The 72,089-nt window shown below is 39.2% G+C and overlaps 2 protein-coding genes across 4 annotated transcripts; both read left to right on the plus strand.

Moving 5' to 3' along the window:
- Positions 1 to 7,448: 7,448 nt before the first annotated feature.
- On the plus strand, positions 7,449 to 46,757 carry LOC109433136 (facilitated trehalose transporter Tret1). The gene is made up of 5 exons (XM_019709531.3): positions 7,449 to 8,376; positions 40,800 to 41,163; positions 41,342 to 41,688; positions 41,758 to 41,972; positions 46,273 to 46,757. The coding sequence occupies exons 1-5, from the start codon at positions 8,301 to 8,303 to the stop codon at positions 46,702 to 46,704; spliced, it is 1,434 nt and encodes a 477-aa protein (XP_019565076.1). The 5' UTR covers positions 7,449 to 8,300; the 3' UTR covers positions 46,705 to 46,757.
- A 3,906-nt stretch (positions 46,758 to 50,663) lies between these two features.
- On the plus strand, positions 50,664 to 56,242 carry LOC109404660 (zinc finger protein 502). Of its 3 annotated transcripts, none has more exons than XM_062848745.1 (4): positions 50,664 to 50,768; positions 51,348 to 51,438; positions 51,502 to 52,612; positions 55,172 to 56,242. In XM_062848745.1, the coding sequence occupies exons 2-4, from the start codon at positions 51,410 to 51,412 to the stop codon at positions 56,060 to 56,062; spliced, it is 2,031 nt and encodes a 676-aa protein (XP_062704729.1). In that variant the 5' UTR covers positions 50,664 to 50,768; positions 51,348 to 51,409; the 3' UTR covers positions 56,063 to 56,242. The 3 variants fall into 3 exon arrangements, with proteins under 3 accessions (XP_062704729.1, XP_019533133.3, XP_019533134.3); XM_019677588.3 differs by lacking the exon at positions 50,664 to 50,768 and adding an exon at positions 51,136 to 51,279; XM_019677589.3 differs by lacking the exon at positions 50,664 to 50,768 and adding an exon at positions 51,159 to 51,286.
- Positions 56,243 to 72,089: the final 15,847 nt, after the last annotated feature.

The raw sequence follows: 72,089 nt of genomic DNA on the forward strand, positions 1-72,089 counted from the left end.
GGGAGGTCGTGACCCACAGTTTGGAAAACCATGGTCTAGACTCCCTGGGCATAGTGTATCATTGTACTTGCCACACAATATACCATGAATTTGTATGGTGGGCAAAGAAAGCCCTTCGATAATAACTGTGGAAGTTCCCAAAGAACACTAATGCAAGCGAAAAACCAGGAAGAAGAAGAAGAACTTGGAATAGGTGAAGATAGTGTTCATGCCATGTTCAGAGCAGCTAGGGCACTTAAGGGGTTCAACGAAAGTTTAATGGCAATGCGCAGCTAGGGCACTTAAGGGGTTCAACGAAAGTTTAATGGCAATGCGCAGAAGGAAAAGTTTAAGGGCGTTTTAGGTTAGTTTGAGTTGGGATGGGAAGGAGTCTAATGGGTTCCAGGAACGGAGTATCTATTTGATCTACAACCAAACTAGTAGTGAACATTTGAAGTACTATGAACAAAACTCATACTCATACAACCTCATTAACTATGTTGGGTCAAACAGAGAATTAACTGTTTGGGTCTTCAAGAACTTCCTTGAGTATATGTAACCGAGTCTACAATCATAACTATTGGCCTCTCGCTGTATTACGAATAAGGTTTGTACTCAGACCACAAACCAATAAAAATGCATTAAAACACCTCAAATCCCCTGATATCCCATAGACTTTTCTGAATATCTGCAGAAGCCACATGGAAACCCATGAACCCCTAGAACCCCTTGAACTTCAATGTACTTATTTAATTATAATTTTCATATTTTCTGAAGTGACTTATACCAAGCCCGTGCACAGGGGAGGGGTGTTGGAGGTTAATGTGTATGTTTTTCAAACACGTATTGGTGGATCGCCAGATTTTATTGCAATTGAACTCTACGTAACTCGCACGGTTGGCCACCACCGTTAACACCAAGCTAATGCTGAGTACCAAAAAGCGAGATTTTTTTCAATATGTTGAACAAAATACAAATGCAACAGCCCGATCGCTCGAGCGTTAAACCCCCAGACATTGTAAACGTTGGTGGGCGTCCAAGTGGCTTCGTTGAATCTGTGCCGAATAAAGCATCCTTCTCCAATGGACTCGGTCGGTTGAGCCAATCGCTTCAAGTCCTGCAAGACGTTGAGTTCTCTTCAATCGCAAACAGCCATCTTGTGTGTGGCCTGCCACGTAGACTCCGGCCACTCTTTGGTCCTCTACTAAATATTATATTCGTTTGTCATTCTTCCAGCATGCTTCCCACGTGACCAGCGACCAGTCCAATATAGCCTGCCGTGATTTATTAGCTTGACAATATCCTTTGGCATCCTATGGCAAACCTCGTGATTCATTCGACGCCGCCAGATGCCGTTTTCTTCTTTACCGCCGAGTAATGTTACCTGCACCTTACGTTCAAAGACACCGAACACTCTCAGGTCGACTTCCTTCAACGTGTGCGGCATGGATGTTTACTAAAAATGTGCAGACCGAACACATTTTTGAGCGTAGCCGTTTTTGCGTGCAGTTGTATATGCTAAGCTATGCCAGTGCTGCCAGTTTCACCAAACTCAAATCCTTCGTAACACAAGGTACACGATTGTTTTTCTTCGTCTGTAAACTACGGGGATTCAGCTGGTTACGGATAGCAAAGAATAAGAATATCAAGAATGCCTTCTCCGCTGATGCTCGGGGGGAAACTACCGCAGCGCTATCTGCGGATGAAAGTTCAACCTTCGTGCGGTAGTGTGCGTTATTTATTGTATGCGGATGCCAAAACATACGTACACCACCTTCTCTTATTGAGTTGTCCAAAAATTGTGTCACGAAACCTAATGCAAGCCTATCCATATACGGGAGAACAAAAGATGTTTACAAAGTTCTTACAGATAGATTAACACGGGAAATCTGAACACAAACCACTACCACACAGGAATTTGGATTGGTCAATGACAAATCACGTACACTGTTATCATGACTGTTTATAGGCTAGAAGACTCTATAGAGCTTCCACCTTGACAAGTTTAGAGAGCGCCACTTGTCTTGTCGCTTGACGTTTACATAAAAAAAGCACGAGAGGGCACTCTTTCTATTTTTCTTCTTTGCGGATAGGCTAATCTTGTCTATTCTACTCTAGTCTAGTTTTCGCGCCGCATTACCATTACCATGGAACTCCTAAATGACTTCAAACACGCTGATGACGTTGCTCTCCTAGCTCAACGGCACTCTGATATGCAGAGTAAGTTCCATGATCTTGCGGATCGCTTCTCGACCAAGTCGTTGGATGAAAACACGATCAACCCTTCCAGCTTTACGATAACGAGGCAAGTAATAGAGAATTTTCTAAGCTTGATAACCAAAATATTGGGCGATATTTTTAGCACCAAAATCGACATAGATGCACGGATGAAGAAGACAGCGTTTACAAGAAAATAATGGCAGACGACAGAAATTTGACCTGGCCACAGATCAAGACGATTGCGGGCAATCGCCCAGGATGGAGATCTTTCAATTCAGCACTCTTCACCACCGCGGGTGCTCAGAACAGAAAACAAACATTATCATTTACTAAAGATTTCTTCTTTTTATTGATTGTCATTGAAAGTTTCTAAATAGGTTCGGCTTTGCAGTCTTGTTTTATTGGAACAAATTATTTAGTTTTGTCCGACGTTTCTGTCGGAGGGTTAGCAAGAACTTCAGTAGAATTATAATCACAGTAGGCTGAGAATTGAATTATATCAGTGTTTACCATAGGGCACCGCACTGTTTTGATTTTGTATGGGATTTTGACGTTTCTTGGCCTTGCTGTTTACAAAATTTCTGTAAGAGTGAAAGAGAAGGAGATAATTTCATGCAGTGTCCTATATATCCGTCAAAGCGAGTTGTAAAAATAAAGATTAGCTCACTCAACAAAACCTGCTATTTTACTGAATAGTTCAACAAGTTAAATAAAGTTTGTTCCAGAATTGCCAGCAAATGTAGTTTCTGTACCGGCAATCACTAAACGTGATTTTATAGTTGATTTTAAAGCAAATGAATTTAGTAGAATGAAGGACGGTAAAGTTGTAATGGTAGATAAGAAAGAAGGTTAGCTTTACCGATGGAATATGTAAAACAAACATTGAATAGTTAGAACGAACTTTCGTTCTTGAGGAGGAGTGCTTGAGGGTTACCAAAACTTCAATAGAATTACAATCACAGTAGGCTGAGAATTGAATTATATCAGTGTTTACCATGGCTCCACCTCATTACCCCGAACGCCATTTCCCCGAATGCCACTACCCCGAATGCCATTACCCCGAATGGGTCATTACCCCGAAAGCCACTACCCCGAAAGGGCCATTACCCCGAATAGTTCAGGAGATCACCAAAAAAATGGTGACCGATTAGAAGTTGATGAAGGTGGTTATAAGTTAGAAAAGGGTAATCAGTAACTAGTGTAGGTATGAATACTCTTCTCCATCCTATGCCCCTATGTTAATTCTATTCTTAAACAGACGATTTAGGTGCCGATTTTTTCCGTTTTCTTTTTGTAACGAGTAAAAAAATATAAAAACAAAACACAAATCAAATAGCTCTTATTTACTACGTTTTAGATAGCATGACAATGGGAGCACATTGTTTAAGATAGGTTCCGTTTCCCTTAGGTTTCCGTATGTTGTGCTTCATGCAAAAGTAAGGTTCGTGAAAACTAAAGCAGCAAACGCAATGAAATTAAGAAGACAAGTAAAGACAAATTTTCCATATTTTAGACTAGCTGCTCTTTTGAACTTATAGCTATGGCTATAAAAACTACAAGTATTTCAAACTGACATTTTCCCTTCTTTTAGGTTGGCCTCAAGCACTATTGTAAACTGATGGCAAACGATTGTGCTGCACACTTCGAAAATATCTTGTAATTTTGTGTCATATAAGTCCGACATATAAAAGCAACACATTTGACGCAAAATTGTGTGCGATCTTATTTTTACAGGAAACGGAAAATGTTAAACTCATGTAATTTTACCGCAACAGCTCAGCGCGTCGGCTGCCTGTATACATGATTGAGAACTGTGCTATTTATAGCACCGAATATTGAAACAAAAAAAAATACAAAAAGTTCCATTCGGGAATCGAACTTCGATCCTCAGAGTGTCAGTTTTCGATCTTACTCTCTCGGCTGACTCACCACGTTGAAGAGATGGCAGTCGAAGATGAACAACTTCTACCATAAACGAACTTGCCAGTTCGGCTGTCGCGTCGTCACTGCTGGCGTGTATGTATGTACTGAGACAGCCGTCATCGCAGCCAAGCAGACAAAGCCGCCTTCTGATTGACTGAGCGTGGCTGTTTTCGTTTACCAATGCATCGGCTGATGGCAACGGATTGTCATTTCCAAGTTTGTGGCTCAACCCGGTGTTAAATTATGAGCGGTTTTCATGCTGTTTCACCTTCGTAATAAACAATTTTCCAATGCAGTCTGCAGTCTTCATCTGATTTTGTAAAGTGCTGTTTGACAGTTCAACATCAGTAAACATTATGTTTCTGTAACATATTGCGTAAATTTACAGCATAGAGAACTAAATTATCAGTTCTGTGATTTAAAATTATGACTGGAAGAACTCAAACAATATAAACTCAATACGTACGTCACAAAAAGTGTAAAAATGTGGCACATTTATGTTTATGTCAAAGCTTTTTCAGGCAGTTTGATCAATTGTGTCACTATTAAAATTGAGATTTTTTAGTGTGTGGTTATCAAACTACACTTCTTCAAATATTTGCCTTCTTTTAAAAATAGGCTGTTCTTTTGAGTTTGCAGTTTCCAACCGTGTACTATTGCAGAGTTGTTTGGTAGTCAAACTGTTAATTTCTTTATAGAAATGTTTCCTTCTTTTCATCAGAAGCTGTTCTTTCGAGTTTGAGTGTTACGTAGTTTATTTGCGGACGAATAACTAACTCCATAGCGGATTTGTTCTTTTTTGAATAATAGGCTGTTCTTTCAAGTAAAATTTTTCAGAATTGACTTGCGGCCAAACTGGCAACTAGATTTCTTTTGATTTTGATGATCAGTTTCCAGAACATCAAGCCCTAAAATTGTTTTCTGAATATTTATTTCAAGATTGTAGTACTGGACTGGATTTCAGTCAGTTCAGTTCACTTAGCAAGGTAGATCCAGCATCGTTGGACCAAATTAACTATTTTTTTTTCTGGCGACTAAACTGTAGCTTTTCTTTTCATGAAAGACTGTTCTTCTAGCTAGTTTACTGGGTTTACTATAGTTTACTGGGAGTGAAAGCTGCTTACTGTATATGAGATTTGCCCTTCTTCAATTTATAGGCTGTTCTTTCTACAACTTCTGCCATAAACGAACTTGCGAGTTCGGCTGTCGCGTCGTCACTGCTGGCGTGTATGTATGTACTGAGACAGCCGTCATCGCAGCCAAGTAGACAAAGCCGCCTTCTGATTGACTGAGCGTGGCTGTTTTCGTTTACCACTACATCGGCTGATGGCAACGGATTGTCATTTCCAAGTTTGTGGCTCAACTCGGTGTTAAATTTATGAACGGTTTTCATGCTGTTTCACCTTCGTAATTAACAAATTTTCAATCGACTGCAGTCTTCATCTATGATTTTGTAAGGTGCTGTTTGACAGTTCAACATCAGTAATCATTATGTTTCTGTAACATATCGCGTAAATTTACAGCATAGAGAACTAAATTATCAGTTCTGTGATTTAAAATTATGGCTGGAAGAACTCAAACAATATAAATTTAATACGTACGTCACAAAAAGTGTAAAAATGTGGCACATTTATGTTTATGTCAAAGCTTTTTCAGGCAGTTCGATCAATTGTGTCACTATTAAAATTGAGATTTTTTTAGTGTGAGTTACGTCGTTACCGGGTTGATTGGCGACATATCTCTATTAATTCCATCTGCTGTTTTTCCTTCTTTTAAAGTTGGGCTGTTCTTTCGACTTATATTGTTACAGAGTTGTTTGGTAGCCATGTTCACCTTTGCAGATTTATGTGTAGGGGCTGTGCATAAACTATGTAAGTAGGAGAGGGTCTATCCAAATTCTAAGATCTATACAAATTTACAATTTTTTGTATGAACAAATCGTGGACTTCGTGGCCGAGCTGTTAGCGGCGTTAGTCGTTTAGGTATCTCGCATGCCTTGGAGTGTGGGTTCGATTCCTGCTCCGGTCTCCGGTCGAGGAAAACTTTTCGTCAAAACAGAAAATACTCCACTGGGCCACTGAGTGTTTATACGTGTTGTCCATTGTCTAATGTTAGTAATGTACAGTCTGTGCGGCCTCTGGCCGAAGACGGTGTAATTGTCTTTTAAAATTCTACGATGAGGAGGGGGAGAGGACCGAGGTGACCAAAATTCGCTCTACGTAGTTTATGAATGGTCCCATAGGAGATTTGCCCTTCTTTAATTTATATGCTGTTCTTTCTAGTTATATCCTTGCAGACCTTATTGGCGGCCAACCTATCAATCACATTTTTTCACATTTAAGGAATGTTTTTTTAAGTTACACTGTTATAGAGTTTTATTACCAAATCGTCTATTCCTTCTAAAAAGATTTTTTTCTTTTTCTAACTATAAAATGTTCTTTCCGGGCCTATTTTGCAATTTGTATTATTTGATCTCGCCTAATGATCATTAGACTTATTAGTGATACTTTGGCCAAATGTCTTTTCGGCCTAATGAGCCAATATCGATAACCAGTATTTGAAGGACCTTTGCTGACAGCTCTATCTCATACAAGATCATCTCTAATACGTATTATTCCATTATTTTGTTTTAAGGTTATTCTTTACAATGATATCTTCTGGTATTATAGCTGTCAGTAATGTTATTAAATTAATAAAAATATAAAATACCCAGCATCAGAAAAATATGCTTTCGGGGTAATGGCGTTCGGGGTAACGGCGTTCGGGGTAGTGGCATTCGGGGTAATGGGGTAGAACCTTTACCATGTATCCGTCTAAGCGAGTTATAAAAATAAAGATTAGCTCACTCAACAAAACCTGCTATTTCACTGGATAGTTCAACAGTTTCGACACCGGATTCGGTGTCTTCTTCAGTGGAAAAAAAAATAATGGATGTTATTTGTCTTATGGAACCGAATTCGGCGTCGAAACGTCGGACAAAATTAAATAGTTTGTTCCAATAAAACAAGACTGCAAAGCCGAACCTATTTCTGATCTGAAATCACAGTCGAACCAGCATAACATTCAAAGTTAGGATATTGTAAAAAAAAAACAACAAGCTTTTGGAAAATCATACACTATAATACTAAAACCAAGGAATAAACTAACATACATGGCCAAGGCTTTACCAATGTGTATTGGTGATATATGGTACCTCCTGTAAAAGCTGGAGATAAAGCGTTAAAAATAAGAAAATTCTTGCTTGCATTTACAACTCATCGTAATCAGTAGGTGTACCTGTTTACAACGCATGAAATGTATATAAGCTTCCCTGATTCTGCAGCCTACCTCAATCGAAGCTCAATATACTACTATCAGAACTTAAAGTCGTCCCGCGACGTTCGCAAGTCCGAGCCACCTCCGCGGTTCAGTTTGCTTCAGACGGTAGTCAAAATACGTTATCATTAGCACGATTAAGTGACGTTTCTGCGATTCACACTATTCAGTGCGCTCATCCACACTATAGTAGATCAAATTTTAAATTTTCGCATTTGCGATCTGATTCCTTCGACCGCCGCGCCACTGCCCTCCCCGACGCACTTACCGACATTAACGAGCGACTAAGCGACGCTGGAGAACTATCACAATCATTCGTTTGGTACCCGGTGTCCGAGAAGCATCATCTCTCGCCAGCAGCAGCGCTCGAACCTCGAATATCGCAAACCGCAATAACAACGCCAGAATATCGCCCCGGTACGCGCGTGGTGCTAATCGGCTGCATAAACATTATATTTCGGTACCAATTCGATCAAGTGATTCTTATCCGGTCCGAGTGATAATTTGCAGGAAATCGAGAACAATTAATCAATCCGATGACACACAGTTCTTCTGCAATCGAGTAGTGCTCAGTGTGACAACCGTACGATCGATCGAGCTATTGCTGATCACCATATAGTGGAATCTGATCACGTGCTAAAACCGAAAAAAAGATTTCACCGCAACTGAAGAAAGAAAAAGCAATCACCAGAGTTGCTAGTGCAGTCGGAAGTGTTGTGATTTAATTGCTACGTATTACGCGCCAAACCACTTTGCGGTTAAAGAACGCGGTGTGCACGGTTGCTCCAGTACATAGTGTAGTGGACGGATTGAACCTAACAAAGTGATCGACAACAACACTTGATCACCAACAGCAATCGACAATGACAGAAACAAAACTCCCCATCTCGATAAAGGCGGATCGAAGACTCGTTCATCAATATCTTGCGGCTATTTGCGGTAGGTCCAGGTTTGCAGTGAAGGTGTTTCCATTTCCTATTGTTAACAGTGCGGATTTAGAATGAGGTGAATTATGCTGGTTTGGTTCCAGCTCATTTCATTGACTGTGATCAGTTACGGATTGTTCGTTCACACTATGTATTATAATTGGTTACACTGGCTGGCATATTACAATAAGTGTAACGCTAAAAAGAAGGGCTGAGGACTATACAAGTGGGTTGCAAATTGTTTGTAGTTCCAATATTGGTAACGGTCTAAGCGATCCTAGATTCGATCAACGCACATTATTGCTATAGTGTGGTTTCACTACGACGATCCTTTTATTTTAGATAATTTATTTCAAATTAGTATGGCAACGAGTTCCAGTTGCTCAATCTCTAAACGCATTGCTATTTCGACAGTATTTTAAATTCTGTAGTTAACCTGGGGCAGAAGTTCAAGTGGAGCAAGAGTACTTTTAAGCTCAATTCAAACTGTTTCCTCCGGATATGAAGGTTATTTGAAATCTCTTTGAATAAGAATCTCTTACTCCATAAATTATTAAAATTGATTATCTCGAAAAAAATTTGATCCTTCCATATGTTCTTGTACCGACTTTTCTCCCATATGTATTTAAATAGTAATGAAATCGGATTCGGTCTAGTGTAACTAGGTCTATTTTGAAGATGCTTTGACATGAAAAATATCGTTCAACATAGATTTGGAAATAATATTTTACACATAGTGGGGCAAAAGTACGAGTCATGTCCGAGTTAGGTAAAGCCTAAAACTCGTCAAAATGTACATTATGAACTCTGAATATGAAAAAACTACAGGTACTCTTCGATATAACGTACAAAACAAATTTCTCTTTGTACGTTATATCGAAGCAGAGAAAATTTTATTATTATTATTATTATTATTATTATTATTAATATTTATTAAAGACACTTTACCACTTATGTGGCATTCGTGTCTGGGATTTTTTTTTTATTATTGTTTATGCTAGTGTTGATGTATTCGACGTGAAATTAACCCCAATTAATGATTTCGGTGAAATACACAAAACCAATAATGAAAAACATGGGTTTTCACGAAAAACTAATTTCGTTTTTTTTTGTGCTTCGATATAACGTACATTTTGCTTCGATATAACGTACACAAAATTTTTCACCAAACTGCGCTAATTTTGGGTAACAAGGCTAATGCTGCAGCACAGCATAGATTTGAGTGATTTCGTAGTGTATCTGAGGGTTATTTCTGGGAAAAACAAAAAAAATCAATGTTGTACGTTATATCGAATTAGCTATATCGAGGGTACGCTATATCGAGGGTACGTTATATCGTAGAATACCTGTAGTGAAATCGTGCTTTCAAAATTGTCATCAAAGGTTCTCAGCAAAACACATTTTTTGGGAACTTTTCGGACATAGTAGGGTGCGTGTACCAATTATGGCACTACCTAAGGAAAGCTATTTATACAACAATAACGAGAAGACCAACGAATCTCATTATTAAGTTAAAAGATAGCTTAGTTTCCATACTTCACAGGAAAAATATTGAAACGAAGCCAAAACTACTTTTAGTATTTATTACAGCGTGTGCCAAGGAACCCTGTACCAGTTATGGTTACATTTTTTAACTTCGGTTCCTTTTCGCACTATTTGCATGCATCCCTTATGTGGTTAGCCATAATTGGTAAACTATGACAAAAAAGGGTGCAAGGAAGCCGAAATTTTAAGGAAAATGATTTATTTCTACCATGATTTGAGGAAAACGTGGAGTTTAAATGAGTGCGACAATCTTTTGTGAACTTGATCTGTTGTTCACAAAATTTTTCTTGTTGATTTACATCGTTAAAGGGTGACAAATCAACTATGGCGAATAATTGGTACAATAGCCATAATTGGTACACTTACCCTTAATAATTTTTTTTCTTCAATTTTTCCAATCGATTTTCCTCAAAAGTGGAAAATTATGTGGAAACAATTTTCAGTTTGTTTTTTTTTGTATAGCTGAGATAATTCGCTTATGATTGCACAAAAATATTGGGTCTACGATGCTTTTCTCTTGAATTATGATTTTTAAAAGAAAGTGCTATCTATGAAAATTCCAATGGAGTATTCCGGAAAATTAAAAATCCCCATTTGTTTTGCGTTGATTGTATTAGCGTTATCATTAAAAAAAAATTGCACAAATTCGTAGGTGGTACACTGCCGTTCCACGCCCAATTGTCCCATGTTATATGGGAATCCCATATAACATGGGTCAATTATGCGTAGAACGACAGTCTAGTCCTACACGACCGCCTTTCACTCCATACCAAAGTACAGAAATATGGGACTAATCTCTAACTTTAAGGTCCCGAGTACACTTGGTCAATTTTTTTTTTATTTTCGTTGTAAATAAAATAGTTTCTGTTCACGAAATAAAAGTGTTTCCGTTCGAAATAAACGAAGTTTTAACAAGTGTCCGAAGAACAACCCGCGGCGGACGCGCAGTCTTCTAACAGTCAAAAGAGCTGCCCTGGCCACGTCTTTGTAACTACTGGAGAATTACAATATTTCTTAGATTAACCCTTCAGCGCGCGCGCTGTTGTAAAAAGTACAACACTATCAAAAAACCACGCCTTTCGTATACAGCGCGGCCGCGGTGCAGTTTCGGTTACTTGAAGGCGTGCGTCCTGGAAGGTTAAGTATATGTTACGGAGTAATTCTTAAAGAGATGTATTCCCGTTTTCCTCAAGTTGGAAAAAGCTGTAAAATAGTGTTATTAGAACCCAAATTAATTGCATCGTTAAGGATAAGCTCATTAGAATCTCAAAATGGCCGCCACAATGGTCGACTTAAGCATCAACTCACAAGTTCAAGTTTTTATGAAATTTGTGCCCCTAAAACAAATCTCATAAAAACTTGAACCAGCACTCCTTATTTGCTTATTTTAAGCTGACAACAAGTGAGCAAGAACAAAATAAAAATTGCTTCATCGTTGGTAGTTTTCACCTTACCATTTGTGCATTTGAGCTTCTGGTATAATGTTGAGTTGGGATTCAAAGATATTTGTTCTTAAGCCTAGAGGATCAAAAAAATTCAAAATTTTAATTGGTTTAATAGTCAAATTATTTACACCTGCAATGGATATTGAAATTGAGAAATTAAAGGAACAGAAACTATGATCAAGTATTACATCATATCAATCACTGACCGTGCTAATTTTGACAAACTAATTAAGATGAAATGAAACCTCTGAGATCGTTATTTCGATTCCAATGGTATAGTATGCATTCTTCAAACTGATAGGCAGTAAACATGGCAAACATACGAACACGATACCTCGTCACATTTTTATCATCACAACGCGATCCGCGACAACTATGAACAATGTAATTGTGATGCCACAGATTTATCAAAATAGCGCATCTTGAGATGACAAGCGTATGGGGTCGAAATAGAAATCACTTGTTACAAACTATGATAAAACTAAGCATTGATAACATGAGCATGCGAGAGGCCTATGTTTTCTTGTGCGCTTATTCACCTGTGTTTTGTTACAAAGTTGGTTAATTTTAGAAATGGGTCATTGGTATTGAAATACAACAGGGAGAAACATACTAAAACAGAATTTCCTGATGCAATGTATTTGCCTCCATTAGAAGCGTCAGCCCTTCTAAATTTGCATTTGTACACTTTACTTATCTAGGGTATGTGTGCCATCAGTAATCTCACGCTCCCATATTCATCCTATTCGAAAACAAGCGATTACGGCACCGATTGATTCCGTTCTTTTTGTTTGCATGAGTGCTCACTTCTAACAAAAAATACTAAAATAAGAAACAAAACAAACAGCGCTTCAATCTTTGTTTTCCATAGGATGAAAATAGGAGCCACATGCTTAATAAAGGAACCAATACCCCATATATTTGTTTTAAAATGGGAATTGGGTTGTTTAGTGAATAAAATATTGCTATTTTCTATAGCCTAATCGAAAGAGCTCATTTTTCTGAGTATAACGTGATTTTATTGGATTCCAACACCTTTGTTTTGATGGATAAATCAACAAAACAATTTTAATTTTCGTGGATAGAATGACAGTTCAATCGTTAAAGTGACAGTTCGACCCGAACAAAAAATTTTGCCCATACAAACTTTAAATGCATTTTAAAAATAGTTCCCGGACTCCAAAAATTATGAAATTTTGGATTTCGACTAATTTTTGGGCGGAGAATCCGATTATGAAATAATCCGGATACCCCTAAAGAACCCAATTGAACTGGTGATAAAAGAAGGGGTATGAAATAAAAAGGGGGTATAACGAAGAGATATTCAAATGAATATAATCAATTCTGCTTTATTATGCTTATCCTTTGACAGATCCGCTTTTTTCGACTGCAACTTGTATTCTTCCTCAGTATCAGTTATCCACACTGGACAGCTGACACTGAGGAAGATAACACGGTCCGACAAAAAAAAATTGTTGCCCAGCTCTAAATTTCACCTTTTCTGATTGCTCTCGACTAGAAACTCATAATCTGAATCGCTCCTCTGGATAAGGGGAGGGGCGTAGATATTTTGGAAAATCGAAAAATTTTGATTCAACAATTATTCTTTTCTTACAGTATCTAATAGTTTAATCATTTTGGCTTTCAAAGAGAGATAATTTACATTCTTGCAATGTTGCATTTGTATGAGGTAATTTGCCTACAATTGCCTATATTGTGTAGCATGTAGCTTGATGTTTGAAATATAACCAAAAACCACATATGAAACCCGCTACAAATATTTCATTTTTAAAACCACCGAAATGAAATGTTTCGCAAAGTTATGTAATTTACCATTATCTACAACTTTGTAGAACATGAAAAATATTGTACCTAGAATAAAAATTGAAAAAGTTGTGGAGGAAAAACCTTTTTCAAGGGGCCTTCGGTTATAAAACGTTACGTATCTTAGAAAGTAACGGAGTTACGAACTTTGCATCTTCGACAAAGTTATTCAGAACAACATTTTCTACAACTCTTACGCAGACATCAACCTTTTATCTTGAAATATTCAATAAATAAATTTTCTATCTCACTTTCAGAGGATTGATCATTTTTACCAATAGTCGAAAAAAGCGCGTTATTGTAGTGAAAAACTTTCTCCAAGACGCCATGACGCTAAACAGCAACTGGGAAATATAGCAGTTGGCTTTTTTGCGTTCAATATGAGAAATCCTCAAAAAATAATTTTTGTAAAAACACCTTTTCTCGAGAATGGCTTGACGGAATTAATGTAGCTGCAAAACCCCTAAAGCTCCTTTGGTACGCCTTTTCCTTTTTTGATATCGTGTATTCAGCCGAAATGGCGATCGAAAAACCTCGATTTTTTTTTCGATTTTCCAAAATTTCAAACCAATGCTCCTCCACTCTTCGAGAGAGGGAGGGCCAAAACTTTAAATTTATTAGTTTCTTGTCGAGTTCAATCCGAAAAGGTGAAATTTAGAGCTGAAAAAAAAATTGTCGGACCGTGTAATGGGGCGGAATCGAAAGGCATAAAACTGATTAAACTCATTCGAAGCTTTTTCTGCGCTATGATCCTAGTCCTTGGCCTCCTCTCGACAGCCGGGGACTGGGGCTGGCTATAGGGAGAGGGTCACCGATGTTGAACTTGCGAGGACAGAAAATGTCCCTTAGCGTCCCAGGTCCGAACGTTGTTCCGAACCTGGCCTTAAAAGTAGCTATTGGAAAGGCTCCCGAGATGTTCTGGTCAGATTTGCAGAAATGCCTGGACGAGGGAGTTTTCCCAGAAGTTCGGAAAAGGCAGAGCCTGGTTCTATTGTCGAAGGCGGGGCAACCACCCGGAGACCCGTCAGCATATAGACCACAATATGCTTGATTGACACAGCGGGGAAGGTGCTCGAAAAGAGCATTCTCAATAGAATGTTGAAGTGTGAAGATGGTCTCTCGAGCAGCCAGTTCGGCTTCCGGAAGCAGAGGTCGACCGTAGACGCTATCCTGTCGGTTACAAAGTCCGTCGAGATAGCGCTCCAGCGTAAGAGAAATGGGATTCGCTACTGTGCAGTAGTGACTCTGGATGTGAAGTACGTGTTCAATAGCGCCAGTTGGCCACCCTTACCGTCTGTTTATACTCGGGTACCTGTACACAATTCTTGGAAGTTACTTTCAGACTCGAGTACTAGTTTTCGACACAGAGATGGGTCGGAAGAGCTTTCCAATAACCTCAGGAGTCCCGCAAGGTTCTATCCTGGTGGCGGCGTGGATGAGATCTAGGAAACTGGAGTTGGTTCACCACAAAACTGAGGAGGTGGTTGTGAACAATCGAAAGTCGGAGCAGCAAGCGGTGGTCAGTGTAAGCGATTGCACTATCACTTCGAAGCGCTCCGTCAAACACTTGGGGTGATACTTAATCGACGATAAGCTCACCTTCGGTAGAAACGTTGATTACGCCTGCAAAAGAGCCTCCACAGCTATAGTTGCACTGCCCCGGTTGATGTGCAATAGCTCTGCGGTTTATGCCAGTAAGCGAAAGCTTCTGGCTAGTGTCGCTACGTTCATACGTAGGTATGGCGGCCCGGAGTGGGGCTTGGTACTAAGTACCGAAAGCTACCGTGGTAAGCTTGAAAATACTTATAGGCTGATGTGCCCATGGGTTGCGAGCGCGTACTGTACTTACGATGCGCTCTGCGTCATCTCTGGTATGGTGCCTGTCGATATACTTATCAGGGAGGACATATAGTGCTTTAAAATGCGTGCCACAAGAGACATACGCAAGATTGCCAGGATGACCTCCATGGTCAAATGACAGCGCGCATGCGACAGTTCCACCAAAGGAGGTTGATCCCAAGGGTAGGTAGCTGGGATAACAGGCGCCATGGGAAAATCACATTCCACCCGACTCAGATCCTTTCAGGCCATGGTTGCTTCCGACAGTATCTACATCGTTTCGGTCATGTCCAGAGGATGTATAAAGACGAGTTTGCCTGGAATGCCGTTTGATCAGCTATAACCCACATCGTCTTGGAGCTACAGAGGAGGTGGTGCGTGGACTCGTAGAATGGCTAATTCAGTCGCTACAAAAAAGTGGTCCAAGGGTTCGGAGTCAGCTACGTAGGTCGTATCGTTGCCCTGCCACTGAATTCAACTCTTATAGTGATTAACCTTCTTCGTGCATCAGCTTGCGCTCACCTCGCTGACCTAGTTTAGGGGTCATAGTGACCGTAATGCACGACGAGGGTTAAGCAGCGATTAGGAGTACATCCTGGTAGCGTTACTGTCGTGTCGTCAGTCTACATGGGTTGGATCCAAGCCCGCGGTTGGAAAGAGATCCCCAGGTCGGGGCAGGTGCACGCCTCATTTCGGCACGTCCTTCTGTGTGCTGGCTGTAAGGACCTTACTTCCCGAGCAGAGGAGTATACCTACCAAGTTAATAACTACGAAATCACATAACCAGTTTTTATATCTTGTTTTGTTATTATTAAATTATCAAGGCATAGCTTTTCCATAACAAATTTTGTTGGACAATCTCATTTTGTTATAATCAAGCTATTGATATACAATAACTAAATTACATTTAAGTAACATGTTTTGTTGTACTATTGATCAACTTATCAGCAATAATACAACAGTAACAAATTTTGAAATCACAGCAACAATTCGACGATTATGACCTGTCCCTTTGTGTTGTTCCATTTTTGTATTCAGGTTAGAAGGAAATTTATGAACGGCTCCTTTTAAGAATTCCTTAAATAATTTTCGGATAAGCACTTGGAAGTTCTGGAAGAACCTTATAAATCCCTGGAGAAGTCTTCAAGAGAACTCCTGGCGCAATTTTCTTAGAAATTCCGAAGGTAGTTCTTCTGAGCAATGTTTAGAATTCTTGGCATAATCTTTTGAAAAACACCTGGGGAAACATTCGGAAAAACTCCTGATGAAATCCGTAAAGAAATTTTCAGAGAAATTTTAAGATGAACTTCAGGACTAAGGCGGATACAAATTTTATTTTCACTTTTTGTCTCCCCCCCCTTCAAAAATTTTTGCCCGGATTTTGCATTTTGAGGGGGCAGATAAAAAAATATTTATCAAAATAAAGGGTCTTGCTAAAAATTCTTTAACAAATCCGATGAGTTTTTAATATTTTTCAGATTAAATGCTATATTATTTTTATCCCCCCCCCCCTCGACCAGCCAAAGAGTGGTGGGACAAAAAGTGAAATAAATATTTGTAACGGCCTAATGATCACAGGAAATTCTGAAGAAATCCTTGAAGGGATTCTATGCAGGATTCTGGAGGAATTTCTAGAGGAATCTTTGAAAATCCATGAAAGATTCCGTCGAAGAACTCTCGGAGAAATTTCTGGAATATTTTTGAAGTAATTTATGGAAAAGTTAAGATCAAATCTGTCGACGAATTTCTGGAAGAATTTTATGACAAAGTCACTTGACAAACACAAAAGGAGTTGTTGACCGAATCCTTAGAGAAATAAATAGAGGAATTTTAGAAAAAAAAATATTGCAAACATTTCTAGTGAAAGTCCTGTAGGAATCATCAGATGAAGTTCAGGAGAATTGGCGGAATCCTTGTAGAATCCAGGGAGAATATTCGACATAATTCTAGAATCCAGGGAAAATCGGAGGAATAAAAACAAAATTTCCAGAAAAGTTGTAGTAATCTGTTCAATATTTCCAATATCCCAAAAATTTTCTGCAAAACTGTTGAACATTCTAAAAATTCTTCAGTTTCTACGCTAAAAAAACAAAACAAAAGTCACAAATTGCTATCGACGATCAAACTTTTTAAAATACACGTGTTGATTTCAAAACCGTGCTCCGAAAGAACAGTATATGAATTACAGGTGGAAATCGAAGCTCGTCGTATTTGATAATATAGGTTATCTTACGACTTCAAATCTCTTAGAATGAATTAAAAGTTGAATGTAGTATTCTTCGATCATTTGAAAATATTTCTTACGTCAGAGTCAGCAAGCCTTGGATAAATGTACGACTCGTGCTGAAAAAGCCAACTTTTCGCAACTCGTTACATGAATAACTATTTCGAAAGTGTTTATGATTTTTAAATTTTTAATAGTTTTTATTTTGTGTGTTCCTTAATTATTTTTGCCCCCCCCCCCCTCGTAAATGATGAGAGGTCTCGGACATAAAAGAATAATATTTGCATCGGCCTAAGTATTATAACTTATTTTTTGCAACTTGGCACTATAATATTGAATTTTATACTTACTGTTTTAGTGTCACTACGGCCTACTTTTCCTCACTATAAAAAGCAGTTGCATTATGAGTCATAATGCTACTCATTTGGGTTGCATTATGAATCATAATGCAATTGTTTGGGCAACAACCTGTGTTTTCACAGAGCTTGAAAAACTGTGAGGGTTATAGCACAGCTTGCTTGATTCAAGTTTTGCGTCTAGCTCAGTGGTCAACAAACTGCGGCCCGCGGGCCGCATGCGGCCCTCGACCAGATTTTGTGCGGCCCGCGAACTGATTTTGAAATGTATAAGAAAGCGGCTCACGTAAAGATTCCATAATGAAAATCAGAAATATCACCATATTTTAAAACTTTAATGAGAATGAATTTTGCCAATATCATAAAGAATTTTTCAAAAGCAGTTTTAATTATAAAAGTTTTCCAAACTGTAAGAGGCTAATTTTTTGAATATTGCAGACTACATCCCAAATTGGACTATCACACTTTTTTGGTACGCCTAAAAAGTGTGATAAAAGGGCACTGTTGCGTACAGATAGTGGTACGTTTGGTGCTTGGTGAAACCGGCAACACTGAAGCAAGGCATCGAACTACAAGCGCCGGCGCTACCTAGAAATAATCGATTAGGCAGTGTTGTTTAATCAGTGAGCCCGGTAGGAACTGCACTGCGGTTAGGTGACCTGTCTGTCTCGTGAAGGAATAGGAATACTAGATTGTAAGTTTGAATGAAATGTAATTTAATATAATATAATAAAACTGAGTAAATTTGCAGTATTGAAGCTGCGTGAAATAATGCTGCTATCGATATGGTGTTCTGCTTCCGAGCGCGACTGACTTCCTAACAAACTTCAATAAATCTAATTCACCTACCAGAAGCATCCCGCCATGAAAAGTACGTTCGAAATAGAACTTTCTCTTCTAGAAGAGAAGAGCGAGCTATGGCGGAAGCATAATGAAGAGCAGAGTGAGTTACGACGAAAGTACTATGAAGAGGAAAATCGTCGAATCGAAGAAGAATACCAGCGAGAACTGGTGAAAATTGAAGAGGATTTCCAAAGGGCTGCACAGAGAATGAAGGCGGATTTCAGCGCAAAGATGAAAGCAGTACTACGGCAAAACAGTGGGTGTAACGTCAGCGAGGAAGCGGCGGTAGAACCGGCTCCGGCAGGTGACAAAACCCAGCCGAACAATGACTGCACTAGAGCATCGAATCCGAATAAAGCAGACTCTTCCGAACAGCATTCGCAAACAAAACCTTTGCCGAAGAAATCTACTGTTCCAAGAAGCGTCATCAATGGTGAGCCCGAGTCTACGTCACATCAAAGGCGCGGAAAGATGACCAAAACAGTATCAGCTGATTCCCCTACAGCTGATTCGTACGTGAGCACTCGGTCTCTGACGTCATCAATCCATAGGAGCAATCAAATATCTGCAAAAGTACCAGAGAGTCAACCAGAGTGCAAAACAAATCCCGTACAAACAATGATCTTCGTTTACGAGACCAGTGCGGAACAATTTGGTTTGGATCAGGTAGCCTGCCGAGTGATATATCAACCGAAGGTGGAACAATATTTTCACCACCGCCGCCGCCGCCACCGTCGTCGTCGTCGCCGCCACCGCAGGAAGGAAGGCAATCGTCATCAGTTGAAAACGTTGCTGTTCGATCCCGGTGGCTATTGTGTTGCAGCAGTGGAACGAGTCAGCTCGACTTGCAGCGTATTTACCACAATTCGTATCGACTGCAGTACGGTGCTGCCATCTAGGTACAATTTGATGTGTAGGAAAGCACTTCGCAAATTTGATGGACATGAAATGAACATGCGAACATTTGGAGGTTCAGATTGTTACCTGTTTCACGGGGGGGAATGTTGCGTACAGATAGTGGTACGTTTGGTGCTTGGTGAAACCGGCAACACTGAAGCAAGGCATCGAACTACAAGCGCCGGCGCTACCTAGAAATAATCGATTAGGCAGTGTTGTTTAATCAGTGAGCCCGGTAGGAACTGCACTGCGGTTAGGTGACCTGTCTGTCTCGTGAAGGAATAGGAATACTAGATTGTAAGTTTGAATGAAATGTAATTTAATATAATATAATAAAACTGAGTAAATTTGCAGTATTGAAGCTGCGTGAAATAATGCTGCTATCGATATGGTGTTCTGCTTCCGAGCGCGACTGACTTCCTAACAGGCACATTTGCCTCGGATCGTCTCGACGTCTTCAGTGCACTTATTCCTCCATTTACAAGGAATAAGTGCACCGAAGACCTCAACTCGATCCGACGTGTCCCTGCGCTGCAATCACACTTTGAAGGTGTGCACACACTATTGTGTCAGTCCAATTCGGGGTGCAGTCAGCAATATTGTTTCAAAAATATTCGAAACTGTTGTTAAGAACGATGTGTTTCGCTTGAATAATGAGTTTAGGCTAAATGCCACAGATTCTCTGCCATGGATTTTGAACTCGTTATTAGTAATTTATTTAAATTCACGAAAATTAACTTAAAAAATTCCATTTTGTTTCTATCGGCTAAAAAACTTCCTTTTGTATATAATACTTAATATTCACCACTTCTGCCAGGAAACTATTTCAAAATTTTTCACAGAATTGTTGCCTATAATTTCTTTAAAAAAAGTGTTGCCCAAACTTTCGGAATTTCGCTAAAAACTTCAGGAATTCGGCAAGATACTCTTTATTCTTCTCCTAGCAATACCTTTGGTAATTCCTCTTAAAATATGTATTCTAAATCGGCTACAAATAAATACTTGTCTTCATATCATTTTTCCTCATTGGCTTCTGAAGAAATCGTTCTGAAATTTCTCAAAATCTTCGAGAAGTCTCAAAAAACCTCACAGTTCCAAGATTTTTTTTAAATACTTCTCAGGAAATCCTTAAGCTGCAGTAAGAAACTCCATTCGGAAATTTATCATTACTGGATCCAGAGGTTTAACAAGAAATTTTTCCGTGTTCGTGTCTAGGATTTCCAATTAATCTGCGCTATAAGTACGCTGTAAGTTTATCGACAATATTCTTAAAAAGGACCATATTGTTCTAGCCACTTTGTGACTTCAAGTAACTTGTCTGAAATATTATTCCAACATTATGAATACCAAAAACTGTTTTGTGTTTTTAATACCATACGATTTTCAATTTTTTTCCAAGTAAAATAAAATCTCCTGATAACTCTTAGTTTTTTGATCTTGTTCAATGTTAAAAAAAAATTGTTTTTATTTGTGAGTTTTAACTAATGCTTATTGAGACGGGCTTGGTGGTCTAGTGGCTACCGCTTCTGATTCGTATGCAGAAGGTCATGGGTTCAATCCCTGGCTCGTCCTTTTCATCCTACTTTGTATCTTTCTATCCACTTTCTCTCGCTCTCTCTTCTCTACATATACAACTCATGTATATTCATATGTTCATAGCCATCGCTTGAACCAGAAACGAATTGGAAAAAAGTCGTTTCCCTCCCTTCCAACTTCCACTCACAGCACAGTGTATATATAACGCCTATAAGTTATGCAACCAAAGCGTGCTGTGCCGCTTGACCTTATTCACCTTATTCACCACACAATCTATCACGAACACTATAAATAACCCCTATCCATGGATCGCATCACTGACCCAACGGTGACTCCCAGATCTCCCATCCTTTCCGTCTAACAACAAATACCCCAGTCCGTGCGGGTTGTGGGGACGCAGAGTGCTCTCGGTCTCTAGTAGCAACAACCAGTACACTCTAACATTCCTTTCTCTTCCCAGCTGACTATAAGGACTTGGCCGGCGCCGTTATTGATCAAATATGCATGAGCTGCTAAAATTGCACTTTGAGAATAAGTGGAATGTCCCAGCCCCTTATTCAGTTGGATCTCAGTGCAATTGGTACCAGTTCAGATCAATCACGGAGGAGCAACCATTGACATGTATAGTCAGAATTGATCGTTGATCGAATTGATCGTGAGTTTTAACTAATGCTTATTCTTTACACTTTTCGAAAAATCAAAATATTACATTTTATGTTAAATCTTAAAAATCATTGAAAATTAACTCTTAAATAACTTGCGGCCCGCAGTATCTTTTCAAAATTCAATTTTGGCCCGCATAGACAGTTAGGCTGAGGATCACTGGTCTAGCTTGATGGAACACGTGGGTGATCCCGTTCAACCACCAGGGAGCATGATGATACTGATGGAAATGGTCATATTAAAGTGATTTTTTTTTCTCATTGCAAAAAATGTTGTATGCAACTCGTTGCAAAACTCGATTTTTACAGCACTCGTCATATTTATTCAACTCGGCAAGCCTCGTTGGATAAATGTACGACTCGTGCTGTAAAAATCATCATTTTGCAACTCGTTACATAAATAACTATAGTAACGAGTTTGATATCATAGCAAATTCTGCTCTCCGATTACTATCAATAACATATTAATATCAAAATTGGTTATTGAAATATTTTCCGAATTCAATGTTAGGGATGATAGACAAATTATGTCACGCAAAAATCGACCATTTTCAACACCTCCCCCCCTCCCCCCTATGTCACACTTTTTGTATGAGACCTTAATTTTTTTTGTATGGGTCGTCACGTTATGCAAAACCCCCCTCCCCCCTAAAAGCGTGACGTAATTTGTGCATGACCCCTTATAAGTTGTTAATGAAACTAACAAAACAAGTTATTGAAATGGTTTTAGAGGAACATTTTTTTTGTTATGGAATTTGTTATTTTGCCGCTTATGACAGACAAGTTTATAACACAATATGTTACGGTAATAACTTGAAAATAATCGATTTTATTATTCAGTTATTTTGCCCAAAAAATACAGCTCATTATGCTGTTGTTAGTCCCTTCTGCTTGGGCTCCGGAAAGGTCAAATCGCTGTGCACGAGATATCAGTCGACCCTGCCTGCCTTCTGATATTTTTTTTATTTTTTGCCCGAAAAGTTGAAAATTCATATAGTGAAACTCAGAATATCGTAACATTTGGATGACTTGTAGCATACCATAAATAATTGCATTTTAAGATAAAGTGGTCCAAGAAGTAAAAGTTTTTCAAAATCAAAAATTTTCAAGAAATCCTAACATTAGATCCAAGTGGCGATTTCATTTTTTTTTGTTTGAATGATAATCTATTGTAGCCAAATTGTGTTTTGGGGCATCAAATATGTATAAATACAAGTTTTTTTTTCACGTTTCCGTGGTCTTGAGACCAAAGGATCAATTTCAGTCAACTCTTCATCTCAACCCGTGTATTAAGAAACTATTATTACAAATGCAATACAAACTGTTTTTGCAAATCATTTCAACAGCTTGAAAAATCACTCAATCACACGAATGAGATGGATTAATAATTGATCTTGGACCAGTTCTTTTCACAAGTGGTTTGACAGCACAACGATTATTTCTATTCAAACATCTAGTTTAGGTGTTACCCGTAGATGCTCGAACCAAGCTTTGATCTATTGACGTCTACGAACCACTCCATGATCTGCGTTTCTATGTTAGGTTAAACATTCTTCAAACAAAAAACTAACCTCAGCAGATATGTGCATCTCCAACCTTCCATTATAATGTATTTTTAGAACACTTAGATAACTTCCTAAATTACTGCGTTTTATATTCATCAACGTTGAAAACGTTCTAAACCGATTCAATCGTCCGCACATCGTCGGACAGCGCCGCCGAGCCGGATAAAGCCGCACGTTAACATTGTGTGAGGGCATTCTTACACCCCGCCATCCCCAAACTGCCCATTATATTTGTACGTGCTACTACTCCTAACCCTTGGCATGCGGCTTCCCGCTTCTTAGCATTGAACTTGCAAGTAGAAGAATTTAAGCAAATCATTGCATTGTTGTGGTTCCTGTATCTACACCTATATGTAGTGTGCATGTCCATCATCAGCTCGAGAGCTAGATTTCGCGGCCGGATCATCATAAAAACGGAGTTTAGCAACATTCGCATTCAGATAAGCAGCGGCGAGTTTGAGCGCAGAAGCAGTGCATTCTACGAGTATCAAAGCATGATCTCTACTCTGATCGTCAAGTTGGTGAGATTTATTGTTATGAAGTGAAATTCCCCTTAATCACGAATAGCAATCTGATTGTTCGCAGTTGATGAACACTTAATCGAAGGTTTCAGATTAACTTTACTTGCTCTACGAACTTGAAATACTTGTCGATAAAAATACTAAACATTCAATTGAAAATCACCTTACGTGTTTTGTTGGCGAGAATTAGAACAACTAAAAGTCTTAACAGTATTATCTTTATTCCCCCTTTCTCCACGTTGCGGAATGTGAGGTGGCTGTAGGTACTGATACAAAACAAGCGCCAGAGCAGAGCAGTTGTTGATACAAGTGCACGAGGGGAACGAAATCCACGTTCAAGTATATTATCACTAACCTGGTAATGCCGTAAATGAATGAGCCGAACGGTTTATTACGTATCATTATTCGGAATGGATAGAAGTGAACGTACGTTGGCCGTTTGCGAATTGATGATCTCAGATGAATTGTCATTGGATTGTTCGAAATATGGACACCTATTAAAGATAAATTACGGCGATGCTCGATTTCGGGACTGCCCCGTTATCGTATTGCGCATAAACCGGAATTGTTTGCTTTATTGAGATGGCTGTCAATGTTTTCAGCGCAAAACAACATGATCAGTAAAAAAAATGCGAACCCAACCGAAGTGCAAATGAACATTACGTAACCGTAATCCAATATATTCCTTATGAAGGTGATTCGTAAATATTTTGAATCTTGCCCCCGGCAGTTATTGGAGTAGCTATGGTTTTTCTGAAATAGAGCCAGATCTTGATGGCATTCATCATTGGTGTACAGATAGGTTGCAACTATCAAGGCCAGGCGCATCAGGTCTTTGAATCTTTGAAATATTTGTTTTAATCTGTTTTTAGTTTCATTTTTTTTTTTTTTTTTTGAAAGGTTCCTAGCGGCACGCCGAGGGACGTAGAAACCTCTCCCATCACTGTGTGCACAATCGTCTCGCGTCTATATGGAAGAGCACGATGCGTTTGCGCGGACAACGACAGTTCACTAGGCCTTTGGATAGGATAGAGAACGTATTCCTTCAGAATCAGTTCACCAGCCGTGCACGGACATGTCGTCCAGTAAGACACTGTTGCGTACTGATTCAGAAGGTTACGGTAGAAGGTGTGAAAGTTTCGGTTTATTGTCATTTGGTCGAATTTGTATTTGTGTTTTTTTGTCATGTCTACGTTTAAAGAATGTTATTGTTCATATTTATGGTCTGCCATATAGTTCAGTAATCTTAGGTGTGCCTAAGATCTGTTAGATGGTCGATGTGTTTGTTATGTCCATTTTTGTTAATCCTTATTTTAGTACTGTTTTTTTTTATCTTTGCAAGTTGTATTTCGTCTACATCCCTAGCACTATCAGAAAGGTCCAAATAGGTCAAAATTAAAGAAAACCTTCCATACAGCCGAAAAATGTAAAAAAAAAATCTAATTTGTCATAAATAGTCTACGTTAGTCAAAGTCGAAGTAGTCAGTTTTTGTCGATTTCGTCTTGATCACACGTTAGCTTCGAATCTATAAGCATGCACTATTAAATGCTGCACTTCCCACTATTAGTTTTTTAGTTAATTTGAATTGATATCGCAGGAAAATATCATTAAGCACTAGGCATGAAACATATTAGGGTTTACTCACAAAACTATCAGATATAAAAATAATTAAAGAGAAAATTAAATCACGAAAGCACATCAAATGTTGAGAACTATGTATTAGCAAATTGAATACACGAGATACTACTAATTATTTCATATTTGAATTGAATTTTTTTAGTGTATTTGTTAAAATTAACCAAATAGTGGAAAGCCAATGCAACAGTTCAAAGTCTGCTGACTCAAAAAAGATTCCGAGACCCGTCACAAAACACAAATATTTTCATTATGATTCACAACGACTCTCGGTACCCTCCTAGACTCAGTCGACCGGAACTGTTTCCTGGGTATAGAAACTACTAGGCCCCAGCAGGTTCCTCCTGTATATCGAGCATTTCTGATAAATCAGCCATACTCCATCTGTAGCAGCCGGTTCGCAATGAACCGTTGGAGGCGCATTAAAGTGTTAAAGGTGATATTTTCATTACAAGAATTACAATTAACATCCTTCATTTTAATACCGTCAAACCCTGTGATCTTGGCCAGGGATTTTAATCTGTTTTTAGTTTCATGAGGATTTTGACTGGATGTTTTATCGATGTTTCGGGTGGCTTTCTCAGTCTTTAAGTCGAGAACGAATTGATTAATACTCTCCCGACATTTCGGCCGAAGGGTTTTGGCCTTTCTCAAGGCTCGTAGTGTCTAACATCTCCTGTGTAGATAGTTGCCTAACCATTTGTGTTTGGCCTGCCTTTTCTTTTTTTTTATTCTAGTTCATTTATTCGGGACTCAATCGCGTATAACGCTTTACGGAGCCGAGGATCTTTCTTTGTACTTAATAGTATACATTTTCATTTCATTTCATTAACTTTTTAATGATATCTGTTAGTAATGGGTGGAAGCCAGGGTACTCGTGGCAGCTCGAGGTTAGAAGGTCACATTTTGAGGGATGGACAGGGTAAGGATTGGGCCAAAGGTTTCACTGCTGCTCATCCGGGGGTGAATCGCATCTTGCTAGCGTATTCGGTGCCTTGTGGTGTTGGTACCAATTTGTTGTGGGACTTGGTCTTCCGAATGGCCAGGAGCAGCTTGGTAAAACAAAGAGGACAAAACAGAGAAAACAAAGCTGGAGAAAAAACACAAGCGAATTAAACTTTTATACCAGCAGAGCGAAGAAAGTCGAAGATACATCCCATGTATGTGACATCGCGGGTCCCCAACACATCTCTCACAAGAACAAAGGGTTGTCTACCTCGGGCCTCAAGGGTATCCAATGGTAGCGCTCTGGAGGCGTCATTATCCGGGCATTGCCAAACTACGTGGTCGATGTCATCATAACCGGAACCGCACTTAGTACATACATTGCTCAACGCGAGGTTAATCCTGTGTAAATGCGCGTCTAGCAAGTAATGGTTGGACATAAGTCTTGACATCACGCGAATGAAATTGCGACTTACATCCAGACCATACCACCACACTCGCAAAGATCCATTAGGAATAATGGAATGTAACCACCGTCCCAGCTGGCCATCTCGCCAATCATTTTGCCAACTTTGAAGAGAACTCTGGCGAACAAAATGGAAAAATTCATCATGTGAAATTCTTCTATTCTCATTGCCATAAATTGAGCAATGTGAGGAGACCCATACAAAGGTAATCTTGTATGATCTTTCGACCAGTGCACCCATCTGCTCCCTTATTTTTGTAAGAAAGTAAGATGGATGTTTTACAGGTTTCATCGACCGGAGTGCCTCAATCGAACTAAGGCTATCCGAGAAGATGAAGAAATGGTCTACGGGCATGTTTGAAATCATCCCCAAAGCGAAATTGATTGCTGCCAGCTCAGCAACATAAACCGAACAAGGTTCCTGAAGTTTGCGGAAAGCGGTGAAATTTTCATTGAAAACACCGAAACCAGTGGATCCATTTATGCGAGACCCATCAGTGAAGAATCTCTTACAGGAATTGACATTTTGGTACTTTTCGTTAAAAATGCGAGGAATAGATATACATCGAAGTTGATCTGGTATTCCATGAATAGCTTGTGTCATGGACAGATTGTATTTAACAGAGGTACTGTCATTAGTGAAGTGTACACGGGGAGGATTATAACTTGGTAGGCTTATGTCAGATGACATGTAGAACAGATAGATTCTCATGAATTTTGATTGAGTGTTCAGACTGAGCATTTCTTTGAAGTTTTCAATGACAAGTGTGTTGCTCACTCCACACTTGATAAGTAACCTTAGCGAGAGCTCCCAGAATCGGTTCTGGAGAGGTTTCACCCCTGCCAGGACCTCTAGGCTCGCATTATGCGTTGAGTGCATGCAGCCGAGAGCAATACGCAAACAACGGTATTGAATTCGTTCCAACTTTACTAGGTGGCAGTTTGCTGGTGAGTGGAAGCAGAAAGAGCCATACTCAATAACAGAGAGAATAGTCGTTTTGTAGAGTTTTATGAGGTCTTCCGGGTGAGCACCCCACCATGTTCCGGTAATTGTGCGTAGAAAATAGATCCTTTGTTGACATTTTTGCACCAAATACTTGATTTGGGTACCCCAAGTGCCTTTTGAATCAAACCAGACCCCAAGGTATTTCGAAGTCAAAGACTGGTCGATTTCTCTTCCCAAAAGATTGAGTTTCAGTTGGGCTGGGTTCCGCTTTCTAGAAAGCACAACCAATTGAGTTTTTTGCGGAGCAAACTCGATCCCTAAATCTCTTGCCCAGATTGACAGATTATTAAGAGAATTTTGCAATGGTCTTTTCAACATTTCTGCATGTGGGCCTTTTAGAGAAACCACAGCATCATCTTCAAGTTGTCTTAGCGTGCATTGTCTTTCCAAGCAACTATCAATGTCTTTCACGTAGAAATTATAAAGCAAGGGACTTAAACATGAGTCTTGGGGTAGGCCCATGTAGCTAATTCTGGAAGTTGTCAGTTGTCCGAGACAGTGCTGAAAAATTCATTTCGTCATATCTAAATTCAATCACCTACAGCTCATTTTAGAAGCTGAACCTGATAATATGGTATATGAAAAACTTGTGCGGCTAGACCAGCTCTGCAAGAAAGTCACGGAAAGACCGCTATTTTTTTGAATATTTAAGGTAAATGTCACGGACTACCTTCGAAAAATGCAAATGATATTCACCGTGAATATCATTTGGCATTTTTTTGAAGTAGTCCGTGACATTTACCTTAAATATTCGAAAAATAGTGGTTTTTCCGTGACTTTCTTGCAGAACTGGTCTAGCCGCACAAGTTTTTCATACACCATATTCTCAGGTTCAGCTTCTAAAATGAGCTGTAGGTGATTGAATTTAGATATGACGAAATGAAATTTTCAGCACTGGTCCGAGATTGAAGCCCATATGTTTTTCTGACAACAAATTATACAAGAAATTATTTAAAATTCCTGGAAGTCCACTATTGTGCAGTTTTTCTGACAATATGCCTACACTGAGGATACTGTTCGTATGTTTTTCATAGTTTACATCTTATGAATCAGTTATTTTTATTTTTTTCATCATTTCATAGTTCTCGTATGCTTTTCATGCATTGAAAAGCGAAATCCATAAGACTTGTCGTATGAAAAATCTCATAAGAAGCATCGTATGAAAATCATAAAACATATTATGAAACACCATTGCCATAAAACAACAAAACCTTTTATTGGCTTCTAACCACTTCTACTTCCGAAGTGTCGATGGGCGTATGAGTGAAGCACGCACTCGCTAACCTTGACGTTCCTGGTTCGATTCCAGGTTGCGATTTTTTTTAATTTGTGCGAAATATTTCATAACAATATGTATGATTGTCATAAGACATAGTTTCAGTTTTTATACGTTATCGGTATGATTCCCAAGTAACACACATGACATATAGGAGTTACGGCAGCGTAAGTTTTAGTTGTATAAAAGTAATTGTGACGTTATTTCAACATAATGTTAATATTACGTCAAATAAACGTCTATACAACCAAAACTTGCGCTGCCGTAACTCTTATATGACATGTGTGTTGCTTGGGTTTTCATACGTGAGTGTTATGAAATTTATACAGTAACAGTATGACAATAATAGTTGACGCTTGAATTCAAAATCATAGTTCGTAACTATGATTTTCGGAAGAAATTCTTGTGGCAAAAAATCATAGTTGATTCGTATGTTTTTCGGAGCTGCAGTATCCTCAGTGTATGGAAACTGAGTCAAAGCCGCCCTTAATATCCAAGAAAACTGAAGCCTTTTGCTCCTTTTCCGCAAAGGCCTGTTGAATATCTGTTGAAAGCAACGCTAGACAATCGTTTGTTCCTTTGCCCTTGCGAAATCCGAACTGTGTATTTGAAAGCAAGCTATTCGATTCAACCCAATGGTCGAATCGCCGCGATAGAATCATTTTTTCCAACAATTTCCTTAAACATGATAAATTGATAACATAGCAATTAGGCGGTATAAATTATGATCAGACGCTGATTATAATTGGCTTTTGAATAGCTATTACTTTGACCTGTTTCCATTCTAGCGAAACAATGTTGTTCTCCATGAATGAGTGGAACAGATCCAGTGGTCGTCTTTTCGCGATATCTGGGAGATTCTTAAGAAGATTGAACTTGATCATATCGCGTCCCGGAGCGGAATTGTTTGATGAAAGAAGAGCCATAAAAAGTTCCAACATAGTGAAGGGTCTGTCCAGAGAACCGTCTCTTGGGGATGTTTCCCAAGAAATCGGTTGTGCTGGGACTGAGTCTGGGCAGACCTTTTTCGCGAAGCTGAATATCCAAGGGTTGGAGTATTCGTCACTCTCATTAGAAGAAGAGCGATTTCGCATGTTGCGAGCCACTCTTCAAAGCGTTGTCATTGAAGTTTCTCTTGAGACACTTCATTAAGTGTCTCTCAATAACTACGCTTCTTCGCTTTCAGCAGGTTTCTCAGCTGTCTTTCGAGCTTAGCATACTCTTGATAAAGATCTGAAGTACCGTGTCTACGAAAAGTTTTTTAAGTTTTTAAGTTTTTAAGATACAACTGGGTGCAATCATCATCCCAGCCTAGTGTGGCTGGTCTTCTTTTGTAGGTTGCACTTGGAACACGTCGTTTTTGTGATTCTAATGCACTCTTGTATATCAGTTCAGACAGGAATCGATACTCATTCAGAGGTGGGAGGGGATTGAATGATTCGATGCCAAAAGATAGGGTAATTCATGTATTTTGGACAGGCTGAGGACAACGTTAGAAAAATCGTCCCCTAGCTTCCTTAGAAAGGAATTGATTATTTTGCAAAGTTACTATTACCCTTATAATATGATTGCACTTTCCGTTCCTGGTGATAAAAAGCTTAACGAACGCATTTTAAGCTGAGAAAATCACAATTTCAAATCACCTGTTAGAATTGCATTTTGGACACCGAATATATGTTTTGGACACCCTCAGGTATATATAATTTGGACAGGGCAATTATCTCAATGTTTAACCATGAATACTGCTAGATCATGAAAGTAGCATAAATTAACAAGCATTTTCTTGTAAATAATCAAATTTCTCCGCTTAACAGGCATCTTTTTTGATAACTATTACAGTTTTTGTTAAAATCGAGGAAATATCGCCAGAACCACATAATACGCCTCCAAGTATGCAATCGCATAGCATCCCCATGTAGTTCGTCAGATGACCAAGATATATTTACAGTAGAAAACTTGTAATGTATTTTGGACACCACCTATTTTAAGCGTTTTAGATGAATGTTAAGAGATTGGCTGCCCAATGCTTCTTTATTGAACAGTTTTCATTGCAATAAGGCTTTTGAATTTCTTACAATTATCAATTCAACGATTCTGAGGTGAATATTGTATGTGACTGTGAAGTGTATGTCGTCTTGCATACCTGTGCATTTGAGGGGTTTTAGTGAAATATTTTACATTTTCGACAATTTTGAAGTAAATTCTTAATTGTTAAGCGTATTTTCAACGTAAGTCATCAGAATAGGGTCTGTTTGATCCAATAATCGATATTCAGAAGTATCTACTTTTATTAGCTCTCCGGAACAAGACATACATCACAGTGCATGTCCAAATTATATACATGTCCAAATTATATTTTTTACCCTACCGCTTCTGCATACTTTTGCCAATCGATATTCCTTGTGAGGTCAAAAGGAACCTGAATTGGTTGGTCTGACCTTTCACTATTATGCTTTATGGTGGTTATAATGGGTAAGTGATCACTACCTCGATTACACTAGTTTACTGCATTTTTGAACTCGGTAAGCTAATGATCACTGTTGGTGTAGAATCATGCCCTGAGTTCGAAAACGCGAAAGAAAAAAAATACAGTAGAGCGGAAATTTTTTCGACTTTCCATACAAGGTTGATGATTCAAATTCGATTTTTGTTCTATTTTTAAGCAAAGTCGCTCACTTCAAACATCTTATTCTCCGTAATCAATGCTCCAATTGAGCTGAAATTTTTACTGTAACTCGCCTACATATGATATGTCAAATAAACTTTAAGAAAGAACTTTTATGTTGATTTTTTCTTATTGAAAAACATACATTTCTTAAAAAAAATTTAGGAATTTTGCTAAAATTGAAGAAGATCGTCCCTAAAACTCGCTAATATCTTGAATTTCATCAATCTGACGCAAAACCTGTATTCAGATGATCGAATGGTATTGTATTCAGCTTTTAATTTATGGAAAAAGATTTAAAATTAGTTGAACAATACGCAATATATTTGTATTTTAGTAAATTACATATTTTGAAAAGTTGCAAAACTCGATATTGAGCTAAAACTCAAAAACTGTTCTACTTAAAAAAAATTTAAGGTCGGTTTCGAATTCAGCACTAAATTGTGCTTCAAAAATTTTGGTCGTTAACAGAAGTTCACGACTTTCGTTTTATTTTGTAAACTTGTGTTACCTTCCACAAGCAATCGAATGATAGTGAACTTGACCCCAGTGATAGGTCGAGACTACTTTCTTTGCCGTCAGATGCAATACGTGTCACTTCACCTGTATTTAAAATGTTTAAATTGAAATCGTCGCACAAATCATAGAAAATGGCCGCTCTATTATCGTCATATGGTTCGCCCCACCCTGTACCATGTGCGTTCATATCACCCAGAATTAAAACTGGATGTTATAGTGTAGAAACCGCATTCCAAAGATGACGGCGGTTGAAATTCTTGGAGAAATGTTAACGGAAGCTACGCAAAGTTCTTTACCCTTTACGTTTATTTGGCAAGCGACGATTTCTACGCCAGGATGAGTCGTGATTGGAATTCTATAAAATGAGTAAGTCTTTTTGATCCCCAAAAGAACTCCCCCATAATGGTCATCTCTATCCTGGCGTATAATGTTAAAATCGTGGAAGTTGAGTTCATCTTCAGAAGAAAGCCATGTTTCACAAAGGGCAAATATATCACAATCAGAGTTGTGAATCAAAAACTTAAACAGGTCTAATTTAGGTTTTAGACTATGACAGTTCCACTGTAGCACAGTGATCATATCTTGTACCTCACTTGATAAATTATCCATCGAAAGATATGATCGCAGCAAGGAGGGGCCATGATTGTGTCAGATTCCGAAGATATTCTTCTACTGTAGGTATAAACATATCAATAATGCCTCTAAAAGTTTCTGAAAAGCTGAGGGCATCATATAAGCGATCCACGAGAACCCTAAAAGTAAACAGTCCTCGCTTGGGTCTAGGAGGCTTGCTTGAACTGCGAGGAACTTTGGTTGCTTTTTTCTTGCTACCTTGTCGAATATTTGTCTTTGAAGTGTATTTAACAGACGGAGACGAGGATGATAGATTCTTGCTACAACATGGATCTGAAGCAGGCATCAAATTTCTCACTCACGTGATCGGATTCCTCGGATTTATCCACCTCCGCGATCATGATTTTTTACTGCATGAGGTGAAAAATAAAAGTCTCTCACTCCAGCGCTCGCGATAATTCTCTTTCTCTCCATGTACAACTCACGGATAAACAACAATGCATCAAATTTTTCACTCCGTCTCCGAGTCACATACCGTCTCCACCGATGCACGTTTTGACGTTTAGTATTGCCGTGTTTACATTAATTGTTCTTGTTTTCATGGCCATCTAGATAACATGGAACCCCTCAGACGCCAACCAGGTGGAAACATGGGTTGGTGCAGACTTAGCAAACATTTTCTCCTGCGAGAACAAACGATTTGTGAGTGAGCGCTAGTTGGAGAGAGCATACTTTTATCACGCCAAGGAACCGGAGTGAGAGCCTTTGCAATCGACTATGGATGCAAGGAAAATATCACAGGCTGCTTTATCCGGATAATATCGCTGTGTGATAGATCGTTACTCGCGTGATTGAGGGAAACATTTGGTGCCTGATCTGAAGCTAAGGGAACCTGATTTTTCGGAGTTTTTAAATTTACCCCGCCTCCTTTGACATTAGGCAAACTTTTGAGGGAAGACTTCAAAAAGACCTTTCGGCGCAATCCCGGGGAAGATGATGACTTCCTTTTTCCAGGTGCGTGTACCTCCGAAAGAGATCCACCCTCATCAGTTTCGCCATCGTCCTGATCATCGGAAGACAATTCCTGATAGGGATTTTCAACTGGGACAGCTGATTCAGACACGGAATCTGGTGTTTTAAAAGATTTCACCATCTCCGCATAGGTCTGCTTGGAGCGCCTTACAATAGAGCGACTCTCATTTCGAATGCGTCTTTTGTAAGCCGGGCAAACTTGCAAGTCTTGTGGATCTCCGCCACAGTAGTTACATTTTCCGCTTCCTGTGTGCAAGAGTCCTCCAAATGAGCTTGGTTGCATTTGCCACAACGGGGCTTGTTGTCGCAAAAGCTATCATTGTGACCAAACTGCTTGCATTTGGTACAATTAAAAACCTTCGGCCTAAAAAGATGCACTAGGTAAAAACCACCATCGATTACAACAAATTCCGGGAGGACGGAACCTGGAAAAGTTTCTCGTGCTGGCACATAGACCGCGTATTCAACAGTAAACGCTTCGTGTTGAGCAATTTCATTTGCTGCTTTGTAGCTAGGTGCGGTAACACGCAGCTTGGATGCTTTCACTTGGTGAATAACGGTCCCAGGATACTTACTAGTATGGGACACGCTTGTATGGAAAAATAAATCCTCGCTCCAGTCGACTTTTTAGATCCCATTTAGGTCCCATATGAACTGTGCAAAATTTCAGCGCAATCGGTGAAACTATAATTTAGCGCAAGCGGTTCAAAGTTTTCATAGGATTTACTATGGAAAAAGTTACACTTTCAGATAAAAATCCCAGAGGTCGCCCTTTGTCTCCTTAATTCAAATCGATCAACGCTTCTTGTAGAAAAATAATTTATAAAACTTTCCTTCGAAGACCGCAAAACGATTGGATACTTGAGGAAAAAGTTATTAATTTATTACCGATTAGTGATCCTACGAATGGCTTTTTGTTTTGTTTTATCAGCAGCACTGCTGCTGCCGTTGTTGCAAGGGAAGGGGGTCATTCAAATATGACGTCCGTTGTTTAGGGGGGAGGGGGGGTCTGAGAAAGTGTGACACTCCATGTATAAGGTATACAAAATAGCGTGACAGAGGGGGGAGGGGGGGGTCTAAAATTCCCAAAAAATGATGGACGTCATATTTGAATCGGACCAAGGCGAGAGTCATCACCACCCCCAAAAACAGCAACAGCCAAGGCAGCAGCTACAGTGCTGCTGATAAAACAAAACAAAAAGCTGTTCGTTGGATCACTAATCGGTAATAAATCAATAACTTTTTCCACAAATATCCAATCGTTTTGCGGTCTTCGAAGGAAAGTTTTATAAATTATTTTTCTACAAGAAGCGTTGACCGATTTGAATTAAGGAGACAAGGGGCGACCTCTGGTATTTTTTATCTGAAAGTGTAACTTTTCCCATAGTAAATCCTATGAAAGCTTTGAACCGCTTGCGCTAAATTATAGTTTCACCGATTGCGCTGAAATTTTGCACAGTTCATATGGGACCTAAATGGAATCAAAAAAGTCGACTGGAGCGAGAATTTGATGTTTGTCCCATACTAATACTTACGCGTCAGCTCTCGAGAAATCGAAAGCATATTCAATGGTTTGCATTTGCGCCGGAAATAAACAACGAAGATGGCTGATAAAACCGCGTACGAGCAATGATATCATTGGAAGGCGTTTCGCCTCCAATCGAATCGTCCATGTGGAAACAAATTTATGAAAAATAACTCAAAAGTGCAAAAGAGGAAGATAAAAACCTTAAAGTATTTACAGTGCACTTTCTTCCTTAGGACGACAACTGTTTGGTTTGTAAACCAAACAATGTTAATAATATATAGAAAAAAATTAAGCGAAAAAAAAACTTGTACTAATAATATACGAATTCAATTCTTATGTTTATTTTAGCGCACCCTGTAGGATGCAAAAAAAACGGTATTGAGAAAGAAAAAAAAAGAAAAAATAACTAATAAAAAAAAATGTTCTGTTATTTACAGTTTGTACACCCTTACCCGTATACAGTAGTTTGGGAAACACTGTTATGGATGTCAAAAAGAAAAAAACACGTGGTCGAATTCGCGACTACGAAGGTTGATGAGCCGGGAAACACTCTTTCTTCCTACGGGGTTTCTTATGGGAGTATGAGTGAAAAAAAAGCAAAAAATCTTCCCTCCTTCACTTTCTCACAGAAAACCGCAAACAAAATCATCACCTTCGAAGTCCCCATTGTGCACTGGGGATACAATAGACAAAAGCGATCAAAACAAATTGGGCGGACAAAAGAATGTATCGAAAGAGTGATACTTATCTGACCGGAGCAGGTAGATACTTATCACAGGCAGGCAGATGGTAAAGCTGTCCGTCACGTCTACCTTCGCACCCGTCGCCGCCGTCCTCTTTGTTGACGGAGGGGCTGATGATGGCGATAATGATGACTTTTGGATGCGATTACCTGCATATTTACGAACTGTAAATGCAACGTTTCTCATACTGTAGATGACTATTAACAATTGTCATTTAACCATCTTTCAAACTGTCCGAGATAACAGTAAGCTAACCATACCACGTACAGATTTGCCAGTTTGACAAATGGTAATCCGCCAAATTACAGTATGATGTATAGGCGGTTATGATAGGTTACCATAAAAAATGGCTCGTTTTCTCGAACAAATTTTTCGCAAAACAGTAAAGGATACGGTCAATTTACTATCCAGTTTTTCAAGCAATTCACCGCATGGCAAATGGTTAGAGAACAGTAAAACAATAAATCTGGAACGGAAACGAACAATGTATGTGATATTGTTGATTTAGGGTCATCTATGGTATATTAAACTTATGGCATATGGTTCTATTGCATTTAAACCGTTGAAATAAATAGTCTGTAATGCGTTCACCAGAACATGTTTTATTCAAAAAATATTCCACCTCGGCTATATCTCCAAAGTGCATTACTTTTGTCGCCTTCCACGCATAATACTGTCCGGAATTACCCGACTTTGGATGCATGCAATCCTAGATCCGGTGGCACCTACGATGGTTACGGAAACTTCGTCCGAATGGGGGCGGATTCCGTACAATATCTGCATACAGCAGGAGTAGGGTTACCATATTGTTCACACATGAAAAGAGTACATTCAAGAATTTTGATAAAAGAGTACAAAAGAGTACAGGAATCGATTAAATACTGTTTGACACTCGTGAAGTTTTTTTTATATTTAAATTCTGTGAACCATACTTGACACCTAAAGATAGGTAAATTTTCTAACGAAGTGAAAAAATAAAGTTGTGTCTACTTAAGACATCACTGGATAGTTATTACAGCAGTTTCTAATTTCACATTTTTTCAGTATTCATGCCAACTATTGACCAATCCAAATACTTGTGTGTTAGTGATTTATTTTAAATTTCTTTCGTTACGAATTAGCGAGAACTGTCAAATTTTTGTTCTCCCGTAGATGGATTTCGTGAAATAGGTTTCGTAAGACTTTTATTTTTTTTTTGTGAAATGGACCTAGTGTGATGATTAAAACACGTGACGCTTACGTCGAGGACCCAGGATCGAATACCAATCCCGACAAACTCGCTAAATGTGAGTTCTTTCTTCGGAAGGGCTAAAATCTCGTTAATACAGATTACAAACTTCTTTTAAGATCTCAATGGAAAATGCAACTCACTGCTTCGTTCAAGACAGTTTAAAAAATTGAGCCTGCTTTCAAAAGCTAGCATATTACAGAAACGAAATACTTTCATCATTATTTACCCTTCCGATTATTGCACGTCAAAGTGAAACCATTTTTGCAAAACAAATTAATAAACGACAGTTTTAACAACATTTTTCAGCAAGGAGCGAATCATAATCTGAATGAATTAGAGTGATTTCGATGAAAGAAAGGGAAAATTAAGATGGCCTTTCTTCTGCAGATAAGACCTCTCGGTAAAAGTGATTCTAATTTGTAGCATGCTGATTTTTTTACTACTTGTAAGGTTATTTTGACTGATATGTATATTTTATCAGAAAAATGTAATTTTGCAATAAAGAGTACAATTGGGCCCATTTTACCAAAAAGAATAGTACGCCCAATTTTTTGCTGAAATAGAGTACATGTACTCTAAAAAGAGTACGTCTGGTAACCCTAAGCAGGAGAAATCATTCCACAATCCATCATAGTTGCACAGAGTTAGGTGGAATATGGCTCATGCTGTTGACGAATTCTGCAATAATTAACATCCGATGAGTTATATGTACCACCTAAATATACATATGATGGAATAATCATGCAATACTTACCCCTGTCTAATCCAGGCTGCTCCAGCTACTTCTACACTGAACGGCGGCTTGCGGTGACAATTACTATTCTGAGGGTCAATTTAAATACACAACGCCACTAAATTTGTGCAGACTGAATTTCGATTCAATTCAACAGAATTATGTTTTCAATTTTACCATGGACTCGATTTTCAATTAAAAAAGTTTCTGTTGGCAACCGGATTCGAACCAAGAACCTTGACATCACCAGGCTCGCACGCCACCACTCGACTATCGAATCAGTTGATGTAAGAAGAAACAAAACGCACGCATGAAGCGTTGTTGGGTCGTTGATCATGTTTTGCCATGGTAAATTTAAAAACATTTTTGTGCTTGTCATTACTGCTAGCCGTCTTTCAGTGTACTTGTTTGCCGCAGCAAAATTTTAGTTGAGTTTCAACACACGAGTGATCTCACGAAAGATTTCGTTTTTTTTCTGCTAAGAAACTGCAAACTGCAAATGTTTGACCTTTACAAATACTAATGTGTGCAACAGTTTGGCTAACTGTTAAATTTATGTTGCATACAGTGATATACACATGTATAAGTGTGTTGCGCAAACATAATCACAAACCATTTGAGAAATGGCCATTCCATATTCCCACCATGTCTCACAAGTTTTCATCGCTACAATATCTGGCAATGTCTGCACAGTATATCATACTGTTACAAATTGGTATGCGTTACTTAGACTGTTCCTGATGGTCAAATGCTTCGAGTTTCATAGTTTTCAACAGAAAAGTACCTGATTGTGGTACAGTAACATTAACAGAAACAGGAGACATACTGTTTGGAACTAAATCCAAACTGTAATTTTTTATGCGGGATATTCCTTGATCTTGACCTGTACGATGATGCAAGCACCTCGCTTCCGCGTTGCGCTGGGTACCACCTTGTGACACTACACTTCGCACAAGCAGGAGAACGCACGATATAAAAAACCTTCCGCAATTGGGTTGTTTAGTGAATAATATATTGCTATTTTCTATAGCCTAATCGAAAGAGCTCATTTTTCTGAGCATAACGTGATTTTATTGGATTCCAATACCTTTGTTTTGATGGTTAAATTAACAAAACAGTTTTCATTTTTGTCGATAGAATGACAGTTCAATCGATAAAGTGACAGTTCGACCCGAACAAAAAAATTTCCCCATACAAACTTTAAATGCATTTTAAAAATAGTTCCCGAACTCCGAAAATTATGAAATTTTGGATTTCGAATAATTGTTGGGTGGAGAATCCGATTATGAAATAATCTGGATACCCCTAAAGAAAAAAACTCTACTTCTACGAGGTCTATCGCGTGGTGAGATACGGAGCACACGTCCGACTCGTCCGAATGCACAACAGGGAATGACTCTACGAGAATATCAGAAGAAATACCGTGCAAGTTATTGAAGGAATCCTTGGAAAACCCTTGGTGGAATTACTAGAAAAAAAAATGAGGGACTTGCAAGAAAATTCCTAGAAAAAACCTTAAATATGAACGCTTTGGAGGATTTTCTGAAAGTTTTCCAGGAGAAATCTGTGGACGAATTTGCAACTATTCGTCAGTTGCTCTTTCCCCCGAGAGCGGCTTACACCTGACCCTCTTCTGAGCATATGCTCTAACGGACCCGGAAACATGGATATCGGCGAACGGTAACTCACAATGGACCCCCAATCGGACTGGAAAAGGAACAAAAGCCACACATCAACATGCTCGTGCTCATCATTCTACAATGGACATGGTAGAAAAGTGACAGCAGCGCAAAGGCAACCAGTTCTATATAGAAGAATTAGAATAGAACAGATTTAGGCGCTGTGCAAAGCGCAGTTGCCAATTGGAATCGCTCACGCAGTGCCCTAGTGGACAAAAGACCTGTAAATTAGGTTAAGGTTAAGGTTGGAGAATAAACGTAGTTCGTTACCAAATGTGTCCGTTAAACTGACATCATAGCATAGCATAGCATAGCATAGCATGAATACTTGCACAAATCTTAGATGGAGTTGCAAAGTTGAATATTTCCATTGACATTTCTGATGTCGCTACTATCTACAATGTCATAGATTCACTCAGCTCCACACACCTGGCCAAGTCCTTGCAAGCATTTATAAATCCCTTCATCAACTTAGAAAGAGCCCAGAACTGAAGCATCTTCCAATAGTTGAAAGGATGTTGAAAATAGCGAATTTTCAACTTATATGCAGTTATAAAGTAAATATACTGAAGTAGAATTATTTATAAATAAATAATATTGGAAAGATCTCACCAATTGTTGTGGGGTTTTTGTGTGGTTCGATGCCGATCATCTAGTTGTCTTGATTAATGTTCTTCTCCGTAAAGAACAACACAATACTCAGCAAAGAACAACACAATACTGAACATTAAACACCCGCGCATCTATTGTTTTGATTTTCACTCGAGACAATAGCGAACGCGATCGATTATGCTGCCATACTCACCCCTTACAGGAGCGATGCATGCACAACAAAGAACAACACATTACTCAGGTGTCCGTTAAACTGACATCATGCCTAAAAAAGGTCTCATGGATCACATCGCTTAACAAATTGCCGTCGTTATTGACTTCATAACGCTTGGGACACCTTTTAAAAGTGTTCATTGAGGATGGCACCTCAAAGTTCCATTTGTTGTGTTCTTGCCAAATTGTCTATCGTCTATTGTTCTTGCCAAATATGGAGTAGCAACTACGAATTTTATGGTCATTTAGGTTCATGCTCGAAACTTGCATTTAACATCATCAAAAATATTTTGAATTTTTTACTTTTCTTCTCCCCCCACAGTTAACATCATCTCGTTAGCGCAAGGAACAGCCATCGGATGGCTATCGCCGTTTCTCCCGCTACTAGTTTCCGCCAACGCTCCCCTCCACACCGGCCCAGTAACGGATATTGAAGCTACGTGGATCGCTTCGCTGCTCTGCGTAGGCGCCATCTTTGGGACGGTCCTGTTCGGATGGTCGGCGGACAAATTCGGACGGAAATTTTCACTCTGCATGGCCTCCATCCCGCTGCTCGGATTTTGGGCATGCATTGCCTTCGGTGGATACGTGGAACTATTGTACCTGGGACGGGTGCTAGCAGGTTTGGGCGCTGCCGGAGTATTCCTCCTTGTGCCGCTTTACATTACAGAAATTGCGGAGGATAGGTTAGCTAAACATGCTTAAGTTGATCTCAGTAAATGCCATTAACCAAAAGCTTGCAAGACTAACAATGATTGATATGATAAAAATATCGCATTCTCAAGATCATGTCAACCAGTTTACTGAGCACTATTGAGCTGTATGCAGGTAGTACTAGACTAATGATTTTTTCTTGCTTTGCAGAATAAGAGGCTCTCTAGGATCGTTCTTCATTCTGTTCATAAATATGGGCACGTTGGTATCCTTCGTCGTTGGAAGCTATGTATCCTATCACATCACATCGTACATTCTCATGGTGCTGCCGATCGTTTTTCTTCTGTGCTTCATGCACTTTCCGGAAACTCCACAGCATCTGATCCGGTGCAACAAGATCGAAGCAGCAGAATGTTCGCTCAAATACCTCCGCGGTTACACAACCTCTCCGGAACATGTGGAAATGCTGAAGGGCGAAATGACGACCATGATCAACCAGGTGTACCCCAACGGAAAGGACTCCAGTGAAGATTCATCGATAAAGTTGGCGGATTTTGGTATTGATGAGAAATGATCTTTAGACGAAAATTTAAATTAACCATTTTGAAACTATTTTTCCGTTTCAGCTCCGTTCTCTACCAAGAAGGCCCTTCTCATAGGAATGGTTCTGGTTACATTGAATCAGTTCTCGGGATGTTTTGCACTCATAAACTACACCGCCAACATTTTCGCAGAATCGGGATCGGATCTGGATCCCAACTTGGCCGCCATCATTGTGGGAGCAATCCAAATATTTGGATCCTACGTGTCCACAATGGTGGTTGACCGTTTCCAACGAAAGGTAACTCAGTTGAATTATGCAGTATGCACTTCACATCCACTTTACAGGCATTTAGTTCTCGGTGGCCTCAGTTGCGAGTTGGCATAGCTTGAATAGGGGTAAAAGGGTTGCCATAAATGAATGTCCGCATCCGTGCGGCTCAAACAGCGTCTGTTCTGGCATCCAGCGGCTGAGTAAGAAATGCAGCATCACGCCCTACTAGATCCAAGGTGGTAGCCCCATCAGCGTGAGCGTCCCAGTATTGGTTGGGAGTAACATAGGAGAAAATACGACTCGATGCTATCGGCAAAGACCCACGCGACGAAATAAGGACTACGATTGGAAACTTGGAACATAGAATTGTAAGTCACTTGGTTTCGCAAGATGTGACAGGATAATCTACGACGAATACATCCCCGCAACTTCGACATCGTGGCGTTGCAGGAACTTTGTTGGACTGGACAGAAAGAGTGCAAAAGCGGGCATCGAGCGGCTACCTTCTACCAAAGCTGTGGCACCACCAATGAACTGGGAACAGGATTTATAGTGTTGGGAAACATGCGACAACGTGTGATCGGGTGGCAGCCGATCAACACAAGGATGTGCATGTTGAGAGTTAAGGGTCGTTTCTTCAACTACAGCATCATCAACGTCCACTGCCAACATGAAGGGTGACTCAATGACGAGAAAGAAACGTTCTACGCGCAGTTAGAGCAAACATACGATGGTTGCTCGCTGCGTGACGTGAAAATCGTTGTCGGCGACATGAACGCGCAGGTAGGAAGGAAAGTACAGACCGGTAATCGGGCGAAACAGCTTGCACACCGTATCGAATGATAACGGCCAGCGATGCGTAAGCTTTGCAGCCTCCCGTGGTATGGTAGTCCGAAGCACCTTTTTCCCCGCAAAGATATCCACAAAGCCACCTGGAGATCGCCCGACTATCAATCAGAAAATCAAATCGACCACGTTCTAATCGACGGTAAATTTTTCTCGGATATAACCAATGTCCGCACATACCGCAGTGTGAATATTGATTCGGATCACTACTTAGTAGCTGTATGCATGCGCTCAAAACTTTCGACGGTTATTACCACGCGTCGAAGTCGAACGCTGCGGCTCAACATCGAGCAGCTGCGTAACGTAGAAGTGCCTCAAGACTACGCGCAGCAATTAGCAGTGGCCCTACCAACGGAAGAGCAGATTGACACAGCTACACTTGAAGATGGCTGGAGGGACATCCAATCCGCCATAGGTAGTACCTCGGCTACAGCACTAGGCTTCGCGACTCCAAATCACAGAAACTGGTACGACGGCGAATGTCATCAGTTGAAAAACGAGAAGTATGCAGCATGGGCGAGAATGCTGTAATACCGTACGAGAGCGAATAAGGCACGTTATAGACAGGCGTGGAACAAACAGAACTCAGTCTTCCGGATGAAGAAGCGCCAGCAGAAAGAACAAGATCGCGAACCGATGGCAGAACTGTACCCCGTTAAGGACACACGAAAGTTCTACGAGAAGCTGAACCGCTCGCGCAGAGACTTTGTGCCACAAGCCAACATGTGCCGAGATAATCACGGGAATATTCTCACGAGCGAGTGTAAGGTGGTCGAGAGGTGGCAGCAGCATTACGATGATCACCTCAATGGCGACGTTGCAAGTACCGAAGGTGGCGTGGTAACAGATCTATGAGTATGTGCACAGGACGAAAGACTTCCGGCCCCTGACCTTCAAGAGATTGAGGATGAGGTAGGCCGGTTGACAAACAACAAAGCCGCTGGAGCAGATCTACTTCCAAGCGAGCTTCTAAAATACGGTTGAGAAGCACTGGTGAGAGCACTACACTGGGTCATTACCAAGATTTGGGAGGAGGAAGTATTACCGGAGGCGTGGATAGAAGGTATCATGTGGGTGACAAGTTGGATTGCGGGAACTACCGCGCGATCACACTACTCAGCGCTGCCTACAAGAAACTCTCAAATTTTATGCCGCGGCCTATCACCGATTGCAAGAGAGTTCGTGGCTTCATGGGTGAACGCGCTACAGCAGACCAGATGTTCGCCATCCGCCAGGTTTTGCAGAAATGCTGCGAATACAACGTGCCCACACATCACTTGTTTATCGATTTCAAATCGGTGTATGATACAATCGAGCGAGAACAGTTATGGCAGATTATGCACGAATAGGGATACCCGGATGAACTGATACGATTGATCACGGCGACGATGGACCGAGTGTTGGGCGTAGTTCGAGTATCAGGGACACTTTCTGGTCCCTTCGAATCTCGCAGAGGGTTACGGCAAGGTGATGGTCTTTCGTACTTGCTGTTCAATATTGCTTTAGAGGGTGTACTTAGGAGAGCGGGGATAAACACGAGTGGAATGATTTTCACGAAATCCGTTCAGCTGCTTGGTTACGCTGATGATTTTGATATTATTGCTCGTAAATTTGAGACGCTAGCGGAAACGTACATCCGACTAAAGAGTGAAGCCAGGCGAATCGGAATAGTCATTAATGTGTCGAAGACAAAGTACATTATGGCAAAGGGCTCCAGGGAGGAGTCACCGCTCCCGCCACCCCGAATTTATATCGACGGTGATGAAATCGAGGCGGTTAAAGAATTCGTGTACTTGGGCTCACTTGTGACCGCCGAAAACGACACCAGCAGAGAAATTCAGAGACGCATTGTGGCAGGAAATCGTTCTTACTTTGGACTTCGCAGAACTCTACGATCGAATAAAGTTCGCCGTAACACGAAGTTAACTATCTACAAAACGATGATTAGACCGGTAGTCCTCTATGGGCACGAAACATGGACCCTACGTGCAGAGGACTAACGCGCCCTTGGAGTTTTCGAACGGAAGGTGTTGCGTACCATCTACGACGGAGTGCAGATATAAGACGGGACTTGGGGAAGGCGAATACATCACGAGCTGCATCAGCTGCTGAGAGAACCAACCATCGTCCATACCGCGAAAATCGGGAGGCTACGGTGGACGGGTCACGTCATCAGGATGTCGGATAGCAACCCGATTAAAACGATTCTCGAGAGTCGAGAGTCCAGTACAAGAAGATGTGGTGCACAGCGAGCTAGGTGGGTCGACCAAGTGGAGGACGATCAGCGGACCCTACGCAGAGTGCGGAACTGGAGACAAAAAGCCATGGACCGAATGGAATGGAGACGGCTACTATGTACAGTAGAGGCCACCCAGGCGTTAGCCTGATCAAATGAATGATGAATCGTACTAAAAGAACCACTAATCGGAACGGAGCGGATTCGAGCAACGACGTTACTTTTGTAGTCCTTGTCTCACAGGTAGTTCAAACTGGATCCTTACTGTCGAAACGACGGTTCGTTACAGTATCAACTACAATAACAGCAGGTAGCAGAAATATCATACTTCAATGACGAGGTATTAGGGGGCCTTCCATCGTGAGCGTAACTTACTCGGTCCAAGCGATTCTCTCGCGTACATGCGATGCCTACGCAAGTCCACACCGCCGTAAAAGTAGCTAAACGTATTGAACATAGTCATCATATTTGTGAAGTTTGCAAAGTGATGATGATGATGATTGTGTACCCACCATCAGCGCAAGGATTACCTATGGCTGCAGAGTCATACCGGAACGGAATGATCTACCTGATGGTTTGTTGTAGCAGGGTAAGCTAAATTCACTGGAGACCTTCGGAAAACAACATGATAATTGTTATCTCGTGACAAAGTCTGGCCACCCCACGAACATTTGCCCGGAAACCAGTTCATTTAACTTCCTTAGGCTACCCCTCCGAAATCCCCATATATGTCATGTTCAAATATAAAAAGTAATAAGGAACGAACTCACCGGGTAATCCTGACCAGCTGGTTTTCTATGTTTGGCTTTGGTCTCAGCATGCAAACGGTCCAACCATATTAAATGTACACTCGTTCACACCGCTCGTTGATTCTCCGATCGTCCATCGAAGAATTCGAAAAAAAATACATAAGCGAGAGTACCCGACGCACTGAAAAACAATCTCTTGGATACTAGCATTCCCGAACTCGGAATAACGACGAACACGAGCACCACGATGCGGGCAATGTGGTCTCTTGCCACCGAGCCATTGTCGATCGTTTACACAAAGTGCGAACAAAAAACACAAAGAAAAATGCAAAAACGCGGGAACGACGAAATGCGGCAAGTTTCAGCCTCCGCGCCCTGCTTGTCACTGTGAAGTTTGCAAAGTATGCATAAACCTATATCACTTACAAAAACTCTAATTTCTTATTCTTCTATGAAAAGCTATTATTTAACCTACTATCACTTTCGTTGCCCTCAGGGACTCTACATCGGAACGGCATTCGGCTCAGCCATTGGACTGGCTGCCATGGGAGTTCACGGCTACCTGAAGCTCTCCGGGTACGATGTCAGTGCGATCAACTGGATCCCGGTGGCCAGCTTGTCGTTTGTGATATTCATCGCTTCGTGCGGCATTCTGCCGCTGACCTTCGTGATTTTGTCGGAGATCTTGCCACAGAAACTGCGCAGCTTCGGAGGATCCCTGTGCACCACGTTCCTCTGGGTGGTGAGCTTCATTGTGATCAAGTACTTCCCGGTGATGGTGGAGGTGCTTGGCATGCACGGCTGCATGTGGACCTTTGCCGGATGCTGCATGTTCGGAATGTTCTTCAACGCGCTGTTCATTCCGGAAACACGAGGCAAAAGCATCGAAGAGATTACGCTCGCAATGGAGGGAAAGAGCAAGAACTGAGTGGTGATCGTAGAATGAATGAGAGTGTACGATGCGAACATGAGATTGAGTGCCATTAGGGGCTGTCCATAAACCACGTGGTCATTTTTTGGGACTTTTCAACACCCCCCCGGTTGGTCATTACTCCATACAAAAATTTTTATTTGTCCATACAAAATGGTCATTGACCGAACCCCCCCCCAATGACCACGTGGTTTATGGACAGCCCCATTAAGAGGTTTTACGCGGCCAGAGCAAAGTTGTGTGTAGAGAGTGATGAGTAAGTAACGGGTTATTTAAGCGTACAACGCAATGTTTCCTATTAGTTTCACGTTTTCTCATTAGCTTTACTTGGAATAAGAATTATTATAATTTATCTCAACAAATTGTGATTGATGTGATAGTAATAAATTGCTTTCAAAAATAAATAATGAGATTATAAAAGTGTGTTTGAATTATCATAAGAAAACCTTTATCAATTACGTCAAGGAGTGCACTCAAATCCTGCCGTGGGCAACGAGAGCAGCCTTTTTCACATGCGTCGGATCACTTTACGGTCTTCGAAAATGTTGCTTGACATATTGTGGATTTGGAAGAAAACCGAAGAATGAGCATCGCTCAAACTTCACTGCATTACTAGCGAACTTAAGGGGAAATGAGACGAACTCACCATGGTAGTCAGAAGCATTTTTCCATGGTGAAAACAAAAACTAATTTCACACAAAATTCCGAACTTGCTAAACTATTGTACCCGTGCGCTTACTATTTTTAATAAATTAATACTTTTCAGTTTGCGTTTTCGCAAAAAAAGCCGATTGACCAAGCGATCGACATTTGCGAAACAGTTTTTCTAATTAATAGCGGCTAGCGTACCGTTTCACCGCAGACAGACGTTCAAGTTTGACTCAGCAGCTTGTGTAAAAACATGGCCGCCACAAATTGCCAAGTGGCAATCAGCGAACAGATGGCGTTAGCGACGTTCATATTCAATCGCTGCCTCACATGTGTGCTGCGACCAACAACTGTCACCACGGTCGTCTTCCAGCCGGATGGCGGGAAAAGACCGCACGTGCTGCACGCTAATAATGTTTCCACATAATTTGTGCAGAGTAAATGACTTTTATTTAATGTCTTAAATCTTTTGCACAAATTAGCGCAGGACTCTTGTAAAATATTTTACACATTATTACTTTTATTTTACATAGATTTGCTTGAATAAAACTGCATTTGGATGAACTTCACTCGCATTGGGAAATCTTTGTGAATGTGACGCAAATGTAGGAATGATTTTGACAGTGTTTGTTTTGATTTTGTTTTTCGGTGGGTGGTGAATTGGGTGGTAAGTGAGCGGCTGGAAGCACGTGGTTTCTGAAACTGTCAACTGCACGTGACTGCACTGTGGCAATCGGTTGCCTAGGTGTCGCTAGTGAAAATTTACATAGAAAATTTGAATAAATTTGTTCGAGCTAGAACGTCTGTCTGCGGTTTCACCTTAACCACCAACACCACATGCTCACTCACGAAAAATTTGGCGCGCTCGCACTGACAGACGCCCAGGTAGGATAAAGTCGTGATTGTCGACACGGCGTCGGACTGAAAACGAAAACATCAGGGATGCATGTCGGGTCGGATGAGGAATGACAGAAAGTTCGCTGAAAACTTCGCTTCGCTAGTGCAACTGGCGAACTCCGATTTGGTGCTGCGAGGTCAATAGAGATAAGTGACATTTCAACACACGAAGGGTGCTATTACACTCTTTGCCCAGACGTCAAATATTTGACCACTTTTGACAGATAAATTTTGGCAGATAGTTTGGCTCTATTTGTCCCTATTCGTTTTTCGAGAGTGACAAATATTTTTGTTTGCCAGGTACACCTTGGTCAAAATTTAACTGTCAAAAGTGGTCAAATATTTGGCATTGGTCAAAGAGTGTCATACTAGCTGAACACTAGCGCAAGTTTTTCCTCACACAAAAGTGCACGCCGATTGAAAGGCTATTCAGATTGCATATGCAAATTTTACCCAATCGAATTGGGTAAAACGGGTAAATAATGATAAAACTAACGTCCGGGGCAAGAGTGCAAATATTTTCCTCGCAGTTTCACAACTACATCTACAAAAAAGGCACGCATACATTTGAACGTGATTACCTCTATACTTACCTTACCGATCAGATTGAGGCCTGAGTGGCCTCTGCTGTACATAGTCTCCATTCCACTCGGTCCACCCTGATAAAAAATATCATAAAAATACGGATTTTTTTTCGAAAATTATTTACTATTAACCTTCACGTACCCGACTCCCAAAATCTCATTTCCAAAATGCTGGCATTTCGTCAATTTTCATTCAATTCACCCTCAATCAGGGGGATGACGAAGGGCCAGAATCATCTACCCAGCATCCAATTCAACATGGCGTCCAATGTTTTTATTTTGATTGCTTAATTCATGGAAAAAATGCGCTGGAAACATCGACACTGCTTTGCTGCTACATATAATATCGTGCAAAGTGATAAGGAAATAGAAACAATCATCAAAAACAACGATTTCGTTCGAAATGTGTAATTTCTGAAATAAGCACTAGCAACACACGAGCCACACACCCGAAAATCAGGAGCAAGTTAGGGTAAACCGACCAGAAAGTGGGTACCAAAACGCGCCGTACCAAAAATGATGTTGGGTGGAGCGGCGATGTACCGAGTTTGACAGCCGTGTCACCCCACTGCCCTCAATCGATCATAAATTGGTGCAAGTTTATTACACCCAAGTGGCCATGCAATATCCGGAACCATTCCGGAGATATTCCAGATTTTACTGGGGTCAGGGAGGGTGCCGAAATGGTTAAAAATGATTATTTCGTGTGTTATTGTGTTTGAACCATCGATTTTCAGTGGAATTTTCATTGCGAACAATAAAACACATCTGCGATAATCAGATTTGAATAAGTTGACCATTCCGGATCACCGTGGCAGGTTCCGCGGGGGCCTCATTGAGGTCACTTCTGGTTTTTATCCAAAACATGTCGTGCGACATATCAAGCTTCATGATTTCGAATGACTGAGTCAGAAACGATACCCTGAAGTCTGTATTGACCTCGCAGCACCAAATCGGAGTTCGCCAGTTGCACTAGCGAAGCGAAGTTTTCAGCGAACTTTCTGTCATTCCTCATCCGACCCGACATGCATCCCTGATGTTTTCGTTTTCAGTCCGACGCCGTGTCGACAATCACGACTTTATCCTACCTGGGCGTCTGTCAGTGCGAGCGCGCCAAATTTTTCGTGAGTGAGCATGTGGTGTTGGTGGTTAAGGTGAAACGGTACGCTAGCCGCTATTAATTAGAAAAATTGTTTCGCAAATGTCGATCGCTTGGTCGATCGGCTTTTTTTGCGAAAACGCAAACTGAAAAGTATTAATTTATTAAAAATAGTAAGCGCACGGGTACAATAGTTTAGCAAGTTCGGAATTTTGTTTGAAATTAGTTTTTGTTTTCACCATGAAAAATGCTTCTGACTACCATGGTGAGTTCGTCTCATTTCCCCTTAAGTTCGCTAGTAATGCAGTGAAGTTTGAGCGATGCTCATTCTTCGGTTTTCTTCCAAATCCACAATATATCATGCAATACTCTTTTGATTTTGAGGAGATTTATCATGCCTGCCGTTTACCCACAATCAGGGTAAAGGTTACTCTTTTGATGCGAAAACGGGTACCCGTATTTTGACAGCTTCTAATAACATGAAAACCCGGGTAGAAACGACCCATTGTATGGGTAGTTTCATGTAAACGTGTACTTTTGCATTCTTGTGGAGTATTTTTTGGGTAATTTGTTTGCAATTTGGGTAAAAATGGTCCTAAAATTAGGTAGTTTGCTTTTTTCGTGCATATATGCACTGACGTAAATGCTGCGACCACTCCCTCGTTGTCATCGAAAACATCGACTGTTTACTTTTAACTGTCAAGATCACCAGGCCACTGGCACGCCGTCTGTTTTTTATAGCTACGAAGCGAGCCTGTTGGGTACGAAAGGATACGAACGGCTTGACTTCAATATTCCAATCATCTGAAAGAACCACACAGTAGTGATAAAAGGTAAGCCTGCCAATTTGTCACTTCTTTTATCTTCATTTTTATTAATAACTAGCTGTACCCGGCAAACTTTGTCTTGCCTACTGCGTTTTTTGACGTTTCAAGTTCCTAGCCAAGCCCAAGTCCCCATTCAAAATGTATGAAAACCCGATGTTTAAAACTTTCATATTTCTCATGTTTTTTGCCTCATAAACCTTCCTTGGATGAAAACTAACAGAACAAAACTTAGACGACCAAAATCGGATCTTCCGTTCGCAAGTTATGCGCGGTCCCACGTATGCCACTGCATTTTTATATATATAGAAGATAGATTAATCATTGTTCATAACTTTCACTTGAATAATCGAATAATCAAATTCCACATTTACATTTCTTGAAATGCTTGTCAACTTTTTATACCGGTGTGACAGAGCCCTGGTCAAAGACAAAAAATTAGTTTTTTGTTGTGATGCGACCGTCATTCATCGTCAGCAACATTTTCTGAATTTAATTTTGTTATTCCTAATACTTGACGGTAAATTGTAATATACTTAATTACAGCAATATAAAGATACTAATTGTAGAAGTTTTCTTTTTGTTTAGTGAATATAGTGTTTTTGTTCCTCAAATTAAATCGCCTGGATCAACAGAATTCAAATTGCGAGATGGATTACAATTCGTACAACAAAATTTTGTAAGTATTGATGATCGTGGTTTGCTTGTTTGAACTTTTTCATCATCGATGGTTTCGTCCTAGTGCTGCTCCACCTAATCAGCCGGCTCCCGGAAGTTCCGGTTTCTTCCCGACAAACAGCTCCGCTGCGTTTCTCAAAGTTCCAAATCCGGCTCTTGTTTTGAAACAGGAAAACAACACGGAACCGATCAGTGGAACTGCAACGCCACCGGTGAATTATAGTCAAAGTGGTCAACATTATGCGGATCCCGGCGGCCATCAGCAAGAGAAGCATGTTTACTATGGAAAGCCGCTGGATTTGCAGCTGGTTTCTAATCCTTACCTTCCGCATAGTCAGACCACGATTATCGGTCAGCAACAGACGACGTTTCAAATGTCACACGATTACCATGAGCATTCCAATGCATCCACAATAAGCACCGTGGACCACCACCAATCGCCGTACAGCGTTCAAGCTTCACCGATTCATCAGGCAGTCAATACTCCTCACTCGGTCGTTGTACAACATCCAGGACAACTTCCGGTGGCGCCGGCTGGGCAGAAAGTAACCTACGGTTGTGAAATGTGCGCTAAGACTTTCGATTCCAAGGCCAAGCTGGACAAACATCAGCGGATACATAACGAGGATTTGACTTTCGAGTGTCGGGTTTGTGACAAAAAGTTCAAATCTCAGAATACTCTCACTTGCCACGAGAAAGTGCACGGAGAGAATGCGGTGGACAATAGCTTTTCCTGCGTCACCTGCGGGAAGGTGTTTAAGTCTGAGGAAAAGCTGCAAGTTCACATGCGACTACACACCGGGGAAAAACCGTACCAGTGTAAAATTTGTATGAAATGTTTCAACCACCAGTCGAATCTGATTGCCCACTCGAGAACTCACGAAAAGGTCCGAAAGGCCCTCAAATGCGACCGCTGCAACAAAGTGCTGGACAACGAGGAACGACTGGCCATTCATATGCGACTGCACACAGGGGAAAAGCCCTACAAGTGCTCGTACTGCGACAAACGGTTCAACCACAAAAGTACCGTTTGCACCCACGAGAAGACGGTTCACATTGCGGCCAATGCGTACAAGTGCAACCGATGCCACAAGACGTTCAACCAGAAGTGTCAGCTGCAGTACCACGAGAAGTTGCAGGAGGCGCATACGATAGCGTGCGAGCAGTGTGACAAGGTAAGTTTAAGAACATTGATTGGAGAATGATTTTGGGCTAGAATATCTCCTATCAGTTAGTTTGTCAATATGTTTTGAGGTCTCATTTTGTATTTTTATCGCAATGTTCGTTGACTCGTTTGGGGAAATTATAAAAAAATAGGCTATGGACATGTTCACCCGTTCAACTTTTGAGCCGAATTATCTGGAAAAGGCCAGAACGTATTATTTTTTCTATAAACACATGTATGCCTCTAGGAGTTCATGGATATGGAGGAGTCATGGATATTTTTTGAAGTTATCTTAGGAATGTCAACAGGAGTTCCTTCAGAGATTTGAATCTGCGCAGGAAGATTCGGGGATGCCTCCAAGGCAATCATTAGTAATTCATCCAGAAGATCCTTTAGGAATTCCCATAGGAGGAGGTCCTTCAGAGATCACTCTGAGTTCCATCAGGAATTATGAAGTCCCTTCAGGAACTCCTAAGAGAGTTCCTTTAGGAATTTGTGCAGAAGTTCCTTCAGAGATTCCAGCAGATGTTTCTCTAGAATTCCAATCAGGGATCTCTCTAGGAGTTTCTTCAGGGATCGCTCCAGGAGTTACATCAAGGGTTCCTACAGGAGTGCCTTTTGGGATCTCTATTGGAATTTTTCCAACGATGCCTCCTAGAATTCCTTCGGGGTATTCCATGGAGATTTTGCAGAGATTCTTTCAATAGCTCTTTTAGTTAACTCCAAAAGCTTTACAAATACTGGCGTGAATGAGAAATGGACAAATTGAAGTGGAATTTGCGAAAAAGTTACTCGTCCACTCGGTGAGACTCGTACTCATGACTGCTACTGAATTCGAGTCTCACAGAGAAGACGAGTAACTTTTTCGTAAAATCCACTTCAATTTGTCCATTTCTCACTCAGGCCAGTATTTGTAAAGCCTAGCTTTTTGAGTTAAGTAAAACTTCAACTTGGTTGGTTAAACCGCAAAAATCGACAATTGATTCTTTAATTAGTTCTTTTAAGGATATCTCTAGGAGTTTCTTCAGGTACTCCCACAAAAGTTCCTCCAGGGATTAATTCAGGAGTTGCTTCGAGTTTTCTTGCAGTATAGTAGTTCTTTCAGGGGTTGCTCTAGAAGGTATTTCATCAAAGAATCCTTCAGAAGTTCCCTAAGCTATTGCAACAAGGGTGTCCTCATGCATTCCTCCAGCAGATTCATCAAATAGGATTCAGGAATGCCTCCTGGAGATCCACCAGAAATTCCTCCAGAAGCTTCTCCATAAATTCCTACACGAGGTCCTCCCGGGATTCCTTCTGAAGTTCCTTTAAGAATTTCTTTAGGAGCTCCGTCAAAGATTCTTCCATAATTTCCTTCAGTGATCTCTTCAGGAGTTTATTCAGGGATCTCTCTAGGATTTCCTTCAGCGATTCTTACAGGATGATTCTATGCTCTAATCCAAGTATACCTCCATAAGAAATCAGGGACTCTCCTAAAAGTTCATCTGTAATTCCGTTGGGGATTCCATCTGGAGATACTTCGGGGATTCCTCCTAGAATTTTTTTGTGGATTCCTCATGGATTTCCTTCAAGGATTCCTCCTGCGATTCCTTCGGGGATTCTTTCTGGAATGCCTTCGGAGATTTCTCCTGGATATCCTTCGATGGGGTCTTCAGTTAGCCTAGTCGTTAGGGCTATGGATCGCCAATCCGGATTCCTGTTCCGGTCGGGTAATTTGTTTCGACTCCCTGAGCATAGTGTATCATTGTACTTGCCTCATAATATACAAATTCATACAATGGCTGGCAAAGAAAGCCCTAGAATTAATAACTGTGGAAGTGCTCAAAGAACACTAAGTTGAAGCGATGCAGGCCAAGTTCCAGTGGGAACTTAGAGCCATTAAGAAGAATAAGAAGATCCTTCGATGATTCTTCTTGGAAATCCTTCGTGGATTAATTCTCGAATTCCTTCGGAAATTCCGCTGGATTTTTTTGGTGATTCCTGCTAAAATTCTATCAGGAAATCCTGCTGGAATTCTTTCTTAAATTTCTCCTAGAATTCCTTCGAGGATTTTTTCCTGAGTTTCGTGCAGCAGTTCTTGCAAGTATTAGTCGAGGAGTTACTTCAGTGATTCCTCCATGAGTTCGGTGAGAGATTCCTCCAGGAGTTTCTTCAGGGATTCCTCCGGCAGTTCCTTAAAGGTTCCTCCTGGAAGTCTTTTGATGATTCCTATGTCTAAATAGTGCGAAATCATGACTATGCCACATGATTTACATTTATGTGCCTTTTACGCTGGAGTGGGACTCCTAAAACATTACTACTACATATTGAATTTGATTTCATAAAATCCTCAAACATTCACATAAATGCAAACCTTTGTTCTTTTAATTTATAGAGCATTTAACTAAACGGAAACCGAGTTAATTGGGTCTTTCGTTATTCGGCTTTTCATTACTTTGGGCTTTTTGTTACATTCGGCCTTTTGTTCCTTCGGCCTTTTGTGGTACATAGTTGCACTGATTTCGGCCTTTCGTGGTTCTACTTTTTGTGATTCGGCCTTTTGAACGGAACTTATATTTTCTTGTTACAGATATTTTGCTACCAAGCCAGTCTCAAAGAGCACACATTCCGGGTGCATTGTCCTCGTCGCAAACACCGGAAGGATAGATTGGCTGGCGTGAACATAGACAACGAAGGACGCAACAAGTTCAGATGTGAGGTGTGCTACCGTAGGTTCTACTACAAGCGGGCTCTTGACATGCACATGGGAATCCATGACATCGCTCTGGATGTTAATGCTTTGTATTTCTCATGCAATTACTGTCCGGAAACGTTCACCGACGAAGAACCGCTGCTTAAACATGAGGCCGAGCATGTCGCTAACAATACGACCGATTTCATGGAGAACATGAAAGCCCTAGAACAATCAGAAGATCCGGAAAATGGCCAAGTTCTTGGAAAGTATCGCTGCCCTCTGTGCTTCAGTCGTTTCGAAGAACTTTCGGAGCTTAAGGAGCACCACAAGACTCACATTTGCTCCAACCCGGAGGAGTGCACCAAATGTAAGCCAACATTGGCCGAAGATTATGATTTTACGCAGGGTAATTACGACGAATCCGAAGATAACCAAACCATTCAGTGTAAGATTTGCGAGCGGAAGCTTCCGTCGTTCGAGTTGTTCCAAATACATTTCCATTATCACACATCTCGCGTTCCGTTCTACTGCTATCAGTGTCGGACCGAGTTCCCTGACAAAAAGGAACTCTACGCCCATTCCAAATCGCATGCACCGAAAGAATCGGAAGCGCACACCTGTGAAGTCTGCAAGAAGATATTTTCAACGAGGGGTAACTTTAGACGACATCTCAAATCGCACGAAGCCATAAGAGATTTTGCATGCGATCGCTGCTTTAAGCAGTTTGATTATAGAAGTGAGCTAGATCTGCATTTGAGGAAATCTCATGGAATAGACTACTCTTAGGAATGGCATAGCAAAGCGCTACAGGTAATTAATAAAACACAAAAATAAGCTTCGTTTTACGTTTAAGTGTAGAATACGTAATGTTTTTAGTAATGATGAAAATTTCTTTACGCATAAATTTACTACTTTAGTCATTAAGATGTAGGGTACGAATTTAAAATTAAATACAAATAAATTCGAGTCAGCTTGTTTTCATTTGCATAGAGAAATTAAAACAGAAAAGTACTTATTCCCAGTTTCAATAGAAATCCAGCGTAAACCAGTTGCAGGAAAAGGTTCTGCTGACGCTGTAACTTTGAAGAAGATTTTTTGAATGCAGTTTCTTGATGAATTGGATGGACGACGTTGCTGCTGGATGTCCGGGAGACTTAACAATTTTGTATTTAGGGAACGTCCATAAACTACGTCACACTAAAATTGACACTTTTTGTATGGAGCCGTTCATAAACCGCGTAGACTTTTTGGATGGGGGTCTGGCCAAAGTCTACGCTCCATACAAATTTCAAAATTTTTGTATGGAGAAAAGTCTACGAGGGGGGAGGGGGTGGGTCTGAGATGGCCAAATTTTGGTCTACGTGGTTTATGAACAGCCCCTATGAGACCTCTTAAATTTTTATATGGGTCGTCACACTTTGCTGAACCCCCCCTTTCCACACAAAGCGTGACGTATTTTATGGACGTTCCCTGGGGTACTGGAATTAGGTAAGTTTGTTTCATCGTTTCGTATTTTTGGTGATTAAAAGTTAACCAAACGTCTCAACTAACTGTGAATGTAAACGTCAACAAAGCGTCCTCAATACGGCTTGATGCTGAGTTACTGTGTTGTACATAATATGGACGGAAACTTCTATGCAAGCCCTATACCAATGAATCTGGCGAACTTAAACCACATGTATATTGTATATGCTGTGCGAGCAGCTTCTATGCCACCATGTCATAGCTCTTTTCTCTGCTCCTATGCAGAGAGTAAAAAAATCGAAGATAGAAAGTGAAGATTTACATTCTCATTTTTTCATTCGTGTTTGGCCACATTCATTGTCAGCTGAATGCCTCTCTTTTTTGATTCAATTCTCTGTCACGAATATTTTTTCGCACGTCGTAAAATGTCCAATTTCTGTTTTTTTTTTGTTTGTATTAGACCAAGCCCACTCGTGGGCTTCATACTACACACGCAACAGCACGTCGTTAACGATTTTTAATTTCGTTATCCACCCATTTTCGCACCGGTCGTTCGTTTCCATGTGAGTAAAATAATGATCGGTCGCCTTGGCGCACCGGTGGTCTCTATTCTATCCGTACCATCGGTTTTTTGCACTTCTGTAAAGCATCGCAATATTTTGTGTATTTCTATGGTGTTATTGCAAATCTTATTCAGTATAATAGTCTGTGCTCATATTTTGAATGAAGGGGTTTTGGATAAGACTGAAAACTGTTAGTAAAAATTGAACTCACACAAATAATTCCCTTGGAGATTTAATCCAGTTTTGGTGCGTTTAAAGATATAATTTTCTCAATAATGTATGATTGTATTTAATCCCGGAATTCAAGTAATCTTTTTTAAAATTATATGTTTGTTGCTTACTGTATCACTTGTAGGTTGAATTTTTATCTAAAATAATATCCATCTCTTCAATATCCATGTTGCGTTCTCGTAAGAAATTTATCTGAATTTGAGATTTTGAGCATCTTTTTTAATAATAAGTTTATTGAATAATTACATTCTTTGCATTTCCAACACATTTATAACGTAGTTGTCTCCTTTATAACTTCGCGTAGGTCGAGATTTTTGAATCCTGGTCATAGTAGAAGCTGTCTTCTAACAGTCTGCGATAAGTTTGCGTAACCTTTTTTCATTAACGTGTATTTTAACAACAGCCAATTCTATACTCGGTCACAACCTTTTAGTTACAAAGCATCAATCGGAAATCTTAATATATATTGCGATCTTTTGGATGCTGGTATATGAATGTTTTGTTGGAAGCAGATTCTATGCGCTTGAAGTAGACTGCGTATTTGTCAAAGTACATAATGAGCCCACTCTCCTTTTTGGCACTTCATACAACAATTGTTGTATTTTAACATCCAACACCTTGCTTTTTCTATAACGAGGAACCTACAATATGGCAGTCCTGCACATCGCCTATTTTAATTGATGAAACTTGGCAGCTCGACTACATTGTTTTAGATTTTTATCGGTATGATTAAAGTTTGTTTTTACAAAAAAAATACTGTAGTGTTTCTATGATATCTGAATAAAATTAGGCACAGTCAAAGCATCTTTGAAAAATTTTAACTACTCTTATCTAATCTCATACATACGCAGCTAGTACGCGGAATCACCCTGGAAAGCAATCGTGTTACTTTTCTTGTCAATATTGATGCTTGCAGCATATCAGAGATATGACACATGCATCGAAGCGGCCAGGTCTGCGTTGTATTTACGCGCAAAGATGATTCTTCGAAATACTTGGAGTACAGAATATTTTCTTTCGGCAAGGTACTTCTCGAATTTACAGGGGAGGAAGAATGCGTGGACATATTGTACCAAATGATCCAGATTACATGTTAATGAATATGTTTTAAATACATGAAAATGTGTATAATAGAGCGATGAATAAATGTGTAATATTGGAAAGATCACCCCAATTGTTGGGTTGTTTTTATAGATCTAATGTTGAACCCCCTATTCTGTACGATCCGTGTTATTCACATGGGGTTTTCGCAGATTTTTTTTTCTGTTTTGCCCTATTGTTTCTACAAGGGTGAAGTTACCCATTTCGTACACTTTCTTCCTAATGTCTCGTTTATTTAATTTATATTTTTAAATTTATATTTAATAAACCACCCACTGACGATCACCATTTTCAAAAACAGCAATCAAACCAAAACTCCTTTACCTTTTTCGAAATATACACGACAAAACGAAACGCGAGGCACAGCTCTTTCAAAGCGGGAGATCTCAGCCCGGAAAGTGAAGAAAGAAAGCCTTGTGGTCACTTATTACCGTCAAATGGTATCTTTTCGGGTTAGAAAATACGCACATCTTCTCACCGGAATCTGCGACGGATGATGATAATTTTGGAACTTGTCGGAACGAACTTCGCGAGTTATTTATTTGGACATTTTTCTAAATATGCGAAACCAAACTTTAGACTTTAGAAACCCCGGCTCAAACATGTACGTGTTAAAATAGCAAAACTCACTGAATCACTATACATTTCTTCAAATATTAGTTTCGTAACGATTGACCGAATCAAAAACTAAAGGTGCGATTATGAACAATCGCAACTATTTTTAAGAGAAAATCAATACATTTTCGATATGCATGATCCTGAAATTGGCGAAGAAGGGAAAACTTTATTCATAACATACTTAAGCAAAGCTTGTCAATTTAAACCTTTTATTTTTCTGCGTTTGTATTGTCACTCTATCACAATTGTATGTCAGACGATTTGTTGTGTTATTCGTGTAACGATCTATGATATTATTTGGTTGAAAATTTCAAAGCAAGTAAAAATAAAAATTTTAAATATTTGATGCAAACTCAAATAAATTCCTACCTATACAAAACAAGACAATCATTCTCTAGAAACTATAAACCTGGCAACAAATCCATACTCATGTTCTTTCGTCTCCTCTTTACGCTACCCAGAGATCTAAACGCGAGAGAGCGCACGAGCCTACAGATAGAGACCGTACTTTGCATGTCTCTATATGCTAAGTCCTGCTACGAACCGTACGTAAACTTTTCGCTTTCGAGCCCTACTTAGCAGCGACCGGTGCGGTTCGCTTCTTTGTTCGGGGCTCTACTTAACGTTAAAACGCTTGATGGAGCCCATGAGTGGGCTTCGCCTTAACGTGTATTTTAACTAAAATGCTAATTCTACACTTACCAATTTCTGTCAACAGATGCACAATCCGACTTAATTGACAAATAGAGAACATAATTGTTATTCTAATTAACTACCATACACAAGTTTTGAAGTGATTGGAAGTATAATCGGGAGTTACGGTCCAGTTATATTTCTCAGTGAAAATTGTCAGTGACCGAAAAATGAATTAATACATAGGTGGAAAAATTCATTCACCAAAATGATTTTTATTTTGATTCCTCAGTTGAGAATTTTCAAAATTCACGTTGAATTTCACTCATGAGGAATTCCACGGAGTCATGTCAGTCGATCCTGAGCGACCATTTCAAAAATATCTGAAACTTTGCACAGTTTTTCAATTTCATATAAATCGCCATTTTTTGATATTAAACCTTCATATTCACTCACGACTAACTTTTCAAAAGGGTGTATGCGAAAATAGTTCTAAAATATTCTAAAAGCTGTACAGCAAAAACGGATTGTTCGATTGTTATAAATTTTTCAGCAAAGTTAGATAACTAAATGATGATTCCTTAGAAAATATACACTGTAAAAAATTTCTTTTTCTACTTTGAAAAAATATGATATTTGTCACAAAAACTCAAATATCTTAAAACCCTATCTTTTTACCAACTTCATTTTTTTAGGGGAAATGGCCCATTATATCAGCTATCTACCATAAAATTTTGGTGATGGTAAACTGATAAACAAAAAAGTTATGACATTTCAAACATTTCACAATTTTTACATTTAGTAACAAAAAAAAAATTTTTCTGTGTAAATTATTTCGAGAATTATATTTTGATGCTGATTTTATTGTAAAGGCTACCGCCTGAATTAAACAAGTTGTTTTCATGATACTTTAGTTTGATTATTCGTAATTACTATAGTATCTATTTGAAACTTAGACGCGATCCAGTGTTGTGATCAAAAATATTGAGATTGTCATACTTTTTATTGTACGTGACTGGTGAAAAAATCCCTTGATAGTGTTGAAAAGCTGTTGATTATAAGAAAAATGGAATTGAATTTATTTTTAAGACAAAAGCTGTATAATAAAAGTTTTTTTATACGCGTATACGTCTAGTTTATCCGCAAAAAAAATCCCTCTTACACACTTATTTCTGAATTGCCTGTTCGGTACTTTTTTGACGAGATTATAACAGCAGTACGATCTCGGTAGTTTCGGTAATCGATTTTACTGAGGCTCAGTAAAACAACTGTCAAAATCGTATGGAAAAGGTAAACAATGCATTTTTGCTGAACGAGTTCGGTGCTCAGCAGTTTTAATCTCGTCAAAAAATTACCGAACTCGGTAATCAAAATTAAGTGTGTAGAGAACAGACTTTATGATCGGAAGAATGCGAGTAACTTCAACAACAACAAATGCATAAGAGGTACATACCACAGACAAACAGACGAAACGCCTAGAACAATTTTAGTGAAAATTCATCGCCCAGTTCACACTATCACCACCTGGTGGAATTGTTTCACGAAACACTGCGTTGTGCAATATCGTCATCAGAAGGCGCTAGTGTGAAACGTCAAACGCAAAGAAAAACGATGGGCGCTCTTCTTGTTATGAAAGCCACAACCAAGATTCAAAATGATCGTTGAAGGCGTGGTCAATGAAAATTTCGCCAGTGTTACGTTTGTTTGTCTGTATACATACCTGACAATGCTCACGAAAAAAACAAAAAAATACTACCGCTATGAATATTAAAAATTGTATAGTATTTTTTTTCTTCAGCCACCAACACCAAACAAGTAAGTTAAAATTAATAAGTGATTTTGTTTATTATAATCTAACGAACAAGATGAACAGTCGCTTTCTCAAAGGTCTTCAACTCAACGCTCTCTTGTAGACCGTTTGATGAAAAAAAAATGTTCAAAAGAGTTACGAAATCTCACCGAAAGCACCATAGATAAACTGAAAGAGACTGGTTATGCCCAAATATCCACATTGTGTACAAAATTACGCATTTGCACGTCCTGCCGTCTAGAATTTGACAAACGAGCCATCTGTATATCATCGGTAAAGCAGGGCGCAGGAAGTTCGAAAACGACAACAACTGAGAAATTGCCATCAGCGACATCTGTTTAAACAATTTAATTACGCCCCTTTTCAAAAATGCCCTGTAATATTCTTCAACATCTATACCCATTTCAATATTTTTAACGTTGAGCGATTCCAAGCAACAGCATCAAAATTGAGGAAATTTTTTAATTCATGATTTTCTATTGAACTGAAACTTTGCACAGTTTTTCAGTTCCATTTCAATCGCCATTTTTCGATATCAAATTTTTATTTTGAATCACGACTAACTTTTTAAAAGGGTGTATGTGAAAATGGTTCAAAAATATTCAAAAATCTGCACAGCCAAAATGGTTCGTTCGATTGCTATGAATTTTTCAGCAAAGTTAGATAACTAAATGGTATTTCCTAAGAAAATATACACTGTGAAAAAACATCTTTTTTAATATTAAAAAATATCATTTTTGTCACAAAAACTCAAATATCTCAAAACCCTATCTTTTTACCTTCGTAATTTTTTTGGGAAAGACGGTCCATTGTATTAGCAATCTACCATAAAAATTTGGTGATGGTAAACTAATAAACAAAAAAGTTATAACATTTCAAACATTTCACTATTTTCACATTTGGTAAATATTTTTTCTGTGTAAATTATTTCGGTCAGAAATCGCAGTTTGATGCTGATTTTATTGTTCAGCAAAGTTAGATAACTAAATGGTGATTTCTAAGAAAATATACACTGTGAAAAAAAATATTTTTTTAACATTAAAAAATATCATTTTTGTCACAAAAACTCAAATATCTCAAAACCCTATCTTTTTACCAACGTAATTTTTTAAGGACACCGGTCCATTGTACTACTGCAGTAATTCTGAAAAGTGACGTAAGCGCCATTCAAAATTTCGATATTTTTTGGTATATTATTTATAATATCTGGGGTGAGAATAACACTGTGGTATTCCTGCTGTATTAGAATTAGAGTGTCCATCCCGGGACGTCCCGGGACAAGAATTCCCGGGATTTAGGCAATTTCGGGATTTCCCGTATCCCGGGATTTAATATTTGATTTCCCGGAGTTCCCGGGAATCCCGGAATGCAAGATTTTATGCCCATTATTGGCGTTAAATTTCAAAAAATCTTGATGGAGCCTGGAAGAGGACGATTCAGTTTTTGTTAACAACACATTCTCTTGACGACTTCAATAATTGCACCACAAAATCACGAAATCCTCTGTAACAATCAAGTAAACACAAATTTGACTCACTCGATAATTATTAAACTTTGTGTGGGCATGTATTATATGGTTATCCAAATCATCGAGACAATACCTAGTTTACAGAAACATGTTCGCCCCTTTAGAAGCTCAGTCAAGAGTTATATCAAACAATATCTACATATGCTGAAAGCATTTTGGGCAAATTGCATTCATATTTTGCAACTAATCAAAAAAGTACTGCTAGCTCTCCAGCAGCATATTGCAATTTAGTTTAGGGTCCCTATTATTTATCGGATTTCTGAAACTAAAAAAGCTGTTTTAATGAGTGACTACTGTGACAATAATTCCCCTCCATATTTAACAAAATGAATAGACATTAGCTGACAAAAGGTGTTTTATTTGAAATTCATCTCAATTTCCACTGAAATCTGTATTTCATAAAAATCCCGGGATCCCGGGATTTCCCGGGATATGCTACAATTTTTATCCCGAATCCCGGGACAAGGAAAATGCCCGGGAAATGGACACTCTAATTAGAATGCAAGATCTAATCGTAATCTATCATATTTGGAAAGAAACTTAAAGGATGAGCAAGAGTTTTATGCATAATAACCAAAAAATGGGCCAAAACTGTCAATGTCGCTTACGTCACTTTGCAGAATTACGGCAGATTAGCAATCTACCATAAAAATTTGGTGATAATAAACTAATAAACAAAAAAGTTTTGACAATTCAAACATTTCACAATTTTCACATTTAGTAATAATTTTTTTTTAGTGTAAATTATTTCGGCCGGAAATCGCAGTTTGATGCTGATTTTATTGTTAATGGCCTTGCGTGAGTAGAACAAGCTGTTTTTATTATGTATTATCACAGAGAACAGACATCCAGGCTAGAACAAATTTCATTCGAAAATTTGTGTAAGGATTTGAATCTTCACTTAAGTAATGTTACAAACCAATACACGATGAAAACACTAACGCCGCCAAACACCATATTGCCACAATCAGTGGTGAATTGAAACATTTCAAGTGGTGAATTAAATTCGCATGGGAAATTAACCGATTGCAGTGCCACGCTATTGCCACTTGTGTTGCCGATTTGAAATGGTCGTTAAATTCCTTACACAATTTTGGATCTGGACTTGGATGTCTGTTCTCTGTGGTATTATGTATATTATATGTACAGTAATGTTCCGATTTTATCACGCCCTCCGCGCATTGATCGTTTATTCATTAATTTGCTGTTACATTTGAGGACAAGTGTTTTCCCTCTTCTTCAAGATGAATGGTGAAAGCGTGTTTTGCAACGTTAAAAATATTGCAATGGGTATAGATGTTGAAGTATATTTCAAAGCATTTTTGAAAAGGGGCGTGATTATATTGTTTAAACAGATGTCGCTGATGGTATGGTGGCATGACTCTCTGCACTTAGCACTTCTGGCAATTTCTCAGATGGCTCGTCTGTCAAAGTCTAGACGGCAGGACGTAAAAATGCGTAAATTTGTATTCAATTTGGGCATAACCAGTTTATCTATGGTGCTTTCGGTGAGATTTCGTAACTCTTTTGAACATTTTTTTTCATCAAACGGTCTACAAGAGAGCGTTGAGTTGAAGACCTTTGAGAAAGCGATTGTTCATGTTGTTCGTTAGATTATAATAAACAAAATCACTTATTAGTTTTAACTGACCAGTTTGGTGTTGTTTACTTGGCTGAAGAAAAAATTTACTATAAAATTTTTAATATCCATAGCGGTAGTATTTTTTTTTTGCTTTTTCGTGAGCATTGTCATGGTATGTATACAGACAAACAAACGTAACACTGACGAAATTTTCATTGACCACGCCTTTAACGATCATTTTGAATCTTGGTTGTGGCTTTCATGACCAGAAGAGTGCCCATCGTTTTTCTTTGCGTTTGACGTTTCACACTAGCGCCTTCTGATGACGATATTGCACAACGCAGTGTTTCGTGAAACATTTCCACCAGGTGGTGGTAGTGGGAACTGGGCGATGGATTTTCACGAAAATTATTCTAGGCGTTTCGTCTGTTTGTCTGTGGTATGTACCTCTCATGCATTTGTTGTTGTTGAAGTTACTCGCATTCTTCCGATCATAAAGTCTGTTCTCTAAGAGGTAATTTTTTTGCAGATCAACTAGACGTATACGCGAATATATAAAACTTTTATTATGCAGCTTTCGTCTTAAAAATAAGTTTAATTCCATTTTTCTTATGATCAACAGCTTTTCAACGCTATCAAGGGAACTTTTCAACAGTCACGTACAATAAAAAGTATGACACTCTCAATATTTTTGATCACAACACTGGATCGCGTCTAAGTTTCAAATAGATACTATAGTAATTATGAATAATCAAACAAAAATATCATGAAAACAACTTGTTTAATTCAGGCGGTAGCCTTTACAATAAAATCAGCATCAACATATAATTCTCGAAATAATTTACACAGAAAAAAAATTTTTTTTTGTTACTAAATGTAAAAATTGTGAAATGTTTGAAATGTTATAACTTTTTTGTTTATCAGTTTACCATCACCAAAATTTTATGGTAGATAGCTGATATAATGGGCCATTTTCCCTAAAAAATTGACGTTGGTAAAAAGATAGGGTTTTGAGATATTTGAGTTTTTGTGACAAAGATCATATTTTTTTAAAGTAAAAAAAGAAATTTTTTACAGTGTATATTTTCTTAGGAATCATCATTTAGTTATCTAACTTTGCTGAAAAATTCATAACAATCGAACAATCCGTTTTTGCTGTGCAGCTTTTAGAATATTTTTGAACTATTTTCGCATACACCCATTTGAAAAGTTAGTCGTGATTCAAAATAAAAATTTGATATCGAAAAATGGCGATTTAGATGAAATTGAAAAACTGTGCAAAGTTTCAGATATTTTTGAAATGGTCGCTCAGGATCGACTGACATGACTCCGTGGAACGCCTCCGTTGCAAAACACGCTTTCAACATTAATCTTGAAGAAAAGGGAAAACACTTGTCCTCAAATGTAACAGCAAATTAATGAATAAACGACTAATGCGCGGAGGGCGTGATGAAATCGGAACATTACGGTACATAGTATATTATATTATATGTGTATATAATATATAATAAAAACAACTTGTTTTACTCACGCTAGGCCATTAACAATAAAATCAGCATCAAACTTCAATTTCCGGCCGAAATAATTTACACTAAAAAAAATTATTACTAAATGTGAAAATTGTGAAATGTTTGAATTGTCATAACTTTTTTGTTTATTTTCATGGTAGATTGCTAATACAATGGACCGTTTTCTCTAAAAAATTACGTTGGTAAAAAGATAGGGTTTTGAGATATTTGAGTTTTTGTGACAAAAATGATGTTTTTCAATGATAAAATAGATTTTTTTTCACAGTGTATATTTTCTTAGAAATCACCATTTAGCTATCTAACTTTGCTGAAAAATTCATAACAATCGAACAATCCGTTTTTGCTGTGCATATTTTTGAATATTTTTGAACCATTTTCACATACACCCTTTTGAAAAGTTAGTCGTGGCTCTAAATAAAAATTTGATATCGAAAAATGGCGATTTAGATGGAACTGAAAAACTGTGCAAAGTTTCAGTTCAATAGAAAATCATGAATTAAAAATTTTCCTTCATTTTGATGCTGTTGCTTGGAATCGCTCAGCTATGTATCAGGCTTAAAGTTTGTTTTGACAATAATGTTTACATCCGACAAGCCGTGTTGGTATACCAACAGTTTCTTTATTACAGCTTCTAGCTATAATGATATCGCAAAACGGCCTTCAAAGCGCTGTTGGTTTGTGGATTTGTCAGTTTTACGAATAGTACTGTACAGTAGCAGCTTTTTTTTTGTTACTGAGGGCTCCTATTCGATTTGTTCAAGTTTTCACATCTCCCGGGAAATCTCCCGAAGTTGGGGTAGAGTGCAGTAAAGGCAGCCCCAGGAACAAGTAATTGATTTCTGAAAACCGAGTTTGGTACTGTATGGTCATGGTGCTTGTTTTGCAGTCGTGTATTAACTTATGGTTTATATTTGACTAGCTTCCCTTTTATTCAGCGTTGACTGCTTTTATTCAATGGTTACATAACAGAAAGCAAATGACTGAAGCTTATAGCGCTGAAAATGTTATTTGGTGTATCCTTTGACCTTTACCCTTCCAATAACAACACCCAAATAACCGTGACACCTAGGCCTGAGAGGACGTTGAGGTCTCTATGCCTTTCTTAGATGTCCAACTTATGTTCCTTTCTCATCCCTCAGTTGTTGCAAGGACGTGGCCAGGGCAGTTCTCGATCGTTAAAGATTGATTCAATCTTGTCTTAGAGTCAGAGATTAGTCCCAAATCTTTGTACTCTGATACTGACGGGAAGAGGCAACCATCACATTAGTGCGACTTGCTTAAAGCCGGACGGGACGGGGGTTGAATAGTCCGCCATTACTCTGGTGTTAATAAGATGCAAATCTCAACTTCTACTTCATATTATTGGCTAGAAATTTGATCGTTCATTTGCTCACGTGCGGTGCACAATCGACTAAAGTTTCAGCTACGTCAGTGCAGTGGAAATTGATATTTGCATCTTCAAAATCGTGAGAGAAGGAAGATAAGAAAAATTACACGTCGTCCCGTGCGGCCTTAATACTTATGCTATTTTTTGTACATAAATAATACAATTCCAATGGAATATGGGGAGGGGTGGGGTTGTTATGAGCAGTCAGATTCTGTACACGGGTTCGGAATTGGCCTCCTAAAGATAGGTTATATTTTGTGAAATCCCATTTCGTAATTTAGTGATTGAGTCGTTTCAGATAATCTTCTTTGTAAAATCCGGGTAGAAAAAATCGATTTACCGGCAAATTTACCAAAACAATGATGATCAAGCTGATAGGAAACTGGAATTTCCCTATCCAAATTCCTAATTTTCACGTCATGTAGGGGATGGCCGAATTGTTTGGGATAGGCAACTTTTTTTCTCTCACAAAAAAGTTCAACATGCTATAACTTTTCATAGAGTGCATCAAAACCTATTATAGGTGCATCATTGGTACACATTTGGGCTCGATTGATTAATCTTTCGCAAAGTTAGAACCGTTCGGGTAAAACACTATTTTTTAGACAACTCATTTTTGAGCTGTCATATCTCGAAAACCAGCGAATCGAATTGAATGAAGTTTTGAACGTACACTATCAATATACAAATGCTTCACAAACTATTAAAACATAGATACTTTTTGAACGTTGAAAAAAGTTATCATGGATTGACACTTTTTGGATTTTTCTCGAAAAAATGCATTTTTTTACGTCAATGTCAATAAATTTTAGTGTTGATGTCCAAAGATTTTCCACTTAGATTAGATCCTATATGGATTAAAGGAAGAACACATTTAGTAATTTTTGTGTGGTATTATAAATTTGACTTATTTTCCTCTATATAGGTAAAAATTTCAACCCGGTATAACTTAATTCGCCGTGAGAAATAATTACATTTTATAACGTTGTTGTAAGTGTCAATATATTGTTGATAAACTTTGTAAAATTCATTCAATTCGGTTCACTGGTTTCCGAGATACGACAGCTCAAAAATGAGTTGTCTAAAAAATAATGGTTCTAACTTCGCGAAAAACTTTTGAATCGAGCCCAAATTTATATCAATGATGCACACATGGTCGGCGTTAAGTCAGAGAGGACCATGTGTCTTTTACCTTATTTCTAGAAAAACGACTTTAAAGTTTGCAACTTTATAAGTTTTTAGTTTTTCAACAAATGTTCTTGAATTTTTGCCATAAATCTTAATAACTATTCATCAAAACATCGCAATAAAACGTGAAAAAAACCTTGAAACCGAGAAATTTCTAAGTAATTGATTCTAATTAATCTAACTCTGACTGAACGATTTTTGGAAAATCTACAACCAACTACAGTTCACACTCAAGTTTTTACATGTTTGATGAAAAAATAATGCACAAATAGGACAACAGTTATTAGGAGTGGTGTACAATGTGAGCAAAAAGTTTGAAATTTGATATTTCTGTTATTACACTGTTTATTACCATTTTCAATTATTATGTTCAGTCAGAGTGGACCAAGTACAACAGTTCAATATCACATGAAGGGTAGTTAATTAATGAGCTATTTAGGAATTCGTAACTTGAACATTTAATAACTAACAACATTTGAACGTATTTTCATAGTTCGATACGTTTTTGAAATATTGTACTTAAACAGTTCATAACAATTTATTCAGAGGACTGGCGCTTTTCAAAAATTCGTTCAGACAGAGTGAACCAAGTACACAATTCTTAAATAACCGGTAAAATCAATTTGTTCATGAAACGGGTATTGGTACATTTCTATATGATGCCCAACAGCTACTAAACAAACATATTTTGATTTGGAAAGGATTACTAAGAATAAGGTAATTTCAACTATTTTTGTATTTTTGCACTCTTTCTGCACACGAAATGCCACAATATGCTTCAATACGTTGATCTGTAAAATACGATATTGACCATAACAAAATGGAATTTCACGTGCTTTCTTGATCAATAATCATCAGAAAATGCGTTGGGGAGTCATACGATTTGGAAACGTATTATATTTTGATGATAAACTATTTTGATTATTGGATTTTAAACCAATACATATTTGTTCAATTCTCTTGACATCAAGCATTTGGTCCACTCTGACTGCACACTATTATTGATTTTCGCAATTCAATCAAAAGAAAATTGTGCTATAACTCTCGTTAATTGTAACATTAAAAAAAATCGGATGAATGTTCCAAGTAGCTAGAGTATTTCTTAATCAAATGCCTTAAAAACTATTTTTCGTCAATTTTGTTACTTGGTTTCCTCTGACTTAACGCCGACCTCATCACAGGTTGATAAACAGTCAAAATTTGAGATTTTTTAATGCAATCTATGAAAAGATACAGCATAGGGTATTGGTTCCCTTCTTAAGCATGTGGCTCCCATTTTCATCCTACGAAAAACAAAGGATTGAAGCGCTGTTTGTTTTGTTTCTTATTTTTGTATTTTTTGTTAGAAGTGAGCACCCATGAAAACAAAAAGAACGAAATCAATCGGTGCCGTAATCGCTTGTTTTCGAATAGGATGAATATGTGAGCGTGAGATTAATGATGGAACACATACCCTATTGAATTTTTTTGTGGGAGAAAAAAAAAGTTGCCTTTCCCAAACATTTTGGCCACCCCCTGTATACCATATTGCCCACGTGCGCTCATGAAGTGGGAACTTATTAATGAGAGGATAGTTGCAGCCAGATTCAGAACACGGGTTCGAGGCGTTGCCATAATCCAATGTTACGCGCCAACCTATGCTGCCGAAATGCAAGACAAAAAGAACTTTTACGGCCAACTGATGCTGTAATGGACAACATTCCAAAACTTCAAGGTTGGTTCCGACAACTCGAACTATGAGCACGTCATTGGACGCCATCGTCTCGGAGAAATAAGCGAGAACGGTGAGCTATTTGCAGAATTTTCATTTCATTTCATTTATTGTTTGTTCATCTTAGTCTTAACAAAAGATATTATATGTAGTACTATAATATCTTTTGTCTTAATATCTTTTGATTGAAATGCTGAATGAAAAGCACATTTATTTTTCTTCTTCAAAAAAGGCTGACAAAATCGAGTCCCCACTGTAATTAACCTTTCAGGACGCGTGCCATCAAGCAACCGAAAGTGCGCCGCGGTCACGCTGTATACGACGAGCGAGGTTTTTTGGTAGTGTTGTTTACAACAGTGCGTGTCCTGAAGGGTTAAGTTAAGTATTTGGCCATCCCGGGGACCTTGGCACATTTTGCGCTAATTAGCTTTGTTTTCGATAGGATGAAGATGGGTGCACTTTGCTTAAGATGCTTGTTTAAATAGTTCCCCTATATGATATCTAACAGATCCTTACTCTCAGTGTATTTTTTTTTCTCTGAAAGTCCTTCAAATGCCTTCCAAGACATCATTTCAATCCAACAAACCTTTTCCTAGTAACATATTTTTTTAAGAACATACAGTGCAGTGTATGTAAATTTAAATGCTAACTGTAAGGATTCATATTTTAAAATAAAATTCCGTTTCGGAAATTAATTATAAAAAATGGCATACGTGCTTGTTTACCGCTCCGAACATTCCTATCTGTCAGTTAACTTTTCAAACAGCATTTTTATCACATCATCACACGGTGCAACGGTGTGTTTGCATTATCGGTCATTGTTCCGAATTTTGCACCTCTTCCGCTCCGTTTGTCACCATCAGCCGGCCAATCTTCTCATGTCTGCATGCAGGCAGTGCATCGTCCAGAAAGGACCGCTTGTTGATCACAAACAACAGCACCGACCGACCGGCCGGCAGCGGCAGACACAGTCAGCCAATCCGAAAAAGAGGTTACATCAGCACAGCGCACATTGCTTTGGCCGTTCTCCGCGCGATGACGACGAGAGTTCAGTTAACTTTCGCTAAATTAGTGCATTCTGGGGTTTGGTTGTTTTTGTGGCGCATCCTCCATTCCTCCCCGCGATGCTTCCCTGTTGGGGTAGTCGTGGCTGGAATGGAAATTTCCTTCTCAAATTGTATACGTACACTCCCGTTCAAAAGTTTGGGGTCACCCCCTCAAAAACATGTCATTTTTTTAGGCCCATATCTCCGCCAATTTGCGTCCGATTTCAAAACCCTAGGTTTCATTCAAAAGATAATAAGTCAAAGAAACTTTGAACATGATTTAAAAGAAACTTTTTCAAAAAATTTTGTATGTAAACTTAACCCAAAGTTGCCAAATTTTCTAAAAAATGAATATAAACTTACGGCAGTGTCGCTGGAAGTTGGGTCGACCAAATTTTAAGATGAGAGCGGTAATATGACCC

This window comes from Aedes albopictus, chromosome 2 (genome assembly GCF_035046485.1).
Source record: "Aedes albopictus strain Foshan chromosome 2, AalbF5, whole genome shotgun sequence".
Classification (NCBI taxonomy): domain Eukaryota; kingdom Metazoa; phylum Arthropoda; class Insecta; order Diptera; family Culicidae; genus Aedes; species Aedes albopictus.

Coding starts and splice junctions, on each gene's coding strand:
- LOC109404660 (XM_019677588.3), top strand. CDS start 51,144: ATGCTTGTCAACTTTTTATACCGGTGTGACAGAGCCCTGGTCAAAGAC. Junction 51,280..51,347: donor GTTATTCCTAATACTTGACG/GTAAATTGTAAT, acceptor CTTTTTGTTTAG/TGAATATAGTGTTTTTGTTC. Junction 52,613..55,171: donor CGTGCGAGCAGTGTGACAAG/GTAAGTTTAAGA, acceptor TTCTTGTTACAG/ATATTTTGCTACCAAGCCAG.
- LOC109433136 (XM_019709531.3), top strand. CDS start 8,301: ATGACAGAAACAAAACTCCCCATCTCGATAAAGGCGGATCGAAGACTC. Junction 41,689..41,757: donor GATAAAGTTGGCGGATTTTG/GTATTGATGAGA, acceptor TTTCCGTTTCAG/CTCCGTTCTCTACCAAGAAG. Junction 41,973..46,272: donor TTGACCGTTTCCAACGAAAG/GTAACTCAGTTG, acceptor CGTTGCCCTCAG/GGACTCTACATCGGAACGGC.